The sequence below is a fragment of the Ascaphus truei genome, unplaced genomic scaffold (assembly GCF_040206685.1).
Source record: "Ascaphus truei isolate aAscTru1 unplaced genomic scaffold, aAscTru1.hap1 HAP1_SCAFFOLD_1641, whole genome shotgun sequence".
NCBI classification, from domain to species: domain Eukaryota; kingdom Metazoa; phylum Chordata; class Amphibia; order Anura; family Ascaphidae; genus Ascaphus; species Ascaphus truei.
The window spans coordinates 1-72,089 of NW_027454533.1; the positions used below are offsets into that span (position 1 = coordinate 1).

Below are 72,089 nucleotides of genomic sequence, written 5' to 3' on the forward strand. Positions count from 1 at the left end.
TAGAGGTGGAAGGTGGAGAGAGAGAGAAAGGTGGAAGGTGGAGAGAGAGGTGGAGAGAGGGAGAGAGAGGTGGAGAGAGGGAGGTGGAGAGAGGGAGGTGGAGAGAGGGAGAGAGGTGGAGAGAGGGAGGTGGAGAGAGGGAGAGAGAGGTGGAGAGAGAGAGACAGACAGAGAGAGGTGTGGAGAAAGAGAGGTGGGGAGGAAGATAGAGGGGGGAAAAGAGAGAGAGGGGGATAGAGAAAGAAGGGGGAGAGAGAGAGATGGGGAGAGAGAGAGAGAGAGAGAGATGGAGGGAAAGATATAGAGAGGGGGAGAAAGAGAGACGGGGGGGGGGAGGTTACAATTTTTTATCACTATCGCTCTGTAATACCCTCCCCCCCTCTCTCCCCCATCTCACCTTCCTTAACCTCCCCACCCTTCCCCCCCCCCACCCCTGCACACCTGATCCACGTCCATGCAGAACAGGTAATCCACTTGATCCCACGCGAGAGGGATCACCAGGTCCTGCAGATCCTTCATGCGCAGCATGGAGACGTCCTGCCAGCGCGGCGGGAGGGGACCCGCAGCGTGACCAGGGACAGGCCGGGGCGCAGGGGCGCGGCGGGGACAGAGGCCGGGCGGTCAGTGAGAACGTACAGGACCACGGGCAGGCCGGGCATGAAGTGACGGTCAGCGGAGAGCAGGAAGGGCAGGAGGTAACGGGGGAGGTAACTGCGGAGAGAGGGGGGGAGAGAGTGAGAGGGGGGGGAGAGGGGGAGCGGGAGAGGGGGGGAGAGAGGGCAGAGGGGGGAGAGTGACAGTGGGAGAGAGGGCGGAGGGGGGGAGGAAGAGAGAGAGAGGGGGAGAGAGGGGAGAGGGGGAGAGAGAGGGACAGGGGGGAGAGAGGGCGGAGGGGGGAGAGAGGGGGAGAGTGATGGGGAGGGAAAGGAGGTGTGGGAGGGAAAGTGAGGTGGGGGGAGGGAAGGAGGTGGGGGGAGGAAGAGAGAGAGGGGGAGAGAGGAGGGGGAGGAAGAGAGAGGAGGGGGAGGAAGAGAGAGGAGGGGGAGGAAGAGAGAGGAGGGGAGGAAGAGAGAGGAGGGGGAGGAAGAGAGAGGAGGGGGAGGAAGAGAGAGGAGGGGGAGGGAGAGAGGAGGGGGAGGGAGAGAAGAGGGGGAGGGAGGGAGGAGGGGGAGGAAGAGAGGAGAGGGAAGGGGGAGAGAGGAGAGGGAAGGGGGAGGAGAAGAGGGAAGGGGGAGGGAGAGAGAGGAGGGGGGAGAGAGAGGAGGGGGGAGGGGGATAGAGAGGAGGGGGGAGGGGGAGAGAGAGGAGGGGGGAGGGAGAGAGAGGAGGGGGGAGGGAGGGAGAGAGAGGAGGGGGAGGGAGAGAGAGGAGGGGGGAGGGAGAGAGAGGAGGGGGGAGGGAGAGAGAGGAGGGAGGAGGGAGAGAGAGGAGGAGGGAGGGAGAGAGAGGAGGGGGAGGGAGAGAGAGGAGGGGGAGGGAGAGAGAGGAGGGGGAGGGAGAGAGAGGAGGGAGGAGGGAGAGAGAGGAGGGGGAGAGAGGGGAGGGGGGGAGGGTGAAGGGAAGGGGGGAAGGAGGCGGGAGGGGGGAGGGAGAGAGGGGAGGGAGAGAGGGGAGGGAGAGAGGGGAGGGGGAGGGAGAGAGGGGAGGGATAGAGGGGAGGGGGAGGGAGAGAGGGGAGGGAGAGGGGGGGGAGGGAGGAGAAGGGAGAGAGGGGAGGGAGGGGAGAGATGGGAGGGAGGGGGGGAGAGAGGGGAGGGGGGAGGGAGAGAGGGGAGGGGGGAGGGAGAGAGGGGAGGGGGGGAGGGGGGAAGGGAGGGAGTGGGGAGGGAGGGGGAGAGGAGAGGGGGGAAGGAGAGAGGGGGGAGGGAAGGGGGAGGGAGGAGGGAAGGGGGAGGGAGGGGGGAAGGGGGAGGGAGGGGGGAGGGGAGGGGAGGGAGGGGGGAGGGGGGGGAGGGGAGGGGAGGAGGGAGAGGGGAGGGGGAGGGAGAGGGGAGGGGGAAGGGGAGGGGAGAGGGGGAGAGGAGAGGGGGAGAGGGGGAAGGGAGAGGGGGAGGGGGGGAGGGAGGTGGGAGAGGGGGAGGGGGGGGAGGGAGGTGGAGGGGGGAGGGAAGGGGAGGGGGAGGGGGGAGAGGGGAGGGGGGTTGGAGGGGGGAGAGAGGGGGAGGGGGGTGGGAGGGGGAGAGGGGAGGGGGGTTGGAGGGGGGGAGAAGGGGAGAGGGGAGAGGGGAGGGGGGTGGGAGGGGGGGAGAAGGGAGAGGGGGAGGGGGAGGGAGGGGGGAGAGTAAGGGAGAGGGTGAGAGCGTAAGGGGGGAGAGAGAGAGAGTAAGGGGGGAGGAAGAGAGTAAGGGGGGAGGAATCGAGTAAGGGGGGAGGGAGAGAGCGTAAGGGGGGAGGGAGAGAGAGAGGTGGGGAGGGAGAGAGGTGGGGAGGGAAAGGAGGGGGGATAGAAGGGGGTGAGAAAGGAGGGGGAGGAAGAGAGAGGATAAGGGCAGGGAGAAAAAGAAAAATGGGGGAGGGAGATTATGGAGAGAGGGGGGGGGAGGGGGAGACAGCGTAGAGGGCTAGTAAGAGAGAATGGGGAGAAAGACTCACTTTCCCACAGCAAACACAGACAGTCCGATCACCGTCCCTCTCTCGCGGTGCGTCCGATCATCCTCTTCAGGGTTAAACATCCCGGCCCACACGATGGGGGCCCCCCAAGACGTGACAGAGGGCTCCCCTGGGAAGCAGCTGGGGAGCAAAGGGTGTTAGAGGGAGCCTGGCACTGCCGCTGCCCGCGCTGTACCTGTGCTGTGTATACATGGTGTAGTAGTGTGTGTGAGGGGGAGGCTGCCGCTGCCCGCGCTGTACCTGTGCTGTGTATACATGGTGTAGTAGTGTGTGTGAGGGGGAGGCTGGCACTGCCCGCGCTGTACCTGTGCTGTGTATACATGGTGTAGTAGTGTGTGTGAGGGGGAGGCTGGCACTGTTGCTGCCCGCGCTGTACCTGTGCTGTGTATACATGGTGTAGTAGTGTGTGTGAGGGGGAGGCTGGCACTGCCCGCGCTGTACCTGTGCTGTGTATACATGGTGTAGTAGTGTGTGTGAGGGGGAGGCTGGCACTGCCGCTGCCCGCGCTGTACCTGTGCTGTGTATACATGGTGTAGTAGTGTGTGTGAGGGGGAGGCTGGCACTGCCCGCGCTGTACCTGTGCTGTGTATACATGGTGTAGTAGTGGTGTGTGAGGGGGAGGCTGGCACTGCCGCTGTCTGCGCTGTACCTGTGCTGTGTATACATGGTGTATCAGTGTGTGAGGGGGAGGCTGGCACTGCTCGCGCTGTACCTGTGCTGTGTATACATGGTGTAGTAGTGTGTGTGAGGGGGAGGCTGGCACTGCCGCTGCCCGCGCTGTACCTGTGCTGTGTATACATGGTGTAGTAGTGTGTGTGAGGGGGAGGCTGGCATTGCCGCTGCCCGCGCTGTACCTGTGCTGTGTATACATGGTGTAGTAGTGTGTGAGGGGGAGGCTGGCACTGCCCGCGCTGTACCTGTGCTGTGTATACATGGTGTAGTAGTGTGTGTGTGAGGGGAGACTGGCACTGCCCGCGCTGTACCTGTGCTGTGTATACATGGTGTAGTAGTGTGTGTGAGGGGGAGGCTGGCACTGCCGCTGCCCGCGCTGTACCTGTGCTGTGTATACATGGTGTAGTAGTGTGTGTGAGGGGAGGCTGGCACTGCCGCTGCCGCGCTGTACCTGTGCTGTGTATACATGGTGTAGTAGTGTGTGTGAGGGGGAGGCTGGCACTGCCGCTGTCTGCGCTGTACTTGTGCTGTGTATACATGGTGTATCAGTGTGTGAGGGAGAGGCTGGCACTGCCGCTGCCCGCGCTGTACCTGTGCTGTGTATACATGGTGTAGGAGTGTGTGTGTGAGGGGGAGGCTGGCACTGCCGCTGCCCGCGCTGTACCTGTGCTGTGTATACATGGTGTAGGAGTGTGTGTGTGAGGGGGAGGCTGGCACTGCCGCTGCCGCGCTGTACCTGTGCTGTGTATACATGGTGTAGTAGTGTGTGTGAGGGGGAGGCTGGCACTGCCGCTGCCCGTGCTGTACCTGTGCTGTGTATACATGGTGTAGTAGTGTGTGGGGGGGAGGCTGGCACTGCTGCTGCCCGCGCTGTACCTGTGCTGTGTATACATGGTGTAGTAGTGTGTGTGAGGGGGGAGGCTGGCACTGCCGCTGCCCGCGCTGTACCTGTGCTGTGTATACATGGTGTAGTAGTGTGTGTGAGGGGGGAGGCTGGCACTGCCGCTGCCCGCGCTGTACCTGTGCTGTGTATACATGGTGTAGGAGTGTGTGTGAGGGGGAGGCTGGCACTGCCCGCGCTGTACCTGTGCTGTGTATACATGGTGTAGCAGTGTGTGTGAGGGGGAGGCTGGCACTGCCGCGCTGTAGCTGTGTTGTGTATACATGGTGTAGTAGTGTGTGTGAGGGGGAGGCTGGCACTGCCGCTGCCTGCGCTGTACCTGTGCTGTGTATACATGGTGTAGTAGTGTGTGTGAGGGGAAGGCTGGCACTGCCGCTGCCTGCGCTGTACCTGTGCTGTGGTATACATGGTGTAGTAGTGTGTGTGAGGGGGAGGCTGGCACTGCCGCACTGTACCTGTGCTGTGTATACATGGTGTAGTAGTGTGTGTGAGGGGGAGGCTGGCACTGCCCGCGCTGTACCTGTGCTGTGTATACATGGTGTAGTAGTGTGTGAGGGAGGCTGGCACTGCCGCTGCCCGCGCTGTACCTGTGCTGTGTATACATGGTGTAGTAGTGTGTGTGAGGGGGAGGCTGGCACTGCCGCTGCCCGCGCTGTACCTGTGCTGTGTATACATGGTGTAGTAGTGTGTGTGAGGGGGAGACTGGCACTGCCGCTGCCCGCGCTGTACCTGTGCTGTGTATACATGGTGTAGTAGTGTGTGTGAGGGGGAGGCTGGCACTGCCCGCACTGTACCTGTGCTGTGTATACATGGTGTAGTAGTGTGTGTGAGGGGGAGGCTGGCACTGCCCGCACTGTACCTGTGCTGTGTATACATGGTGTAGTAGTGTGTGTGAGGGGGAGGCTGGCACTGCCCGCGCTGTACCTGTGCTGTGTATACATGGTGTAGTAGTGTGTGAGGGAGGCTGGCACTGCCGCTGCCCGCGCTGTACCTGTGCTGTGTATACATGGTGTAGAAGTGTGTGTGAGGGGGAGGCTGGCACTGCCGCTGCCCACGCTGTACCTGTGCTGTGTATACATGGTGTAGTAGTGTGTGTGAGGGGGAGACTGGCACTGCCGCTGCCCGCGCTGTACCTGTGCTGTGTATACATGGTGTAGTAGTGTGTGTGAGGGGGAGGCTGGCACTGCTGCTGCCCGCGCTGTACCTGTGCTGTGTATACATGGTGTTGTAGTGTGTGTGAGGGGGAGGCTGGCACTGCCCGCGCTGTACCTGTGCTGTGTATACATGGTGTAGTAGTGTGTGTCAGGGAGGCTGGCACTGCCGCTGCCCGCGCTGTACCTGTGCTGTGTATACATGGTGTTGTAGTGTGTGTGAGGGGGAGGCTGGCACTGCCCGCGCTGTACCTGTGCTGTGTATACATGGTGTAGTAGTGTGTGTGAGGGGAGCCTGGCACTGCCGCTGCCCGCGCTGTACCTGTGCTGTGTATACATGGTGTAGTAGTGTGTGTGAGGGGGAGGCTGGCACTGCTGCTGCCCGCGCTGTACCTGTGCTGTGTATACATGGTGTAGCAGTGTGTGTGAGGGGGAGGCTGGCACTGCCCGCGCTGTACCTGTGCTGTGTATACATGGTGTAGTAGTGTGTGTGAGGGGAGCCTGGCACTGCCGCTGCCCGCGCTGTACCTGTGCTGTGTATACATGGTGTAGTAGTGTGTGTGAGGGGGAGGCTGGCACTGCCGCTGCTCATGCTGTACCTGTGCTGTGTGTGAGGGGGAGGCCAGCACTGCCCACGCTGTAGCTGTGTTGTGTATACATGGTGTAGTAGTGTGTGTGAGGGGGAGGCTGGCACTGCCGCTGCCTGCGCTGTACCTGTGCTGTGTATACATGGTGTAGTAGTGTGTGTGAGGGGAAGGCTGGCACTGCCGCTGCCTGCGCTGTACCTGTGCTGTGTATACATGGTGTAGTAGTGTGTGTGAGGGGGAGGCTGGCACTGCCCGCACTGTACCTGTGCTGTGTATACATAGTGTAGTAGTGTGTGTGAGGGGGAGGCTGGCACTGCCCGCGCTGTACCTGTGCTGTGTATACATGGTGTAGTAGTGTGCGAGGGAGGCTGGCACTGCCGCTGCCCGCGCTGTACCTGTGCTGTGTATACATGGTGTAGTAGTGTGTGTGAGGGGGAGGCTGGCACTGCCGCTGCCCGCGCTGTACCTGTGCTGTGTATACATGGTGTAGTAGTGTGTGTGAGGGGGAGACTGGCACTGCCGCTGCCCGCGCTGTACCTGTGCTGTGTATACATGGTGTAGTAGTGTGTGTGAGGGGGAGGCTGGCACTGCTGCTGCCCGCGCTGTACCTGTGCTGTGTATACATGGTGTAGCAGTGTGTGAGAGGGGGAGGCTGGCACTGCCGCTGCCCGCGCTGTACCTGTGCTGTGTATACATGGTGTAGGAGTGTGTGTGTGAGGGGGAGGCTGGCACTGCCGCTGCCCGCGCTGTACCTGTGCTGTGTATACATGGTGTAGTAGTGTGAGGGGGAGGCTGGCACTGCCCGCGCTGTACCTGTGCTGTGCATACATGCTGTAGTAGTGTGTGTGAGGGGAAGGCTGGCACTGCCGCTGCCCGCGCTGTACCTGTGCTGTGTATACATGGTGTAGGAGTGTGTGTGAGGGGGAGGCTGGCACTGCCGCTGCCCGCGCTGTACCTGTGCTGTGTATACATGGTGTAGTAGTGTGTGTGAGGGGGAGGCTGGCACTGCCAGCGCTGTACCTGTGCTGTGTATACATGGTGTAGTAGTGTGTGTGAGGGGGAGGCTGGCACTGCCCGCGCTGTACCTGTGCTGTGTATACATGGTGTAGTAGTGTGTGTGAGGGGGAGGCTGGCACTGCCGCTGCCCGCGCTGTACCTGTGCTGTGTATACATGGTGTAGTAATGTGTGTGAGGGGGAGGCTGGCACTGCCGCTGCCCGCGCTGTACCTGTGCTGTGTATACATGGTGTAGTAGTGTGTGTGAGGGTGAGGCTGGCACTGCCGCTGCCCGCGCTGTACCTGTGCTGTGTATACATGGTGTAGTAGTGTGTGTGAGGGGGAGGCTGGCACTGCCCGCGCTGTACCTGTGCTGTGTATACATGGTATAGCAGTGTGTGTGAGGGGGAGGCTGGCACTGCCGCTGCCCGCGCTGTACCTGTGCTGTGTATACATGGTGTAGTAGTGTGTGTGAGGGGGAGGCTGGCACTGCCGCTGCCTGCGCTGTACCTGTGCTGTGTGTACATGGTGTAGTAGTGTGTGTGAGGGGGAGGCTGGCACTGCCGCTGCCCGCGCTGTACCTGTGCTGTGTATACATGGTGTAGCAGTGTGTGAGAGGGGGAGGCTGGCACTGCTGCTGCTCATGCTGTACCTGTGCTGTGTGTGAGGGGGAGGCCGGCACTGCCCACGCTGTAGCTGTGTTGTGTATACATGGCATGGTGTAGCAATTAGTGGGATACTCACATTAAACTCTTCCAGTAGATAAATCCACTGAGAAACACGAGGCAGAGAGCGGCGAAGAGACGCCGGCGAGGGAGCTGGAGAGAGGGGAGAGGAGCAAGACATACATTTAATATCTATATCTATCTACATATATATATATATATATATATATATATATATCTCACATGCGGAACAAGAGACAGTCCTGTCGGCGAACATTTCTCTGACTCTGGCCATAAGATGAACGATCTGAAGGTTGCCATACTCAAAGGTAATCTCAGAACACCGAAAGAGAGACGGTTGCATGAATACAAATGTATGGAACTGTTCGGGACACTAAGAAGTGGCCTAAACCGAGACCGAAGCTTCATGAGCCACTACTGACACGAGAGAACTCTCTCCCCATGAGTGCTAAAGGCCATGTCTATACATACTGCGCTATATGCATGCACACACAGCTGTCTCTTACACATACAAATACTCAATGTAATTCCATCCCTATATAACAATAGGGACCACATAGTATCTAGACACACTTATAGTAATGCAACACCCTCTTACATTTCCACACGTACCCACACCATTGGTATACACTCCCACACCATTGGTATACACTCCCACACACACCTTTTGTAAAGCGCTGTATACACTGTGGGTGCTTTATAAATTTATATTTACATACATACACACACACAGACACACACACGCTTACATCACTAACATACAGGGACCATTTAACACCTCAAGTCATTAATCGCACACTGCACAGGGGGGAGGGATAGGTTTCAGTCACAGATATATTCCCAGGCTAGGTCCCCGCTGCAGCCGGCGGCGTGCGCGGCGGCGTGCGCGCCTCTCACCAGCCCCTTTCCTCCTCCCTATCAGTCCCCAGGTGACTCCTCGCTTCCAGGCTCACTGCCGTGTCAGCCAGCAGGGGTACACAACAGGATGGCATTACCGTGTGCGGCGACGCGTCACATGGTGCGCCAGGGAGCCAATCAGAAAGACGGATGGGTGGAGCGACAGACACTGGGGGGGGGGAAGAGCGGCACAAGGGGTAGAGAGAGAGACTGACAGGAGGGAGAGAGGCACGGGGAGAGGGATGGTGGGGGGGGGAAGCAAAGTGGCACGGGGGGGAGATGTAGAGAGGGATACCACTTAAGTGGTTGATCATACATTTGGGGCCACAGCTAGTCCATAAGGCACCTTACAGCCACGGGGGAAAGGAGAGTGGAATGGGGGAGAGGAACGCCCCCCATCATGGCCGCACCCCCTCCTCGTCATGGCCACACCCCGACTCATTTTGCCCCCCCCCGCGCCTAAAACAATCTCCCTACAGACCGCCGATCGCGGTGAGCGCCGTGCACGCCCCGCCTGCGGGGCCGTAACCCAGGATGCACTGTTTTAAAGTAAAACCCTTTTCTGCTTCATTCAGTGTAACACCGCCGGAAGAAGAGATCAGTGTAACATCGCCGGAAGAAGAGATCAGTGTAACATCGCCGGAAGAAGAGATCAGTGTAACATCGCCGGAAGAAGAGATCAGTGTAACATCGCCGGAAGAAGAGATCAGTGTAACACCGCCGGAAGAAGAGATCAGTGTAACACCGCCGGAAGAAGAGATCAGTGTAACATCGCCGGAAGAAGAGATCAGTGTAACATCGCCGGAAGAAGAGATCAGCGTAACATCGCCGGAAGAAGAGATCAGCGTAACATCGCCGGAAGAAGAGATCAGTGTAACATCGCCGGAAGAAGAGATCAGTGTAACATCGCCGGAAGAAGAGATCAGCGTAACATCGCCGGAAGAAGAGATCAGTGTAACACTGCCGGAAGAAGAGATCAGTGTAACACCGCCGGAAGAAGAGATCAGTGTAACACCGCCGGAAGAAGAGATCAGTGTAACACCGCCGGAAGAAGAGATCAGTGTAACACCGCCGGAAGAAGAGATCAGTGTAACATCGCCGGAAGAAGAGATCAGTGTAACATCGCCGGAAGAAGAGATCAGTGTAACACCGCCGGAAGAAGAGATCAGTGTAACACCGCCGGAAGAAGAGATCAGTGTAACACCGCCGGAAGAAGAGATCAGCGTAACATCGCCGGAAGAAGAGATCAGTGTAACATCACCGGAAGAAGAGATCAGTGTAACATCGCCGGAAGAAGAGATCAGCGTAACACCGCCGGAAGAAGAGATCAGCGTAACACCGCCGGAAGAAGAGATCAGTGTAACATCGCCGGAAGAAGAGATCAGCGTAACATCGCCGGAAGAAGAGATCAGTGTAACATCGCCGGAAGAAGAGATCAGTGTAACATCGCGGGAAGAAGAGATCAGTGTAACACCGCGGGAAGAAGAGATCAGTGTAACATCGCCGGAAGAAGAGATCAGTGTAACACTGCCGGAAGAAGAGATCAGTGTAACACCGCCGGAAGAAGAGATCAGTGTAACACCGCCGGAAGAAGAGATCAGTGTAACACCGCCGGAAGAAGAGATCAGTGTAACACCGCCGGAAGAAGAGATCAGTGTAACATCGCCGGAAGAAGAGATCAGTGTAACATCGCCGGAAGAAGAGATCAGTGTAACATCGCCGGAAGAAGAGATCAGTGTAACATCGCCGGAAGAAGAGATCAGCGTAACATCGCCGGAAGAAGAGATCAGCGTAACATCGCTGGAAGAAGAGATCAGTGTAACATCGCCGGAAGAAGAGATCAGTGTAACACCGCCGGAAGAAGAGATCAGTGTAACACCGCCGGAAGAAGAGATCAGCGTAACATCGCCGGAAGAAGAGATCAGCGTAACATCGCCGGAAGAAGAGATCAGCGTAACATCGCTGGAAGAAGAGATCAGTGTAACATCGCCGGAAGAAGAGATCAGTGTAACACCGCCGGAAGAAGAGATCAGTGTAACACCGCCGGAAGAAGAGATCAGTGTAACACCGCCGGAAGAAGAGATCAGCGTAACATCGCCGGAAGAAGAGATCAGTGTAATACCGCCGGAAGAAGAGATCAGTGTAATACCGCCGGAAGAAGAGATCAGTGTAACATCGCCAGAAGAAGAGATCAGCGTAACACCGCGGGAAGAAGAGATCAGTGTAACATCGCCGGAAGAAGAGATCAGTGTAACATCGCCGGAAGAAGAGATCAGTGTAACACCGCCGGAAGAAGAGATCAGCGTAACATCGCCGGAAGAAGAGATCAGTGTAACGCCGCCGGAAGAAGAGATCAGTGTAACGCCGCCGGAAGAAGAGATCAGTGTAACGCCGCCGGAAGAAGAGATCAGTGTAACATCGCCGGAAGAAGAGATCAGCGTATCTCGAAAACTCGAACAAATAAAAGCATTTCGTTATCCACAGAACGGTATTGTCTATTCATTCTTGATTATTAAGCTCGGCTAACACGGTACTGATACATATACACATATATTTATATGACAGAGGACACAAAGTATACCGCATCAACACAATACGTAACTGTTGCACAAAAAAACTGTCCTAATACAGTATATGATAAAGTATCAATAGGCAGTGGTGCTGAAGGATAATAAATGTGTAACGCAACAAAAAAGTATCCTTATAGTGACGCACACGGGCATATCATGGATGTAATTATAAATGCAAAATGTATTAGTATAAAGATAAACACGCGGCTCGCCACATTCCCCTCGGGTACCCATGCGGGCGGGGAGACAGGACCGGGTGGGGGAGCGAGGAAGGGGTCCGGCGATTGGGGGGTGATTGGGGGGGCGGCCTGCGGACACCACTCATCCAAGCCCTGCAGGCCGGACACCCTGCTTCCTTGCGCATGCGCAAGGGGATCTCCGGCTGGAGTATTTTTTGCGCATACGCCGAGGACCCGATCGCGCCGGCGCCATACCTCGCCGCCGCACTTCGCCAGGTGTGTGTGTGTGTGTGTGTGTGTGTGTGTGTGTGTGTGTGTGTGTGTGTGTATGTATATATATATATATATATATATCATACACATTTTAAAGTTAAGGCGACAAGAAACACCCACCATAACTTAAAATGTAATGGTAAATCCTACAGCCTTGAAAATGGCAAAGCCGGCAGTACAACCAACCTCACACTGATGAGACCCATTAAGGTTGAAACATGTCTGTGAGTGGTTTGACTGGCTTTGCAGCTCATCCCAAGCTGAAGTGTGTCATTATATGCACTTGTTTATTGTAGTTTAAACAATCACCTCCGGGATTCTAATCTCATAATAATAATAATGTGCTGCAGCCTCTCCTCTTCCCCAGGGCTGTTCTGCGTTCTTACACATGCCGGTACCCGATTACAATAACTGCCTTCCATCCTGCTGGCAAAAGCCGTGCTCATGTGATTACTTGTGCAGGGCTAGTCAGCCGCCGGCTTTCCTCTCACCCAAAAGCAGCCCACGCTCCAGCAGTGGAGAAAGGGAGAGTGGAGAGGGGGGAGGGGAGGGCGGACGGAGACAGCAGATAAACCCAGTACCAGTTCTCACAGTGCCGGCAGTAACAATCTTGAGCAGAAGTTAAGGAGTCTTGAAGACCAAGCCCCACACCGAGATACGTAGCCCTGAAGACTCAGCCCCACACCGAGATATGTAGCCCTGAAGACCAAGCCCCACACCGAGATACGTAGCCCTGAAGACTCAGCCCCACACCGAGATATGTAGCCCTGAAGACTCAGCCCTGCACCAAGAGAGACGTAGCCCTGAAGACTCAGCCCTGCACCAAGAGAGACGTAGCCCTGAAGACCGAAGCCTTACCCCAAGAGAGACGTAGTCCTGAAGACCAAGCCCTACACCAAGAGAGACGTAGCCCTGAAGACCGAAGCCTACCCCAAGAGAGACGTATTCCTGAAGACCGAAGCCTACCCCAAGAGAGACGTAGCCCTGAAGACCAAGCCCTTGCAGTATACTGATCCAGAGGAAGGCAAACAAAAAACCCCAGATCATCCAATGATATCTCATAAGGGGAAAAATTAATTCCTTCCTGACTCCAAGAATTGGCAATCGGATTATTCCCTGGACCAACACCCTTCCCATGTATACTTATTTGGTATATCCCTGTATACCTTTCCTTTCTAAAAAGATGTCCAACCTTTTGTTGAACAAATCTATTGTATCTGCCATCACAGTCTCCATGCGTAATGAATCCCACACTGTAACTGCCCTTACTGTAAAGATCCCTTTCCTTTGTAGCTGGTGAAATCTCCTTTCCTCCAACCCTAAGGGATGGCCCAGAGTGTGAAACGAGGTCGACATTCAGGAGGAATCATAATATGGTACAAGGAGGAGCTTAAAAGCCCAATAAACACAATGAAGAGAGGAGATACCCACATGTGGCTACAAATAAAAGGCTCCATGTTCACCCATCTATATGACACATTCCTATGTGCAGCATACATCCCCCTCCTCCGACTCCCCATACCACAATCCAGACATCTTCCAGATCCTGCAGACAGAGGCAATCCACTTTCAGACCCTGGGTAAAGTGCTGATATGTGGAGACCTGAACGCCAGAACAGGCAGAGAACAGGACTACATATCTACAGACAGGGTCGCCAACAGGGGGAGTCTGCCGGGGTTGGCGTCCCGGCCGGGCCCGTTATATATAATAAAAATGGCGGCGGTTGCGAGGTCCCGGCACGCATGCGCAGGGCAAGCAGGGTGTCTGCTGCCTGTGGGCCCGCTACCCTCCCCCCCCCCTGCGCCCAACGTGGGACGGAGGTGGAAGTGCCATTGCAAGCCACGCGCGCCAATTGAGCTTCCCCCGCATGCGCCTCAGCCGCAGCAGCCGTGGAATTTGCTGCCAGTCTCGCACCCCCCACCCCCAGCCAAAACATTCAACCATATCGCAATTCCCACTGAATGACAAAGCACTGGAACAGACAACGAGCTACACATCGGTCTAACAATCAGCTCATCAGGGAAATTCAACCTGGCCATAAATACACTGAAGGAGAAGCCCGCAGAGCATTCTATGCAATAAGGAAACAGATGTACCACCTCAAACCACCAATAAGAATCTGGGAGAAAATATTCAACAGCATCATCACACCCATCCTTCTGTACGGCAGCGAGGTGTGGGGCCCTGTAACGTACCCAGACTCCACACACCCATCCTTCTGTATGGCAGCGAGGTGTGGGGCCCAGTAACGTACCCAGATACCACACACCCATCCTTCTGTATGGCAGCGAAGTGTGGGGCCCTGTAACATACCCAGACTCCACACACCCATCCTTCTGTATGGCAGCGAGGTGTGGGGCCCAGTAACGTACCCAGATACCACACACCCATCCTTCTGTATGGCAGTGAGGTGTGCGGCCCTGTGACATACCCAGACTCCACATACCCATCCTTCTGTATGGCAGCGAGGTGTGGGGCCCTGTAACATACCCAGACTCCACACACCCATCCTTCTGTATGGCAGCGAGGTGTGGGGCCCTGTAACATACCCAGACTCCACACACCCATCCTTCTGTATGGCAGCGAAGTGTGGGGCCCTGTGACATACCCAGACTCCACACACCCATCCTTCTGTATGGCAGCGAGGTGTGGGGCCCTGTAACATACCCAGACTCCACACACCCATCCTTCTGTATGGCAGTGAGGTGTGGGGCCCTGTAACATACCCAGACCCCACACACCCATCCTTCTCTATGGCAGCGAGATGTGGGGCCCTGTAACATACCCAGACTCCACACACCCATCCTTCTGTATGGCAGCGAGATGTGGGGCCCTGTAACGTACCCAGACCCCACACACCCATCCTTCTGTATGGCAGCGAGATGTGGGGCCCTGTAACATACCCAGACTCCACACACCCATCCTTCTGTATGGCAGCGAGGTGTGGGGTCCTGTAACATACCCAGACTCCACACACCCATCCTTCTGTATGGCAGAGAGGTGTGGGGCCCTGTAACATACCCAGACTCCACACATCCATCCTTCTGTATGGCAGCGAGGTGTGCGGCCCTGTAACGTACCCAGACTCCTCACACCCATCCTTCTGTATGGCAGCGAGATGTGGGGCCCTGTAACATACCCAGACTCCACACACCCATCCTTCTGTATGGCAGCGAGGTGTGGGGTCCTGTAACATACCCAGACTCCACACACCCATCCTTCTGTATGGCAGCGAGGTGTGGGGCCCTGTAACATACCCAGACTCCACACACCCATCCTTCTGTATGGCAGCGAGGTGTGGGGCCCTGTAACATACCCAGACCCAACACACACATCCTTCTGTATGGCAGCGAGGTGTGGGGCCCTGTAACATACCCAGACTCCACACACCCATCCTTCTGTATGGCAGCGAGGTGTGGGGCCCTGTAACATACCCAGACTCCACACACCCATCCTTCTGTATGGCAGCGAGGTGTGGGGCCCTGTAACATACCCAGACTCCACACACCCATCCTTCTCTATGGCAGCGAGATGTGGGGCCCTGTAACATACCCAGACTCCACACACCCATCCTTCTGTATGGCAGCGAGATGTGGGGCCCTGTAACGTACCCAGACCCCACACACCCATCCTTCTGTATGGCAGCGAGATGTGGGGCCCTGTAACATACCCAGACTCCACACACCCATCCTTCTGTATGGCAGCGAGGTGTGGGGTCCTGTAACATACCCAGACTCCACACACCCATCCTTCTGTATGGCAGAGAGGTGTGGGGCCCTGTAACATACCCAGACTCCACACATCCATCCTTCTGTATGGCAGCGAGGTGTGCGGCCCTGTAACGTACCCAGACTCCTCACACCCATCCTTCTGTATGGCAGCGAGATGTGGGGCCCTGTAACATACCCAGACTCCACACACCCATCCTTCTGTATGGCAGCGAGGTGTGGGGTCCTGTAACATACCCAGACTCCACACACCCATCCTTCTGTATGGCAGCGAGGTGTGGGGCCCTGTAACATACCCAGACTCCACACACCCATCCTTCTGTATGGCAGCGAGGTGTGGGGCCCTGTAACATACCCAGACCCAACACACACATCCTTCTGTATGGCAGCGAGGTGTGGGGCCCTGTAACATACCCAGACTCCACACACCCATCCTTCTGTATGGCAGCGAGGTGTGGGGCCCTGTAACATACCCAGACTCCACACACCCATCCTTCTGTATGGCAGCGAGGTGTGGGGCCCTGTAACATACCCAGACTCCACACACCCATCCTTCTGTATGGCAGCGAGGTGTGGGGCCCTGTAACATACCCAGACCCCACACACCCATCCTTCTGTATGGCAGCGAGGTGTGGGGCCCTGTAACATACCCAGACCCCACACACCCATCCTTCTGTATGGCAGCGAGATGTGGGGCCCTGTAACATACCCAGACCCCTCACACCCATCCTTCTGTATGGCAGCGAGGTGTGGGGCCCTGTAACATACCCAGACCCCACACACCCATCCTTCTGTATGGCAGCGCGGTGTGGGGCCCTGTAACATACCCAGACCCCACACACCCATCCTTCTGTATGGCAGCGAGGTGTGGGGCCCTGTAACATACCCAGACCCCACACACCCATCCTTCTGTACGGCAGCGAGGTGTGGGGCCCTGTAACATACCCAGACCCCACACACCCATCCTTCTGTACGGCAGCGAGGTGTGGGGCCCTGTAACATACCCAGACCCCACACACCCATCTTTCTGTATGGCAGCGAGGTGTGGGGCCCTGTAACATACCCAGACCCCACACACCCATCCTTCTGTATGGCAGCGAGGTGTGGGGCCCTGTAACATACCCAGACCCCACACACCCATCCTTCTGTATGGCAGCGAGGTGTGGGGCCCTGTAACATACCCAAACCCCACACACCCATCCTTCTGTATGGCAGCGAGGTGTGGGACCCTGTAACATACCCAGACTCCACACACCCATCCTTCTGTATGGCAACGCGGTGTGGGGCCCTGTAACGTACCCAGACTCCACACACCCATCCTTCTGTATGGCAGCGAGGTGTGGGGCCCTGTAACATACCCAGACTCCACACACCCATCCTTCTGTATGGCAGCGAGGTGTGGGGTCCTGTAACATACCCAGACTCCACACACCCATCCTTCTGTATGGCAGCGAGGTGTGGGGTCCTGTAACATACCCAGGCTCCACACACCCATCCTTCTGTATGGCAGCGAGGTGTGGGGCCCTGTAACATACCCAGACCCCACACACCCATCCTTCTGTATGGCAGCGAGGTGTGGGGCCCTGTAACATACCCAGACCCCACACACCCATCCTTCTGTATGGCAGCGAGGTGTGGGGCCCTGTAACATACCCAGACTCCACACACCCATCCTTCTGTATGGCAGCGAGGTGTGGGGTCCTGTAACATACCCAGGCTCCACACACCCATCCTTCTGTATGGCAGCGAGGTGTGGGGCCCTGTGACATACCCAGACCCCACACACCCATCCTTCTGTATGGCAGCGAGGTGTGGGGCCCTGTAACATACCCAGACCCCACACACCCATCCTTCTGTATGGCAGCGAGGTGTGGGGTCCTGTAACATACCCAGACTCCACACACCCATCCTTCTGTATGGCAGCGAGGTGTGGGGCCCTGTAACATACCCAGACCCCACACACCCATCCTTCTGTATGGCAGCGAGGTGTGGGGTCCTGTAACATACCCAGACTCCACACACCCATCCTTCTGTATGGCAGCGAGGTGTGGGGCCCTGTAACATACCCAGACCCCACACACCCATCCTTCTGTATGGCAGCGAGGTGTGGGGCCCTGTAACATACCCAGACTCCACACACCCATCCTTCTGTATGGCAGCGAGGTGTGGGGTCCTGTAACGTACCCAGACCCCACACACCCATCCTTCTGTATGGCAGCGAGGTGTGGGGCCCTGTAACGTACCCAGACCCCACACACCCATCCTTCTGTATGGCAGCGAGGTGTGGGGCCCTGTAACATACCCAGACCCCACACACCCATCCTTCTGTATGGCAGCGAGGTGTGGGGCCTGTAACATACCCAGGCTCCACACACCCATCCTTCTGTACGGCAGCGAGGTGTGGGGCCCTGTAACATACCCAGACCCCACACACCCATCCTTCTGTACGGCAGCGAGGTGTGGGGCCCTGTAACATACCCAGACTCCACACACCCATCCTTCTGTACGGCAGCGAGGTGTGGGGCCCTGTAACGTACCCAGACTCCACACACCCATCCTTCTGTACGGCAGCGAGGTGTGGGGCCCTGTAACGTACCCAGACTCCACACACCCATCCTTCTGTATGGCAGCGAGGTGTGGGGCCCTGTAACGTACCCAGACCCCACACACCCATCCTTCTGTATGGCAGCGAGGTGTGGGGCCCTGTAACATACCCAGACCCCACACACCCATCCTTCTGTATGGCAGCGAGGTGTGGGGCCCTGTAACATACCCAGACCCCACACACCCATCCTTCTGTATGGCAGCGAGGTGTGGGGCCCTGTAACGTACCCAGACTCCACACACCCATCCTTCTGTATGGCAGCGAGGTGTGGGGCCCTGTAACGTACCCAGACCCCACACACCCATCCTTCTGTATGGCAGCGAGGTGTGGGGCCCTGTAACGTACCCAGACCCCACACACCCATCCTTCTGTATGGCAGCGAGGTGTGGGGCCCTGTGACATACCCAGACCCCACACACCCATCCTTCTGTACGGCAGCGAGGTGTGGGGCCCTGTAACATACCCAGACCCCACACACCCATCCTTCTGTATGGCAGCGAGGTGTGGGGCCCTGTAACATACCCAGACTCCACACACCCATCCTTCTGTATGGCAGCGAGGTGTGGGGCCCTGTAACATACCCAGACTCCTCACACCCATCCTTCTGTATGGCAGCGAGGTGTGGGGCCCTGTAACATACCCAGACCCCACACACCCATCCTTCTGTATGGCAGCGAGGTGTGGGGCCCTGTAACATACCCAGACCCCACACACCCATCCTTCTGTATGGCAGCGAGGTGTGGGGCCCTGTAACATACCCAGACACCACACACCCATCCTTCTGTATGGCAGCGAGGTGTGGGGCCCTGTAACATACCCAGACACCACACACCCATCCTTCTGTATGGCAGCGAGGTGTGGGGCCCTGTAACATACCCAGACCCCACACACCCATCCTTCTGTATGGCAGCGAGGTGTGGGGTCCTGTAATATACCCAGATACCACACACCCATCCTTCTGTATGGCAGCGAGGTGTGGGGTCCTGTAACATACCCAGACTCCACACACCCATCCTTCTGTATGGCAGCGAGGTGTGGGGCCCTGTAACATACCCAGACCCCACACACCCATCCTTCTGTATGGCAGCGAGGTGTGGGGCCCTGTAACATACCCAGACCCCACACACCCATCCTTCTGTATGGCAGCGAGGTGTGGGGCCCTGTAACATACCCAGACTCCACACACCCATCCTTCTGTATGGCAGCGAGATGTGGGGCCCTGTAACATACCCAGACTCCACACACCCATCCTTCTGTATGGCAGCGAGGTGTGGGGTCCTGTAACATACCCAGACTCCACACACCCATCCTTCTGTATGGCAGCGAGGTGTGGGGCCCTGTAACATACCCAGACTCCACACACCCATCCTTCTGTATGGCAGCGAGGTGTGGGGCCCTGTAACATACCCAGACCCAACACACACATCCTTCTGTATGGCAGCGAGGTGTGGGGCCCTGTAACATACCCAGACCCCACACACCCATCCTTCTGTACGGCAGCGAGGTGTGGGGCCCTGTAACATACCCAGACCCCACACACCCATCCTTCTGTACGGCAGCGAGGTGTGGGGCCCTGTAACATACCCAGACACCACACCCATCCTTCTGTACGGCAGCGAGGTGTGTGGTCCTGTAACGTACCCAGACCCCACACACCCATCCTTCTGTACGGCAGCGAGGTGTGGGGCCCTGTAACGTACCCAGACCCCACACACCCATCCTTCTGTATGGCAGCGAGGTGTGGGGCCCTGTAACATACCCAGACACCACACACCCATCCTTCTGTATGGCAGCGAGGTGTGGGGCCCTGTAACGTACCCAGACCCCACACACCCATCCTTCTGTATGGCAGCGAGGTGTGGGGCCCTGTAACGTACCCAGACCCCACACACCCATCCTTCTGTATGGCAGCGAGGTGTGGGGCCCTGTAACATACCCAGACCCCACACACCCATCCTTCTGTATGGCAGCGAGGTGTGGGGCCCTGTAACATACCCAGACCCCACACACCCATCCTTCTGTATGGCAGCGAGGTGTGGGGTCCTGTAACGTACCCAGACCCCACACACCCATCCTTCTGTATGGCAGCGAGGTGTGGGGCGCTGTAACATACCCAGACTCCACACACCCATCCTTCTGTATGGCAACGCGGTGTGGGGTCCTGTAACATACCCAGACCCCACACACCCATCCTTCTGTGTGGCAGCGAGGTGTGGGGCCCTGTAACATACCCAGACCCCACACACCCATCCTTCTGTATGGCAGCGAGGTGTGGGGCCCTGTAACGTACCCAGACCCCACACACCCATCCTTCTGTACGGCAGCGAGGTGTGGGGCCCTGTAACATACCCAGACCCCACACACCCATCCTTCTGTATGGCAGCGAGGTGTGGGGCCCTGTAACATACCCAGACTCCACACACCCATCCTTCTGTATGGCAGCGAGGTGTGGGGCCCTGTAACATACCCAGACCCCACACACCCATCCTTCTGTCTGGCAGCGAGGTGTGGGGCCCTGTAACATACCCAGACACCACACACCCATCCTTCTGTATGGCAGCGAGATGTGGGGCCCTGTAACATACCCAGACTCCACACACCCATCCTTCTGTATGGCAGCGAGGTGTGGGGCCCTGTAACATACCCAGACCCCACACACCCATCCTTCTGTATGGCAGCGAGGTGTGGGGTCCTGTAACATACCCAGACCCCACACACCCATCCTTCTGTATGGCAGCGAGGTGTGGGGACCTGTAACATACCCAGACCCCACACACCCATCCTTCTGTATGGCAGCGAGGTGTGGGGCCCTGTAACATACCCAGACTCCACACACCCATCCTTCTGTATGGCAACGAGGTGTGGGGTCCTGTAACATACCCAGACTCCACACACCCATCCTTCTGTATGGCAGCGAGGTGTGGGGCCCTGTAACATACCCAGACCCCACACACCCATCCTTCTGTATGGCAGCGAGGTGTGGGGCCCTGTAACATACCCAGACTCCACACACCCATCCTTCTGTATGGCAGCGAGGTGTGGGGCCCTGTAACATACCCAGGCTCCACACACCCATCCTTCTGTATGGCAGCGAGGTGTGGGGTCCTGTAACGTACCCAGACCCCACACACCCATCCTTCTGTATGGCAGCGAGGTGTGGGGCCCTGTAACATACCCAGACTCCACACACCCATCCTTCTGTATGGCAACGAGGTGTGGGGTCCTGTAACATACCCAGACTCCACACACCCATCCTTCTGTATGGCAGCGAGGTGTGGGGCCCTGTAACATACCCAGACCCCACACACCCATCCTTCTGTATGGCAGCGAGGTGTGGGGCCCTGTAACATACCCAGACTCCAGACACCCATCCTTCTGTATGGCAGCGAGGTGTGGGGCCCTGTGACATACCCAGACCCCACACACCCATCCTTCTGTATGGCAGCGAGGTGTGGGGCCCTGTAACATACCCAGACCCCACACACCCATCCTTCTGTATGGCAGCGAGGTGTGGGGCCCTGTAACATACCCAGACCCCACACACCCATCCTTCTGTATGGCAGCGAGGTGTGGGGCCCTGTAACATACCCAGACCCCACACACCCATCCTTCTGTATGGCAGCGAGGTGTGGGGCCCTGTAACATACCCAGACCCCACACACCCATCCTTCTGTATGGCAGCGAGGTGTGGGGCCCTGTAACATACCCAGACCCCACACACCCATCCTTCTGTATGGCAGCGAGGTGTGGGGCCCTGTAACATACCCAGACCCCACACACCCATCCTTCTGTATGGCAGCGAGGTGTGGGGCCCTGTAACATACCCAGACTCCACACACCCATCCTTCTGTATGGCAGCGAGGTGTGGGGTCCTGTAACATACCCAGACTCCACACACCCATCCTTCTGTATGGCAGCGAGGTGTGGGGCCCTGTAACATACCCAGACCCCACACACCCATCCTTCTGTATGGCAGCGAGGTGTGGGGCCCTGTAACATACCCAGACTCCACACACCCATCCTTCTGTATGGCAGCAAGGTGTGGGGCCCTGTAACATACCCAGACTCCACACACCCATCCTTCTGTATGGCAGCGAGGTGTGGGGTCCTGTAACATACCCAGACTCCACACACCCATCCTTCTGTATGGCAGCGAGGTGTGGGGCCCTGTAACGTACCCAGACATCACACACCTATCCTTCTGTATGGCAGCGAGGTGTGGGGTCCTGTAACATACCCAGACCCCACACACCCATCCTTCTGTATGGCAGCGAGGTGTGGGGCCCTGTAACATACCCAGACCCCACACACCCATCCTTCTGTATGGCAGCGAGGTGTGGGGCCCTGTAACATACCCAGACCCCACACACCCATCCTTCTGTATGGCAGCGAGGTGTGGGGTCCTGTAACATACCCAGACTCCACACACCCATCCTTCTGTATGGCAGCGAGGTGTGGGGCCCTGTAACGTACCCAGACATCACACACCCATCCTTCTGTATGGCAGCGAGGTGTGGGGTCCTGTAACATACCCAGACCCCACACACCCATCCTTCTGTATGGCAGCGAGGTGTGGGGCCCTGTAACATACCCAGACCCCACACACCCATCCTTCTGTATGGCAGCGAGGTGTGGGGCCCTGTAACATACCCAGACTCCACACACCCATCCTTCTGTATGGCAGCGAGGTGTGGGGTCCTGTAACATACCCAGACTCCACACACCCATCCTTCTGTATGGCAGCGAGGTGTGGGGCCCTGTAACATACCCAGACCCCACACACCCATCCTTCTGTATGGCAGCGAGGTGTGGGGCCCTGTAACATACCCAGACTCCACACACCCATCCTTCTGTATGGCAGCAAGGTGTGGGGCCCTGTAACATACCCAGACTCCACACACCCATCCTTCTGTATGGCAGCGAGGTGTGGGGTCCTGTAACATACCCAGACTCCACACACCCATCCTTCTGTATGGCAGCGAGGTGTGGGGCCCTGTAACGTACCCAGACATCACACACCCATCCTTCTGTATGGCAGCGAGGTGTGGGGTCCTGTAACATACCCAGACCCCACACACCCATCCTTCTGTATGGCAGCGAGGTGTGGGGCCCTGTAACATACCCAGACCCCACACACCCATCCTTCTGTATGGCAGCGAGGTGTGGGGCCCTGTAACATACCCAGACCCCACACACCCATCCTTCTGTATGGCAGCGAGGTGTGGGGTCCTGTAACATACCCAGACTCCACACACCCATCCTTCTGTATGGCAGCGAGGTGTGGGGCCCTGTAACGTACCCAGACATCACACACCCATCCTTCTGTATGGCAGCGAGGTGTGGGGTCCTGTAACATACCCAGACCCCACACACCCATCCTTCTGTATGGCAGCGAGGTGTGGGGCCCTGTAACATACCCAGACCCCACACACCCATCCTTCTGTATGGCAGCGAGGTGTGGGGCCCTGTAACATACCCAGACCCCACACACCCATCCTTCTGTATGGCAGCGAGGTGTGGGGCCCTGTAACATACCCAGACCCCACACACCCATCCTTCTGTATGGCAGCGAGGTGTGGGGCCCTGTAACATACCCAGACTCCACACACCCATCCTTCTGTATGGCAGCGAGGTGTGGGGTCCTGTAACATACCCAGACTCCACACACCCATCCTTCTGTATGGCAGCGAGGTGTGGGGCCCTGTAACATACCCAGACCCCACACACCCATCCTTCTGTATGGCAGCGAGGTGTGGGGCCCTGTAACATACCCAGACTCCACACACCCATCCTTCTGTATGGCAGCAAGGTGTGGGGCCCTGTAACATACCCAGACTCCACACACCCATCCTTCTGTATGGCAGCGAGGTGTGGGGTCCTGTAACATACCCAGACTCCACACACCCATCCTTCTGTATGGCAGCGAGGTGTGGGGCCCTGTAACGTACCCAGACATCACACACCCATCCTTCTGTATGGCAGCGAGGTGTGGGGTCCTGTAACATACCCAGACCCCACACACCCATCCTTCTGTATGGCAGCGAGGTGTGGGGCCCTGTAACATACCCAGACCCCACACACCCATCCTTCTGTATGGCAGCGAGGTGTGGGGCCCTGTAACATACCCAGACCCCACACACCCATCCTTCTGTATGGCAGCGAGGTGTGGGGTCCTGTAACATACCCAGACTCCACACACCCATCCTTCTGTATGGCAGCGAGGTGTGGGGCCCTGTAACGTACCCAGACATCACACACCCATCCTTCTGTATGGCAGCGAGGTGTGGGGTCCTGTAACATACCCAGACTCCACACACCCATCCTTCTGTATGGCAGCGAGGTGTGGGGCCCTGTAACATACCCAGACCCCACACACCCATCCTTCTGTATGGCAGCGAGGTGTGGGGTCCTGTAACATACCCAGACCCCACACACCCATCCTTCTGTATGGCAGCGAGGTGTGGGGCCCTGTAACGTATCCAGACTCCACACACCCATCCTTCTGTATGGCAGCGAGGTGTGGGGTCCTGTAACATATCCAGACTCCACACACCCATCCTTCTGTATGGCAGCGAGGTGTGGGGCCCTGTAACATACCCAGACCCCACACACCCATCCTTCTGTATGGCAGCGAGGTGTGGGGCCCTGTAACATACCCAGACGCCACACACCCATCCTTCTGTATGGCAGCGAGGTGTGGGGCCCTGTAACATACCCAGACCCCACACACCCATCCTTCTGTATGGCAGCGAGGTGTGGGGCCCTGTAACATACCCAGACGCCACACACCCATCCTTCTGTATTGCAGCGAGGTGTGGGGCCCTGTAACATACCCAGATCCCACACACCCATCCTTCTGTATTGCAGCGAGGTGTGGGGCCCTGTAACATACCCAGATCCCACACACCCATCCTTCTGTATGGCAGCGAGGTGTGGGGCCCTGTAACATACCCAGACGCCACACACCCATCCTTCTGTATGGCAGCGAGGTGTGGGGTCCTGTAACATACCCAAACTCCTCACACCCATCCTTCTGTATGGCAGCGAGGTGTGGGGCCCTGTAACATACCCAGACTCCACACACCCATCCTTCTGTATGGCAGCGAGGTGTGGGGCCCTGTAACATACCCAGACCCCACACACCCATCCTTCTGTATGGCAGCGAGGTGTGGGGCCCTGTAACATACCCAGACTCCACACACCCATCCTTCTGTATGGCAGCGAGGTGTGGGGCCCTGTAACATACCCAGACTCCACACACCCATCCTTCTGTATGGCAGCGAGGTGTGGGGCCCTGTAACATACCCAGACTCCACACACCCATCCTTCTGTACGGCAGCGAGGTGTGGGGCCCTGTAACATACCCAGACCCCACACACCCATCCTTCTGTACGGCAGCGAGGTGTGGGGCGCTGTAACATACCCAGACACCACACACCCATCCTTCTGTACGGCAGCGAGGTGTGGGGCCCTGTAACATACCCAGACCCCACACACCCATCCTTCTGTATGGCAGCGAGGTGTGGGGTCCTGTAACATATCCAGACTCCACACACCCATCCTTCTGTATGGCAGCGAGGTGTGGGGCCCTGTAACATACCCAGACCCCACACACCCATCCTTCTGTATGGCAGCGAGGTGTGGGGCCGTGTAACATACCCAGACGCCACACACCCATCCTTCTGTATGGCAGCGAGGTGTGGGGCCCTGTAACATACCCAGACCCCACACACCCATCCTTCTGTATGGCAGCGAGGTGTGGGGCCCTGTAACATATCCAGACTCCACACACCCATCCTTCTGTATGGCAGCGAGGTGTGGGGCCCTGTAACATACCCAGACCCCACACACCCATCCTTCTGTATGGCAGCGAGGTGTGGGGCCCTGTAACATACCCAGACCCCACACACCCATCCTTCTGTATTGCAGCGAGGTGTGGGGCCCTGTAACATACCCAGACCCCACACACCCATCCTTCTGTATGGCAGCGAGGTGTGGGGCCCTGTAACATACCCAGACGCCACACACCCATCCTTCTGTATGGCAGCGAGGTGTGGGGCCCTGTAACATACCCAGACCCCACACACCCATCCTTCTGCATGGCAGCGAGGTGTGGGGCCCTGTAACATACCCAGACTCCACACACCCATCCTTCTGTATGGCAGCGAGGTGTGGGGCCCTGTAACATACCCAGGCTCCACACACCCATCCTTCTGTATGGCAGCGAGGTGTGGGGCCCTGTAACATACCCAGACTCCACACACCCATCCTTCTGTACGGCAGCGAGGTGTGGGGCCCTGTAACATACCCAGACCCCACACACCCATCCTTCTGTACGGCAGCGAGGTGTGGTGCGCTTTAACATACCCAGACACCACACACCCATCCTTCTGTACGGCAGCGAGGTGTGGGGCCCTGTAACATACCCAGACTCCACACACCCATCCTTCTGTATGGCAGCGAGGTTTGGGGCCCTGTGACATACCCAGACTCCACACACCCATCCTTCTGTATGGCAGCGAGGTGTGGGGCCCTGTAACATACCCAGACTCCACACACCCATCCTTCTGTATGGCAGCGAGGTTTGGGGCCCTGTAACATACCCAGATACCACACACCCATCCTTCTGTACGGCAGCGAGGTGTGGGGCCCTGTAACGTACCCAGACCCCACACACCCATCCTTCTGTACGGCAGCGAGGTGTGGGGCCCTGTAACGTACCCAGACCCCACACACCCATCCTTCTGTATGGCAGCGAGGTGTGGGGCCCTGTGACATACCCAGACCCCACACACCCATCCTTCTGTATGGCAGCGAGGTGTGGGGCGCTGTAACATACCCAGACACCACACCCATCCTTCTGTATGGCAGCGAGGTTTGGGGCCCTGTAACATACCCAGACTCCACACACCCATCCTTCTGTATGGCAGCGAGGTGTGGGGCCCTGTAACATACCCAGACTCCACACACCCATCCTTCTGTATGGCAGCGAGGTGTGGGGCCCTGTAACATACCCAGACCCCACACACCCATCCTTCTGTATGGCAGCGAGGTGTGGGGCGCTGTAACATACCCAGACACCACACCCATCCTTCTGTATGGCAGAGAGGTTTGGGGCCCTGTGACATACCCAGACTCCACACACCCATCGTTCTGTATGGCAGCGAGGTGTGGGGCCCTGTAACATACCCAGACTCCACACACCCATCCTTCTGTATGGCAGCGAGGTTTGGGGCCCTGTAACATACCCAGATACCACACACCCATCCTTCTGTACGGCAGCGAGATGTGGGGCCCTGTAACATACCCAGACCCCACACACCCATCCTTCTGTATGGCAGCGAGGTGTGGGGCCCTGTAACGTACCCAGACTCCACACACCCATCCTTCTGTATGGCAGCGAGGTGTGGGGCCTTGTAACATACCCAGACTCCACACATCCATCCTTCTGTATGGCAGCGAGGTTTGGGGCCCTGTAACATACCCAGACTCCACACACCCTTCCTTCTGTATGGCAGCGAGGTGTGGGGCCCTGTAACATACCCAGACCCCACACACCCATCCTTCTGTATGGCAGCGAGGTGTGGGGTCCTGTAACATACCCAGACTCCACACACCCATCCTTCTGTATGGCAGCGAGGTGTGGGGCCCTGTAACATACCCAGACTCCACACACCCTTCCTTCTGTATGGCAGCGAGGTGTGCGGCCCTGTAACATACCCAGACTCCACACACCCATCCTTCTGTATGGCAGCGAGGTGTGGGGCCCTGTAACATACCCAGACTCCACACACCCATCCTTCTGTACGGCAGCGAGGTGTGGGGCCCTGTAACGTACCCAGACCCCACACACCCATCCTTCTGTACGGCAGCGAGGTGTGGGGCCCTGTAACGTACCCAGACCCCACACACCCATCCTTCTGTATGGCAGCGAGGTGTGGGGCCCTGTGACATACCCAGACCCCACACACCCATCCTTCTGTATGGCAGCGAGGTGTGGGGCGCTGTAACATACCCAGACACCACACCCATCCTTCTGTATGGCAGCGAGGTTTGGGGCCCTGTAACATACCCAGACTCCACACACCCATCCTTCTGTATGGCAGCGAGGTGTGGGGCCCTGTAACATACCCAGACTCCACACACCCATCCTTCTGTATGGCAGCGAGGTGTGGGGCCCTGTAACATACCCAGACCCCACACACCCATCCTTCTGTATGGCAGCGAGGTGTGGGGCGCTGTAACATACCCAGACACCACACCCATCCTTCTGTATGGCAGAGAGGTTTGGGGCCCTGTGACATACCCAGACTCCACACACCCATCGTTCTGTATGGCAGCGAGGTGTGGGGCCCTGTAACATACCCAGACTCCACACACCCATCCTTCTGTATGGCAGCGAGGTTTGGGGCCCTGTAACATACCCAGATACCACACACCCATCCTTCTGTACGGCAGCGAGATGTGGGGCCCTGTAACATACCCAGACCCCACACACCCATCCTTCTGTATGGCAGCGAGGTGTGGGGCCCTGTAACGTACCCAGACTCCACACACCCATCCTTCTGTATGGCAGCGAGGTGTGGGGCCTTGTAACATACCCAGACTCCACACATCCATCCTTCTGTATGGCAGCGAGGTTTGGGGCCCTGTAACATACCCAGACTCCACACACCCTTCCTTCTGTATGGCAGCGAGGTGTGGGGCCCTGTAACATACCCAGACCCCACACACCCATCCTTCTGTATGGCAGCGAGGTGTGGGGTCCTGTAACATACCCAGACTCCACACACCCATCCTTCTGTATGGCAGCGAGGTGTGGGGCCCTGTAACATACCCAGACTCCACACACCCTTCCTTCTGTATGGCAGCGAGGTGTGCGGCCCTGTAACATACCCAGACTCCACACACCCATCCTTCTGTATGGCAGCGAGGTGTGGGGTCCTGTAACATACCCAGACTCCACACACCCATCCTTCTGTATGGCAGCGAGGTGTGGGGCCCTGTAACGTACCCAGACATCACACACCCATCCTTCTGTATGGCAGCGAGGTGTGGGGTCCTGTAACATACCCAGACCCCACACACCCATCCTTCTGTATGGCAGCGAGGTGTGGGGCCCTGTAACATACCCAGACCCCACACACCCATCCTTCTGTATGGCAGCGAGGTGTGGGGCCCTGTAACATACCCAGACCCCACACACCCATCCTTCTGTATGGCAGCGAGGTGTGGGGTCCTGTAACATACCCAGACTCCACACACCCATCCTTCTGTATGGCAGCGAGGTGTGGGGCCCTGTAACGTACCCAGACATCACACACCCATCCTTCTGTATGGCAGCGAGGTGTGGGGTCCTGTAACATACCCAGACTCCACACACCCATCCTTCTGTATGGCAGCGAGGTGTGGGGCCCTGTAACATACCCAGACCCCACACACCCATCCTTCTGTATGGCAGCGAGGTGTGGGGTCCTGTAACATACCCAGACCCCACACACCCATCCTTCTGTATGGCAGCGAGGTGTGGGGCCCTGTAATGTATCCAGACTCCACACACCCATCCTTCTGTATGGCAGCGAGGTGTGGGGTCCTGTAACATATCCAGACTCCACACACCCATCCTTCTGTATGGCAGCGAGGTGTGGGGCCCTGTAACATACCCAGACCCCACACACCCATCCTTCTGTATGGCAGCGAGGTGTGGGGCCCTGTAACATACCCAGACGCCACACACCCATCCTTCTGTATGGCAGCGAGGTGTGGGGCCCTGTAACATACCCAGACCCCACACACCCATCCTTCTGTATGGCAGCGAGGTGTGGGGCCCTGTAACATACCCAGACGCCACACACCCATCCTTCTGTATTGCAGCGAGGTGTGGGGCCCTGTAACATACCCAGATCCCACACACCCATCCTTCTGTATTGCAGCGAGGTGTGGGGCCCTGTAACATACCCAGATCCCACACACCCATCCTTCTGTATGGCAGCGAGGTGTGGGGCCCTGTAACATACCCAGACGCCACACACCCATCCTTCTGTATGGCAGCGAGGTGTGGGGTCCTGTAACATACCCAAACTCCTCACACCCATCCTTCTGTATGGCAGCGAGGTGTGGGGCCCTGTAACATACCCAGACTCCACACACCCATCCTTCTGTATGGCAGCGAGGTGTGGGGCCCTGTAACATACCCAGACCCCACACACCCATCCTTCTGTATGGCAGCGAGGTGTGGGGCCCTGTAACATACCCAGACTCCACACACCCATCCTTCTGTATGGCAGCGAGGTGTGGGGCCCTGTAACATACCCAGACTCCACACACCCATCCTTCTGTATGGCAGCGAGGTGTGGGGCCCTGTAACATACCCAGACTCCACACACCCATCCTTCTGTACGGCAGCGAGGTGTGGGGCCCTGTAACATACCCAGACCCCACACACCCATCCTTCTGTACGGCAGCGAGGTGTGGGGCGCTGTAACATACCCAGACACCACACACCCATCCTTCTGTACGGCAGCGAGGTGTGGGGCCCTGTAACATACCCAGACCCCACACACCCATCCTTCTGTATGGCAGCGAGGTGTGGGGCCCTGTAACATACCCAGACCCCACACACCCATCCTTCTGTATGGCAGCGAGGTGTGGGGTCCTGTAACATATCCAGACTCCACACACCCATCCTTCTGTATGGCAGCGAGGTGTGGGGCCCTGTAACATACCCAGACCCCACACACCCATCCTTCTGTATGGCAGCGAGGTGTGGGGCCGTGTAACATACCCAGACGCCACACACCCATCCTTCTGTATGGCAGCGAGGTGTGGGGCCCTGTAACATACCCAGACCCCACACACCCATCCTTCTGTATGGCAGCGAGGTGTGGGGCCCTGTAACATATCCAGACTCCACACACCCATCCTTCTGTATGGCAGCGAGGTGTGGGGCCCTGTAACATACCCAGACCCCACACACCCATCCTTCTGTATGGCAGCGAGGTGTGGGGCCCTGTAACATACCCAGACCCCACACACCCATCCTTCTGTATTGCAGCGAGGTGTGGGGCCCTGTAACATACCCAGACCCCACACACCCATCCTTCTGTATGGCAGCGAGGTGTGGGGCCCTGTAACATACCCAGACGCCACACACCCATCCTTCTGTATGGCAGCGAGGTGTGGGGCCCTGTAACATACCCAGACCCCACACACCCATCCTTCTGCATGGCAGCGAGGTGTGGGGCCCTGTAACATACCCAGACTCCACACACCCATCCTTCTGTATGGCAGCGAGGTGTGGGGCCCTGTAACATACCCAGGCTCCACACACCCATCCTTCTGTATGGCAGCGAGGTGTGGGGCCCTGTAACATACCCAGACTCCACACACCCATCCTTCTGTACGGCAGCGAGGTGTGGGGCCCTGTAACATACCCAGACCCCACACACCCATCCTTCTGTACGGCAGCGAGGTGTGGTGCGCTTTAACATACCCAGACACCACACACCCATCCTTCTGTACGGCAGCGAGGTGTGGGGCCCTGTAACATACCCAGACTCCACACACCCATCCTTCTGTATGGCAGCGAGGTTTGGGGCCCTGTGACATACCCAGACTCCACACACCCATCCTTCTGTATGGCAGCGAGGTGTGGGGCCCTGTAACATACCCAGACTCCACACACCCATCCTTCTGTATGGCAGCGAGGTTTGGGGCCCTGTAACATACCCAGATACCACACACCCATCCTTCTGTACGGCAGCGAGGTGTGGGGCCCTGTAACGTACCCAGACCCCACACACCCATCCTTCTGTACGGCAGCGAGGTGTGGGGCCCTGTAACGTACCCAGACCCCACACACCCATCCTTCTGTATGGCAGCGAGGTGTGGGGCCCTGTGACATACCCAGACCCCACACACCCATCCTTCTGTATGGCAGCGAGGTGTGGGGCGCTGTAACATACCCAGACACCACACCCATCCTTCTGTATGGCAGCGAGGTTTGGGGCCCTGTAACATACCCAGACTCCACACACCCATCCTTCTGTATGGCAGCGAGGTGTGGGGCCCTGTAACATACCCAGACTCCACACACCCATCCTTCTGTATGGCAGCGAGGTGTGGGGCCCTGTAACATACCCAGACCCCACACACCCATCCTTCTGTATGGCAGCGAGGTGTGGGGCGCTGTAACATACCCAGACACCACACCCATCCTTCTGTATGGCAGAGAGGTTTGGGGCCCTGTGACATACCCAGACTCCACACACCCATCGTTCTGTATGGCAGCGAGGTGTGGGGCCCTGTAACATACCCAGACTCCACACACCCATCCTTCTGTATGGCAGCGAGGTTTGGGGCCCTGTAACATACCCAGATACCACACACCCATCCTTCTGTACGGCAGCGAGATGTGGGGCCCTGTAACATACCCAGACCCCACACACCCATCCTTCTGTATGGCAGCGAGGTGTGGGGCCCTGTAACGTACCCAGACTCCACACACCCATCCTTCTGTATGGCAGCGAGGTGTGGGGCCTTGTAACATACCCAGACTCCACACATCCATCCTTCTGTATGGCAGCGAGGTTTGGGGCCCTGTAACATACCCAGACTCCACACACCCTTCCTTCTGTATGGCAGCGAGGTGTGGGGCCCTGTAACATACCCAGACCCCACACACCCATCCTTCTGTATGGCAGCGAGGTGTGGGGTCCTGTAACATACCCAGACTCCACACACCCATCCTTCTGTATGGCAGCGAGGTGTGGGGCCCTGTAACATACCCAGACTCCACACACCCTTCCTTCTGTATGGCAGCGAGGTGTGCGGCCCTGTAACATACCCAGACTCCACACACCCATCCTTCTGTATGGCAGCGAGGTGTGGGGCCCTGTAACATACCCAGACTCCACACACCCATCCTTCTGTACGGCAGCGAGGTGTGGGGCCCTGTAACGTACCCAGACCCCACACACCCATCCTTCTGTACGGCAGCGAGGTGTGGGGCCCTGTAACGTACCCAGACCCCACACACCCATCCTTCTGTATGGCAGCGAGGTGTGGGGCCCTGTGACATACCCAGACCCCACACACCCATCCTTCTGTATGGCAGCGAGGTGTGGGGCGCTGTAACATACCCAGACACCACACCCATCCTTCTGTATGGCAGCGAGGTTTGGGGCCCTGTAACATACCCAGACTCCACACACCCATCCTTCTGTATGGCAGCGAGGTGTGGGGCCCTGTAACATACCCAGACTCCACACACCCATCCTTCTGTATGGCAGCGAGGTGTGGGGCCCTGTAACATACCCAGACCCCACACACCCATCCTTCTGTATGGCAGCGAGGTGTGGGGCGCTGTAACATACCCAGACACCACACCCATCCTTCTGTATGGCAGAGAGGTTTGGGGCCCTGTGACATACCCAGACTCCACACACCCATCGTTCTGTATGGCAGCGAGGTGTGGGGCCCTGTAACATACCCAGACTCCACACACCCATCCTTCTGTATGGCAGCGAGGTTTGGGGCCCTGTAACATACCCAGATACCACACACCCATCCTTCTGTACGGCAGCGAGATGTGGGGCCCTGTAACATACCCAGACCCCACACACCCATCCTTCTGTATGGCAGCGAGGTGTGGGGCCCTGTAACGTACCCAGACTCCACACACCCATCCTTCTGTATGGCAGCGAGGTGTGGGGCCTTGTAACATACCCAGACTCCACACATCCATCCTTCTGTATGGCAGCGAGGTTTGGGGCCCTGTAACATACCCAGACTCCACACACCCTTCCTTCTGTATGGCAGCGAGGTGTGGGGCCCTGTAACATACCCAGACCCCACACACCCATCCTTCTGTATGGCAGCGAGGTGTGGGGTCCTGTAACATACCCAGACTCCACACACCCATCCTTCTGTATGGCAGCGAGGTGTGGGGCCCTGTAACATACCCAGACTCCACACACCCTTCCTTCTGTATGGCAGCGAGGTGTGCGGCCCTGTAACATACCCAGACTCCACACACCCATCCTTCTGTATGGCAGCGAGGTGTGGGGCCCTGTAACATACCCAGACTCCACACACCCATCCTTCTGTATGGTAGCGAGGTGTGGGGCCCTGTAACGTACCCAGACTCCACACACCCATCCTTCTGTATGGCAGCGAGGTGTGGGGCCCTGTAACATACCCAGACCCCACACACCCATCCTTCTGTACGGCAGCGAGGTGTGGGGCGCTGTAACATACCCAGACCCCACACACCCATCCTTCTGTATGGCAGCGAGGTGTGGGGCCCTGTAACATACCCAGACCCCACACACCCATCCTTCTGTATGGCAGCGAGGTTTGGGGCCCTGTAACATACCCAGACCCCACACACCCATCCTTCTGTATGGCAGCGAGTTGTGGGGCCCTGTAACATACCCAGACCCCACACACCCATCCTTCTGTGTGGCAGCGAGGTGTGGGGCCCTGTAACATACCCAGACTCCACACACCCATCCTTCTGTATGGCAGCGAGGTGTGGGGCCCTGTAACATACCCAGACCCCACACACCCATCCTTCTGTATGGCAGCGAGGTGTGGGGCCCTGTAACATACCCAGACCCCACACACCCATCCTTCTGTATGGCAGCGAGGTGTGGGGCCCTGTAACATACCCAGACCCCACACACCCATCCTTCTGTATGGCAGCGAGGTGTGGGGTCCTGTAACATACCCAGACTCCACAAAATGGGATACCAGCCCAACAGAAATACTGCATCTGGAATTCTGCAAACACCTTCTCCAAGTACACAGGAGTACTGTACATCAAACAATGCATGCCGGGCTGAGCTGGGCCGCTTTCCTCTACTGCTCACGGTACAGAAGAGAGCACTGACATTCTGGGCCCACCTAAACACCAGCCATCCACAGTCTTACTGCTACAGAGCAATGCAAAGTCAGGACCTCCCCACTAAACCCTGTGCCATCAAACAACTTGTCCTCTCACTCCAAGGACAAAACCCCACACAGATTAACAACCTGCCGAAAAAACAAGTCAACTCAATCGCCAACGAAATGAAGAAGCAGTATGTGACAAGATGGGAAAATGATATCCAGCGCTCAAAGAAGCTGGAGACCTACCACAGCCTACAGAGAGAATACACTCCCGCACCTACCTACTGAAGGGAAATACAGTAGGGCCCCGGGTATACGGCGGTTCCGTTCCAGGGGCCCGCCGTATAGTGAAAATCGCCGGAAAGCGGATCCGGCGATTTTCAGTTCTGTGCATGCACAGAACGGCGTTTTCGCCGTTCTGCGCATGCGCGGCCTATGGTCTGCGCGCGCAGACACCGGTCGCAACTGCCCTTTCTGCGCATGCGCGACGGAGAATCAAAGATGGCGGCCCCCTTCTTGGTGCCGCTGTATAGGAGATAGAGATTGGGGGGGAGAGATAGAGATTGGGGGGGAGAGAGAGAGATAGAGATTGGGGGGAGGAGAGATAGAGAGATAGAGATTGGGGGGAGAGAGAGATTGGGGGGAGAGATAGAGATTGGGGGAGGGAGAAATAGAGATTGGGGGGATAGATAGAGAGATAGAGATTGGGGGAGAGATAGAGAGATAGAGATGAGGGAGAGATAGAGAGGAGGGGGGAGGGAGAGATAGAGATTGGGGCGGGGAGAGATAGAGAGATAGAGATTGGGGGAGGAGAGATAGAGAGATAGAGATTGGGAGGGAGAGATAGAGATTGGGGGGAGAGATAGAGAGATAGAGATTGGGGGGAGGGAGAGAGATAGAGATTGGGGGAGGAGAGATAGAGAGATAGAGATTGGGGGGAGAGATAGAGATTGGGGGGAGAGATAGAGATTGGGGGAGGGAGAGATAGAGATTGGGGGGAGAGATAGAGAGATAGAGATTGGGGGGAGAGATAGAGAGATAGAGATTGGGAGGAGGGATAGAGAGATAGAGATTGGGGGGAGGGAGAGATAGAGATTGGGGAGAGAGATAGAGAGATAAAGATTGGGGGGAGGGAGAGATAGAGATTGGGGAGAGAGATAGAGAGATAAAGATTGGGGGAGAGATAGAGAGATAGAGATTGGGGGGAGGGAGAGAGATAGAGATTGGGGGAGGAGAGATAGAGAGATAGAGATTGGGAGGGAGAGATAGAGATTGGGGGGAGAGATAGAGATTGGGGGGAGGGAGAGATAGAGATTGGGGGGAGAGATAGAGAGATAGAGATTGGGGGGAGAGATAGAGAGATAGAGATTGGGGGAGGGAGAGATAGAGACTGTGGGGAGAGATAGAGAGATAGAGATTGGGGGGAGGGAGAGATAAAGATTGGGGGAGAGAGAGAGATAGAGATTGGGGGGAGGAGAGATAGAGATTGGGGGGGAGAGAGAGAGATAGAGATTGGGGGGGAGGAGAGATAAAGATTGGGGGGGAGAGAGACGGATAGAGACTGGGGGGAGAGATAGAGATTGGGGGGAGAGATAGAGAGATATAGAGACAGAGATTGGGGGGAGAGATAGAGAGATAGAGATTGGGGGGAGAGATAGATAGAGATTGGGGGGAGGGAGAGATAGAGATTGGGGGGGGAGAGATAGAGATTGGTGGGAGGAGAGATAGAGAGAGAGAGATTGGGGGGAGAGATAGAGAGATAGAGATTGGGGGGAGAGAGAGATAGAGATTGGGGGGAGAGAAAGAGATAGAGATTGGGGGGGGAGGAGAGATAGAGATTGGGGAGAGAGATAGAGATTGGGGGGAGGAGAGATAGAGATTGGGGGGGAGAGAGATAGAGATTGGGGGGGAGGAGAGAGAGAGAGATAGAGATTGGGGGGGAGAGATAGAGATAGAGATTGGGGGAGAGATAGAGAGATAGAGATTGGGAGAGGGGAGGAGAGATAAAGAGATAGAGATTAGGAGGGAGAGATAGAGATTGGGGGGAGAGATAGAGAGATAGAGATTGGGGGGAGGGAGAGATAGAGATTGGGGGGAGAGATAGAGAGATAGAGATTGGGGGGAGAGATAGAGATTGGGAGGAGGGAGAGATAGAGAGATAGAGATTGGGGGGAGAGATAGAGAGATAGAGATTGGGGGGAGGGAGAGATAGAGATTGGGGGTGGGAGAGATAGAGATTGGGGGAGGAGAGATAGAGATTGGGGGGGAAGAGATAGAGATTGGGGGGAGGGAGAGATAGAGATTGGGGGTGGGAGAGATAGAGATTGGGGGGAGGAGAGATAGAGAGATAGAGATTGGGGGGGAAGAGAGAGAGATAGAGATTGGGGGGAGGGAGAGATAGAGATTGGGGGTAGGAGAGATAGAGATTGGGGGGAGGGAGAGATAGAGATTGGGGGAGAGAGAGAGAGATTGGGGGGGAAGAGAGAGAGATAGAGATTGGGGAGAGAGATAGAGAGATAGAGATTGGGGGAGAGATAGAGAGATAGAGATTGGGGGAGAGATAGAGAGATAGAGATTGGGGGAGGGAGAGATAGAGATTGGGGGGAGGAGAGAGAGAGATAGAGATTAGGGGGGAGAGAGAGAGATAGAGATTGGGGGGAGAGATAGAGAGATAGAGATTGGGGGGAGGGAGAGATAGAGATTGGGGGGAGGGAGATAGAGATTGGGGGAGGGGAGATAGAGAGATAGAGATTGGGGGGAGAGAGAGAGAGAGATTGGGGGAGGAGAGATAGAGATTGGGGGGAGGAGAGATAGAGAGATAGAGATTGGGGGGAGAGAGAGAGAGAGATTGGGGGGAGGAGAGATAGAGATTGGGGGGGAAGAGAGAGAGATAGAGATTGGGGAGAGAGATAGAGATATAGAGATTGGGGGGGGGGAGAGAGAGATAGAGATTGGGGGAGAGATAGAGAGATAGAGATTGGGGGAGAGATAGAGAGATAGAGATTGGGGGGAGGAGAGAGAGAGATAGAGATTAGGGGGGAGAGAGAGAGATAGAGATTGGGGGGAGAGATAGAGAGATAGAGATTGGGGGGAGGGAGAGATAGAGATTGGGGGGAGAGATAGAGATTGGGGGGAGGAGAGATAGAGAGATAGAGATTGGGGGGAGGGAGAGATAGAGATTGGGGGGAGAGATAGAGATTGGGGGGAGGGAGAGATAGAGATTGGGGGGAGAGATAGAGATAGAGATTGGGGTGAGAGATAGAGATTGGGGGGAGGGGGGAGAAATAGAGATTGGAGGGGAGGGGGGGAGAGATAGAGATTGGGGGGAGAGATGGAGATTGGGGGGAGGGAGGGAGAGATAGAGATTGGGGGGAGGGAGAGATAGAGATTGGGGGGAGGGAGGGAGAGATAGAGATTGGAGGGAGAGATGGAGATTGGGGGGAGGGAGGGAGAGATAGAGATTGGGGGGAGGGAGAGATAGAGATTGGGGGGCGAGATAGAGATATAGATTGGGGGAGGGGGGGAGAGATAGAGATTGGGGGGAGAGATAGAGATTGGGGGAGGGGGGAGAGATAGAGAGATATAGATTGGGGGGAGAGATTTAGATTTGGAGGAGAGATAGAGAGATATAGATTGGGGGGATTGGGAAGAGATAGGGATTGGGGGGAGAGATAGAGATTGGGGGAGAGGGGGAAGAGATAGAGATTGGGGGGAGGGGGGCAGAGATAGAGATTGGGGGGAGAGATAGAGAGATATAGATTGGGGGGAGGGGGAAGAGATAGGGATTGGGGGGAGAGATAGAGATTGGGGGGAGGGGGGAGAGATAGAGATTGGGGGGAGGGGGGAGAGATAGAGATTGGTGGTTATTATTCATGAAACTGTGTCATAACTATCGCATGGAAACTCACATTGACTTTCATTTAGAGTTTACACACCAGAGTGTCCCGATCAGCACTATCATAGTTTACTGATTAAGAGAGCTGGAGACAGAGGAGAGTGGGTAAGAAAGAGAGGTCGAGGAGAGAGAGAGAGAGACGAGAGAGAGAGAGATAGAGAGAGGGAGTTAGAGAGAGATGGGAGGGGGAGAGAAAGAGCGAGAGACGGGAGAGAGAAAGAGACGGGAGGGAGGGAGATGGAAGAGAGAGAAAGAGAGAGAGAGACGGGAGGGAGGGAGAGAGATGGGAGGGAGGGAGAGAGATGGGAGGGAGGGAGAGAGACGTGAGGGAGGGAGGGAGAGAGATGGAAGAGAGAGAAAGAGAGAGAGACGGGAGGGAGAGATAGAGAGAGAGATGGGAGGAAGAGATGGGAGGGGGAGAGAAAGAGAGAAAGGGAGAGAGAGAAAGGGAGAGATAGAGAGAGAGATGGGAGGAAGAGACGGGAGGGAGAGAGAGAGAGAGATGTAGCGGATAGAGTGAGAGAGAAGAGAGAGAAAGAGGTAGAGGAGAGAGAGGGAGAGACGGGAGAGAGAGAAAGATTTAGAGGAGAGGGAGAGAGAGAAGGAGAGAAAGAGATGTAGAGGAGAGGGAGAGAGAGAGAGCACGTGTGTGTGTGTGTGTGGGGGGGGGAGTTGAGGAGAGAGGGTGACAATGGAGAGAGAGAGAGCACGTGTGTGGGGGGGGGGGGGGTTGAGGAGAGAGGGTGACAATGGAGAGGGAGAGAGATGTAGATTGTTACCAAATGTGTATATATACAGATAGAGAGATACAAGGAGCGGCTCAGTGAGTAAAGACACTGACTGGCACTGAGTGTGGAGCAGGGAACCTGGTTCAATTCCCGGTGTCAACTCCTTGGGCAAGTCACTTTATCTCCCTGTGCCTCAGGCACCAAAAACACAGATTGTAAGCTCCACGGGGCAGGGACCTGTGCCAGCAAAATGTCACACAGAGAGACAGACTGAGACACACACACAGAGAGAGACAGACAGAGACACACACACAGAGAGAGACAGACACACACACAGAGAGAGACAGACAGAGACACACAGAGAGAGAGACAGACAGAAACACACACAGAGAGACACACACACACACACACACACACACACACACACACACACACACAGAGAGAGAGACAGACAGACACACACAGAGAGACAGACAGATTCACTCACCATCTTACAAGTTCTGCCTCACTCCACCTCATACCTTTAACTTTTGGCACTCAGACGGATGTGCTCGCCACACCCCATTCCTGCTCCTCTGTCACACCCCATTCCTCCTCCTCTGTCACACCCCATTCCTGCTCCTCTGTCACACCCCATTCCTCCTCCTCTGTCACACCCCATTCCTCCTCCTCTGTCACACCCCATTCCTCCTCTGTCACAGCCCGTTCCTCCTCTGTCACAGCCCGTTCCTCCTCTGTGTCAGGCTGCGATGTGAATACCTCCAACCCCCGCCTCAGCACACATATTCCTCAGGAAGCGTGCGCTGTGCGTACAAGTACCGCCCCTCCATGGGGCTGGGCCCTGCACGCACCGTCGCGTGCATTTGGCAGCCGCGCCATACGACCATTTTAAAAAAAAAGACATGCAAATTGAGCTTACAACTTGTGATGGAGGCGCGCCCTCAGCCAATGAGGGCGAACTAGCCACATGAGGTCATGGCCACACCCCCGCAAACCCCCCCCCCCACGACACCCCTCCCCCCCCCACGACACCCCTCCCCCCGTCGCAAACTCTCCCTCTCTCCGCAGACCTCCAATCGCAGTGCATGTGCCGCCGCTGCCCAGCCGGGCGCGCGCGCGCGCTACAGTGCTGACTGGGAGCGCAGCCTGAAAGATGTGTGCAGAGCTACCTTTAATGGAAACCGATAAGGGTGAAATTAAATCCCGGCTTTATTGCGCCTGTTCCTTTAACAGTGAAAAACATACAAAAACAAACAAAATAAAGACCTACTCCACTCTGGAGGATAACTAAACCTTTACTCCAGCACTCTCTAAGTGGGTGGCTAGCAAAGCTGGTTACCACCCCAAACATACACACACATATATATATAGCGCAATATTAAATCTATTGGGGGAGGGAGGGGATAGACGAGGGGAGGGAGGGGATAGACGAGGGGAACCAGGCGCACTTACAAAGAATAAAGTTACAACGAGCGTTTGTGCATATAAATCGCAGCCAACGGAGACGAAGAAGCGTCCCAAGACTGCATGCACACCTCTCCGACTGCAGACCGCCCCGTCGCATACTTCTTCTGGTAAATACCCAGCATGCATCTCTCCATATTTCTTCGGTTATACCCAGCATGCATCTCTCTTTACTTCTCTGGTTAACACCCAGCATGCATCGCTCCATACTTGTTCGGGTAATCCCCAGCATGCATCTCTCCAAACTCCAATACTTTTTTCTGGTAATCCCCAGCATGCATCTCTCCAATCCTTTTTTTCCGGTAATCCCCAGCATGCATCTCTCCAATCCTTTTTTTCCGGTAATCCCCAGCATGCATCTCTCCAATCCTTTTTTTCCGGTAATCCCCAGCATGCATCTCTCCAATCCTTTTTTTCCGGTAATCCCCAGCATGCATCTCTCCAATCCTTTTTTTCCGGTAATCCCCAGCATGCATCTCTCCAATCCTTTTTTTCCGGTAATCCCCAGCATGCATCTCTCCAATACTTTTCCCCCCGGTAATCCCCAGCATGCATCTCTCCAATACTTTCCCCCCCGGTAATACCCAGCATGCATCTCTCCAATGTTTCTTCCTTTGTGGCAAATCCATCTTTCTCTTGGCAAAACACTTCTACCCTTTGTTTTAAGTGTAACTCCATTGCTAAATTAGACCCCTGTTCTGCATGTAAGCGATGGCAGCTGCTGGCAGTGCCAGGGTTAACCGCTCGCACCGGGCTGCACAGGTGAGAGTCGGTCTCTGTGAGAGTCGGTAGTCGGCCTCTGTGAGAGTCGGCCTCTGTGAGAGTCGGTAGTCGGTCTGTGTGAGAGTCGGTCGGTCTCTGTGAGAGTCGGTCGGTCTCTGTGAGAGTCGGTCGGTCTCTGTGAGAGTCGGTAGTCGGTTTCTGTGAGAGTCGGCCACTGTGAGAGTCGGCCTGTGTGAGAGTCGGCCTGTGTGAGAGTCGGTAGTCGGTCTCTGTGAGAGTCGGTCGGTCTCTGTGAGAGTCGGTCGGTGTGACGATGGAGAGGCTTTGGCCCGGGATTAAAGGGGTTACACCCCAATTGGCCACCCTCTACTCTCACCTGGGAAGCAAGGGGTTAACTGGACTGAGGTCCAGTAATGTGTTTTTACCTCGCTTCAATATCAAAATGCTTATTCCCCTGTGTAACTGTATTGTGTTATGCCAGTGTCTGCACCACACACACACTGGGGCTTAAGGGGTTAATAAGCTACAGTTTAAGAAAATACAACTGTGGTGTGTCTTTTCAGAAAATCTGGGCTTCAAAAGGCTTGATTGAAGTTGGGTGTGAAAAGCAGAAGGGGTTTTTAGTGTACAGTATGTTAATATCTAATTTGCAGGCCAAGGGAATATTGCTGGGAGACAGCTAGACCCAGGCTGGGGGCATTGGGTGTGACATTTAGCACCAGGTGACAAATGTCAACTACCCAGGGGTCCCTGCTTCAAAGGATTCATTGATGAGGGCCAGGGGTGCGGTTACCCAAGGAGAGATCAAAATGGGTGACCTTATTAAATATAAGAATATTATGAGATGTCCTCGGCTGAACATGCTAAAAATTACATATGTGTATTCGTGGGACCAAGCCACAAATAATGATTCTAAACACTTGATATCTAACAGATATTAAGAGCCAGATATTAATATCTCTCTTAATTTTAGTACTACATGGTAATATTTAGTCTCATTGGGAGCGTCACGCGGGCCGGAATGTATTAATATGTCTCGCGTGCCAGTAAGTATAACTGAACTGAAGTTATGAAGTTATTTAGATAGGAAAAGTAGTTTGTAAACGTCCTTGGGTGGGAGGAGTTTTACTCTGAGGAAAACTGTCAACTTCACTGCTGATTTATGAGAGGGGCTGGGTTTAGGTTGTGTTCAATGGGAAATAATTGTATATAAACCAGGCTCAGCCTATGGCTATTGTCTTCATGCAAAGTTCCTCATGTCTTCATGTATGGTCTTCATGCCAGAGTCTTTCATGTTTTTGGTGTCTTGATGATTATGAAGATTGCTGTATGAACTGCCAGTCCAGATGGGACTGTTTCATCATTTCCATCTTAAGTGACTGTCCATATTTTGCCTGTTATTTGTATATCTCGTGTGTTCACCTTTATCAAGGAATAATTATATTTTATAATATCTAAGTCTCGTCCCAGTTCAACCCAGTTATATATATATTTTGGTGTGTATTATTAATAGCTGTCACAAAGCTCCCGTCACAGTCGGTCTCTGTGAGAGTCGGTAGTCTGTTTCTGTGAGAGTCGGTAGTCGGTCTCTGTGATAGTCTGTAGTCGGTCTCTGTGATAGTCTGTAGTCGGTCTCTGTGAGAGTCGGTAGTCGGTCTCTGTGATAGTCTGTAGTCGGTCTCTGTGAGAGTCGGTCGGTCTCTGTGAGAGTCGGCCTCTGTGAGAGTCGGCCTCTGTGAGAGTCGGCCTCTGTGAGAGTCGGCCACTGTGAGAGTCGGTCGGTCTCTGTGAGAGTCGGTCTCTGTGAGAGTCGGTAGTTGGCCTCTGTGAGAGTCGGTCTCTGTGAGAGTCGGCCTCTGTGAGAGTCGGCCTCTGTGAGAGTCGGCCTCTGTGAGAGTCGGCCTCTGTGAGAGTCGGTAGTCGGTCTCTGTGAGTGTCGGCCTCTGTGAGAGTCGGTAGTCGGCCTCTGTGAGAGTCGGCCTCTGTGAGAGTCGGTAGTCGGCCTCTGTGAGAGTCGGCCTCTGTGAGAGTCAGTCTCCTCCTCATGTTACAAAGTTGCACTTTCAGGCACGCATGGGTCTGGTGGGGTGAAACACTTGATACAGCATGATCTGCCCAGATACTGGGGGGGGGGGGGTTGGGGGGGAAGAAGTAGTGCAACTCCCGTTATATACAAGGTGGGGGTCCGCCCTGTCATTCTTAGTTCAAATTCTTAGAGGTGGGGGAGAGAGAGGTGGGGCTGTGGGGGAGAGAGAGGTGGGGGTGTGGGAGAGAGAGAGAGGTGGGGGTGTGGGGAGAGAGAGGTGGGGGTGTGGGGGAGAGAGAGGTGGGGGTGTGGGAGAGAGAGGTGAGGGTGTGGGAGGGAGAGATGGGGGTGTGGGAGAGAGAGAGGTGGGGGTGTGGGAGGGAGAGAGAGGTGGGGGTGTGGGAGAGAGAGAGGTGGGGGTGTGGGAGAGAGAGAGGTGGGGCTGTGGGAGAGAGAGGTGGGGCTGTGGGAGAGAGAGGTGGGGCTGTGGGAGAGAGAGAGGTGGGGCTGTGGGAGAGAGAGAGGTGGGGCTGTGGGAGAGAGAGGTGGGGCTGTGGGAGAGAGAGAGGTGGGGGTGTGGGGAGAGAGAGAGAGAGAGGTGGGGGTGTGGGAGAGAAAGGTGAGGGTGTGGGAGGGAGAGATGTGGGTGTGGGAGAGAGAGAGGTGGGGGTGTGGGAGGGAGAGAGAGGTTGTGGTGTGGGAGAGAGGAGAGGTGGGGCTGTGGGAGAGAGAGGTGGGGCTGTGGGAGAGAGAGGTGGGGGGTGGGGGAGAGAGGTGGGGGTGTTGGAGAGAGGTGGGGGTGTGGGAGAGAGAGGTGGTGCTGTGGGAGAGAGAGAGGTGGGGCTGTGGGAGAGAGAGGTGGGGGTGTGGAGAGAGAGGTGGGGGTGTGGGGGAGAGAGAGAGGTGGGGGGTGTGGGGGAGAGAGAGAGGTGGGGGTGTGGGAGAGAGAGAGGTGGGGCTGTGGGAGAGAGAGGTGGGCTGTGGGAGAGAGAGGTGGGGGCGTGGGGGAGAGAGGTGGGGTGTGGAGAGGAGAGAGGTGGGGGTGTGGGGGAGAGAGAGAGGTGGGGGTGTGGGAGAGAGAGAGGTGGGGGTGTGGGGGAGAGAGAGAGGTGGGGGTGTGGGAGAGAGGAGAGGTGGGGCAGTGGAGAGAGGAGAGGTGGGGCTGTGGGAGAGAGAGGTGGGCTGTGGGAGAGAGAGGTGGGGGCGTGGGGGAGAGGTGGGGGTGTTGGAGAGAGAGGTGGGGGGTGTGGGAGGGAGAGAGAGGTGGGGGTGGGGGAGAGAGAGGTGGGGCTGTGGGAGAGAGAGGTGGGGTGTGGAGAGAGAGAGATGGGGGTGTGGGAGAGAGGTGGGGGTGTGGGAGGGAGAGAGAGGTGGGGGTGTGGGAGGGAGAGAGAGGTGGGGGGTGTGGGAGAGAGAGAGGTGGGGGTGTGGGAGAGAGAGAGGTGGGGGTGTGGAGAGAGAGAGGTGGGGGTGTGGGAGAGAGAGAGGTGGGGGTGTGGGAGAGATAGAGGTGGGGTGTGGGAGAGAGAGAGGTGGGGGTGTGGAGAGAGAGGTGGGGCTGTGGGGGAGAGAGAGGTGGGGGTGTGGGAGAGAGAGAGAGGTGAGGGTGTGGGAGGGAGAGATGGGGGTGTGGGAGAGAGAGAGAGGTGGGGGTGTGGGAGGGAGAGAGAGGTGGGGGTGTGGAGAGAGAGGTGGGGGCGTGGGAGAGAGAGAGGTGGGGGGCGTGGGAGAGAGAGAGGTGGGGGTGTGGGAGAGAGAGAGGTGGGGGTGTGGAAGAGAGAGAGGTGGGGGTGTGGGAGAGAGAGAGGTGGGGCTGTGGGAGAGAGAGAGGTGGGGCTGTGGGAGAGAGAGGTGGGGCTGTGGAGAGAGAGGTGGGGCTGTGGAGAGAGAGGTGGGAGTGTGGGAGGGAGAGAGAGGTGGGGGTGAGGGAGAGAGAGAGAGAGGTGGGGGTGAGGGAGAGAGAGAGGTGGGGGTGTGGGAGAGAGAGAGAGGTCTGGGTGTGGGAGAGAGAGAGGTGGGGGTGTGGGAGTGAGAAAGGTGGGCTGTGGGAGAGAGAGAGGTGGGGCTGTGGGAGAGAGAGGTGGGGGTGTGGGAGTGAGAGAGGTGGGGCTATGGGAGAGAGAGAGGTGGGGCTGTGGGAGAGAGAGGTGGGGGTGTGGGAGAGAGAGGTGGGGGTGGGGAGGGAGAGAGAGGTGGGGCTGTGGGAGAGAGAGGTGGGGGTGTGGGAGAGAGAGAGGTGGGGCTGTGGGAGAGAGAGAGGTGGGGGTGTGGGAGAGAGAGAGGTGGGGCTGTGGGAGAGAGGTGGGGCTGTGGGAGAGAGGTGGGGGTGTGGAGAGAGGGTAGGGATGTGGGAGAGAGAGAGGTGGGGTGTAGGGAGAGAGAGAGATGGGGGTGTGGGAGAGAGAGGTGGGGTGTGGGAGGGAGAGAGAGGTTGGGGTGTGGAAGAGAGAGAGAGGTGGGGGTGTGGGAGAGAGAGGTGGGGGTGTGGGAGAGAGAGGTGGGGTGTGGGAGAGAGAGAGAGAGAGAGAGGTGGGGCTGTTGGGGAGAGGTGGGGGTGTGGGAGAGAGAGGTGGGGGGTGTGTGAGAGAGAGGGTGAGGGTGTGGGAGGGAGAGATGGGGGTGTGGGAGGGAGAGAGAGGTGGGGGTGTGGGAGAGAGAGAGGTGGGGGTGTGGGAGAGAGAGAGAGGTGGGGGGTGTGGGAGAGAGAGAGGTGGGGGTGTGGGAGAGAGAAGTGGGGGTGTGGGAGAGAGAGAGGTGGGGGTGTGGGAGAGAGAGAGGTGGGGGTGTGGGAGAGAGAGGTGGGGGTGTGGGAGAGAGAGGTGGGGTGGTGGGGGGAGAGAGAGAGATGGGGGTGTGGAGAGAGGAGAGGTGGGGGTGTGGGAGGGAGAGAGAGGTGGGGGTGTGGGTGGGAGAGAGAGGTTGAGGGAAGTGGGTGGGGGAGAGAGAGGTGGGGGTGTGGGAGAGAGAGAGAGGTGGGGCTGTGGGAGAGAGAGGTGGGGTGTGGAGAGAGAGATGGGGGTGTGGGAGAGAGAGAGGTGGGGTTGTGGGAGGGAGAGAGAGGTGGGGGTGTGGGAGGGAGAGAGAAGTGGGGGTGTGGGAGAGAGAGAGACGGTGGGGGGGTGGGAGAGAGAGGTTGGGGGTGAGAGCGGTGGTGGGGTGGACGAGAGAGGTGGGGGTAAGAGAGAGAGAGGTGAGGGTGTGAGAGAGGTTGGGTGTGAGAGAGGTTGGGGTGTGAGAGAGGTGGGGGTGTGAGAGAGAAGGGGGTGTGAGAGAGGTGGGGGTGTGAGAGAGGCAGAGGGTGAGAGAGAGGTGGGGGTGTGAGAGAGGTGGGGTGAGAGAGGTGGAGGTGGGTGAGAGAGAGGTAGAGGTGTGAGGGAGGCGGAGGGGTGAGAGAGAGGTGTGGGATAGAGAAGGTGAAGCGTTGACATTAGGGGTGAAGGTACAGGTGTTGGTGTAAGGACGTAACGCTCGGCGTGTTACAGTAACGGGTAACGTTCGGGGGTTACAGTAAGGGGTAACGTTCGGGGGTTACAGTAACGGGTAACGTTCGGGGGTTACAGTATCGGGTACCATTCGGGGGTTACAGTAAGGGGTAACGTTCGGGGGTTACAGTAAGGGGTAACGTTCGGGGGTTACAGTAACGGGTAACGCTCGGCGTGTTACAGTAACGGGTAACGTTCGGGGGTTACAGTAAGGGGTAACGTTCGGGGGTTACAGTAAGGGGTAACGTTCGGGGGTTACAGTAACGGGTAACGCTCGGCGTGTTACAGTAACGGGTAACGTTCGGGGGTTACAGTAAGGGGTAACGTTCGGGGGTTACAGTAACGGGTAACGTTCGGGGGTTACAGTAACGGGTAACATTCGGGGGTTACAGTAAGGGGTAACGTTCGGGGGTTACAGTAAGGGGTAACGTTCGGGGGTTACAGTAACGGGTAACGCTCGGCGTGTTACAGTAACGGGTAACGTTCGGGGGTTACAGTAAGGGGTAACGTTCGGGGGTTACAGTAACGGGTAACGTTCGGGGGTTACAGTAACGGGTAACATTCGGGGGTTACAGTAAGGGGTAACGTTCGGGGGTTACAGTAAGGGGTAACGTTCGGGGGTTACAGTAACGGGTAACGCTCGGCGTGTTACAGTAACGGGTAACGTTCGGGGGTTACAGTAAGGGGTAACGTTCGGGGGTTACAGTAAGGGGTAACGTTCGGGGGTTACAGTAAGGGGTAACGTTCGGGGGTTACAGTAACGGGTAACGCTCGGCGTGTTACAGTAACGGGTAACGTTCGGGGGTTACAGTAAGGGGTAACGTTCGGGGGTTACAGTAACGGGTAACGTTCGGGGGTTACAGTAACGGGTAACATTCGGGGGTTACAGTAAGGGGTAACGTTCGGGGGTTACAGTAAGGGGTAACGTTCGGGGGTTACAGTAACGGGTAACGCTCGGCGTGTTACAGTAACGGGTAACGTTCGGGGGTTACAGTAAGGGGTAACGTTCGGGGGTTACAGTAACGGGTAACGTTCGGGGGTTACAGTAACGGGTAACATTCGGGGGTTACAGTAAGGGGTAACGTTCGGGGGTTACAGTAAGGGGTAACGTTCGGGGGTTACAGTAACGGGTAACGCTCGGCGTGTTACAGTAACGGGTAACGTTCGGGGGTTACAGTAAGGGGTAACGTTCGGGGGTTACAGTAAGGGGTAACGTTCGGGGGTTACAGTAACGGGTAACGTTCGGGGGTTACAGTAACGGGTAACGTTCGGGGGTTACAGTAAGGGGTAACGTTCGGGGGTTACAGTAAGGGGTAACGTTCGGGGGTTACAGTAACGGGTAACGCTCGGCGTGTTACAGTAACGGGTAACGTTCGGGGGTTACAGTAAGGGGTAACGTTCGGGGGTTACAGTAAGGGGTAACGTTCGGGGGTTACAGTAACGGGTAACGCTCGGGGGTTACAGTAACGGGAAACGTTCGGGGGTTACAGTAAGGGGTAACGTTCGGGGGTTACAGTAAGGGGTAACGTTCGGGGGATACAGTAACGGGTAACGTTCGGGGGTTACAGTAAGGGGTAACGTTCGGGGGTTACAGTAACGGGTAACGCTCGGGGGATACAGTAAGGGGTAACGCTCGGGGGATACAGTAAGGGGTAACGTTCGGCGTGTTACAGTAACGGGTAACGTTCGGGGGATACAGTAAGGGGTAACGTTCGGGGGTTACAGTAAGGGGTAACGTTCGGGGGTTACAGTAAGGGGTAACGTTCGGGGGTTACAGTAAGGGGTAACGTTCGGGGGTTACAGTAAGGGGTAACGTTCGGGGGTTACAGTAAGGGGTAACGTTCGGGGGTTACAGTAACGGGTAACGTTCGGGGGTTACAGTAAGGGGTAACGCTCGGGGGTTACAGTAACGGGTAACGTTCGGGGGTTACAGTAAGGGGTAACGTTCGGGGGTTACAGTAAGGGGTAATGTTCGGGGGTTACAGTAACGGGTAACGTTCGGGGGTTACAGTAACGGGTAACGTTCGGGGGTTACAGTAAGGGGTAACGTTCGGGGGTTACAGTAACGGGTAATGTTCGGGGGTTACAGTAACGGGTAACGTTCGGGGGTTACAGTAAGGGGTAACGTTCGGGGGTTACAGTAACGGGTAACGTTCGGGGGTTACAGTAAGGGGTAACGTTCGGGGGTTACAGTAAGGGGTAACGTTCGGGGGTTACAGTAAGGGGTAACGTTCGGGGGTTACAGTAACGGGTAACGCTCGGCGTGTTACAGTAACGGGTAACGTTCGGGGGTTACAGTAAGGGGTAACGTTCGGGGGTTACAGTAACGGGTAACGTTCGGGGGTTACAGTAACGGGTAACGCTCGGGGGTTACAGTAACGGGTAACGTTCGGGGGTTACAGTAAGGGGTAACGTTCGGGGGTTACAGTAAGGGGTAACGTTCGGGGGATACAGTAACGGGTAACGTTCGGGGGATACAGTAAGGGGTAACGTTCGGGGGTTACAGTAACGGGTAACGCTCGGGGGATACAGTAAGGGGTAACGTTCGGCGTGTTACAGTAACGGGTAACGTTCGGGGGATACAGTAAGGGGTAACGTTCGGGGGTTACAGTAAGGGGTAACGTTCGGGGGTTACAGTAACGGGTAACGTTCGGGGGTTACAGTAAGGGGTAACGTTCGGGGGTTACAGTAACGGGTAACGTTCGGGGGTTACAGTAAGGGGTAACGCTCGGGGGTTACAGTAACGGGTAACGTTCGGGGGTTACAGTAAGGGGTAACGTTCGGGGGTTACAGTAAGGGGTAACGTTCGGGGGTTACAGTAAGGGGTAACGTTCGGGGGTTACAGTAACGGGTAACGTTCGGGGGTTACAGTAAGGGGTAACGTTCGGGGGTTACAGTAACGGGTAACGTTCGGGGGTTACAGTAAGGGGTAACGTTCGGGGGTTACAGTAACGGGTAATGTTCGGGGGTTACAGTAACGGGTAACGTTCGGGGGTTACAGTAAGGGGTAACGTTCGGGGGTTACAGTAAGGGGTAACGTTCGGGGGTTACAGTAACGGGTAACGTTCGGGGGTTACAGTAAGGGGTAACGTTCGGGGGTTACAGTAAGGGGTAACATTCGGGGGTTACAGTAACGGGTAACGCTCGGCGTGTTACAGTAACGGGTAATGTTCGGGGGTTACAGTAACGGGTAACGCTCGGCGTGTTACAGTAACGGGTAACGTTCGGGGGTTACAGTAACGGGTAACGTTCGGGGGTTACAGTAAGGGGTAACGCTCGGGGGTTACAGTAACGGGTAACGTTCGGGGGTTACAGTAACGGGTAACGTTCGGGGGTTACAGTAACGGGTAACGTTCGGGGGTTACAGTAACGGGTAACGTTCGGGGGTTACAGTAAGGGGTAACGTTCGGGGGTTACAGTAAGGGGTAACGTTCGGGGGTTACAGTAACGGGTAACGCTCGGCGTGTTACAGTAACGGGTAACGTTCGGGGGTTACAGTAAGGGGTAACGTTCGGGGGTTACAGTAAGGGGTAACGTTCGGGGGTTACAGTAACGGGTAACGCTCGGGGGTTACAGTAATGGGAAACGTTCGGGGGTTACAGTAAGGGGTAACGTTCGGGGGTTACAGTAACGGGTAACGTTCGGGGGTTACAGTAAGGGGTAACGCTCGGGGGTTACAGTAACGGGTAACGTTCGGGGGTTACAGTAAGGGGTAACGTTCGGGGGTTACAGTAAGGGGTAACGTTCGGGGGTTACAGTAACGGGTAACGTTCGGGGGTTACAGTAAGGGGTAACGTTCGGGGGTTACAGTAACGGGTAACGTTCGGGGGTTACAGTAAGGGGTAACGTTCGGGGGATACAGTAAGGGGTAACGTTCGGGGGTTACAGTAAGGGGTAACGTTCGGGGGTTACAGTAAGGGGTAACGTTCGGGGGTTACAGTAAGGGGTAACGTTCGGGGGATACAGTAACGGGTAACGTTCGGGGGTTACAGTAAGGGGTAACGTTCGGGGGTTACAGTAACGGGTAACGCTCGGGGGATACAGTAAGGGGTAACGCTCGGGGGATACAGTAAGGGGTAACGTTCGGCGTGTTACAGTAACGGGTAACGTTCGGGGGATACAGTAAGGGGTAACGTTCGGGGGTTACAGTAAGGGGTAACGTTCGGGGGTTACAGTAAGGGGTAACGTTCGCGGGTTACAGTAAGGGGTAACGTTCGGGGGTTACAGTAAGGGGTAACGTTCGGGGGTTACAGTAACGGGTAACGTTCGGGGGTTACAGTAAGGGGTAACGTTCGGGGGTTACAGTAACGGGTAACGTTCGGGGGTTACAGTAAGGGGTAACGCTCGGGGGTTACAGTAACGGGTAACGTTCGGGGGTTACAGTAAGGGGTAACGTTCGGGGGTTACAGTAAGGGGTAACGTTCGGGGGTTACAGTAACGGGTAACGTTCGGGGGTTACAGTAACGGGTAACGTTCGGGGGTTACAGTAAGGGGTAACGTTCGGGGGTTACAGTAACGGGTAATGTTCGGGGGTTACAGTAACGGGTAACGTTCGGGGGTTACAGTAAGGGGTAACGTTCGGGGGTTACAGTAACGGGTAACGTTCGGGGGTTACAGTAAGGGGTAACGTTCGGGGGTTACAGTAAGGGGTAACGTTCGGGGGTTACAGTAAGGGGTAACGTTCGGGGGTTACAGTAACGGGTAACGCTCGGCGTGTTACAGTAACGGGTAACGTTCGGGGGTTACAGTAAGGGGTAACGTTCGGGGGTTACAGTAACGGGTAACGTTCGGGGGTTACAGTAACGGGTAACGCTCGGGGGTTACAGTAACGGGTAACGTTCGGGGGTTACAGTAAGGGGTAACGTTCGGGGGTTACAGTAAGGGGTAACGTTCGGGGGATACAGTAACGGGTAACGTTCGGGGGATACAGTAAGGGGTAACGTTCGGGGGTTACAGTAACGGGTAACGCTCGGGGGATACAGTAAGGGGTAACGTTCGGCGTGTTACAGTAACGGGTAACGTTCGGGGGATACAGTAAGGGGTAACGTTCGGGGGTTACAGTAAGGGGTAACGTTCGGGGGTTACAGTAACGGGTAACGTTCGGGGGTTACAGTAAGGGGTAACGTTCGGGGGTTACAGTAACGGGTAACGTTCGGGGGTTACAGTAAGGGGTAACGCTCGGGGGTTACAGTAACGGGTAACGTTCGGGGGTTACAGTAAGGGGTAACGTTCGGGGGTTACAGTAAGGGGTAACGTTCGGGGGTTACAGTAAGGGGTAACGTTCGGGGGTTACAGTAACGGGTAACGTTCGGGGGTTACAGTAAGGGGTAACGTTCGGGGGTTACAGTAACGGGTAACGTTCGGGGGTTACAGTAAGGGGTAACGTTCGGGGGTTACAGTAACGGGTAACGTTCGGGGGTTACAGTAACGGGTAACGTTCGGGGGTTACAGTAAGGGGTAACGTTCGGGGGTTACAGTAAGGGGTAACGTTCGGGGGTTACAGTAACGGGTAACGTTCGGGGGTTACAGTAAGGGGTAACGTTCGGGGATAACAGTAACGGGTAACGCTCGGCGTGTTACAGTAACGGGTAATGTTCGGGGGTTACAGTAACGGGTAACGCTCGGCGTGTTACAGTAACGGGTAAAGTTCGGGGGTTACAGTAACGGGTAACGTTCGGGGGTTACAGTAAGGGGTAACGCTCGGGGGTTACAGTAACGGGTAACGTTCGGGGGTTACAGTAACGGGTAACGTTCGGGGGTTACAGTAAGGGGTAACGTTCGGGGGTTACAGTAACGGGTAACGTTCGGGGGTTACAGTAAGGGGTAACGTTCGGGGGATACAGTAAGGGGTAACGTTCGGGGGTTACAGTAAGGGGTAACGTTCGGGGGTTACAGTAACGGGTAACGTTCGGGGGTTACAGTAAGGGGTAACGTTCGGGGGTTACAGTAACGGGTAACGTTCGGGGGTTACAGTAAGGGGTAACGCTCGGGGGTTACAGTAACGGGTAACGTTCGGGGGTTACAGTAAGGGGTAACGTTCGGGGGTTACAGTAAGGGGTAACGTTCGGGGGTTACAGTAAGGGGTAACGTTCGGGGGTTACAGTAACGGGTAACGTTCGGGGGTTACAGTAAGGGGTAACGTTCGGGGGTTACAGTAACGGGTAACGTTCGGGGGTTACAGTAAGGGGTAACGTTCGGGGGTTACAGTAACGGGTAACGTTCGGGGGTTACAGTAACGGGTAACGTTCGGGGGTTACAGTAAGGGGTAACGTTCGGGGGTTACAGTAAGGGGTAACGTTCGGGGGTTACAGTAACGGGTAACGTTCGGGGGTTACAGTAAGGGGTAACGTTCGGGGATAACAGTAACGGGTAACGCTCGGCGTGTTACAGTAACGGGTAATGTTCGGGGGTTACAGTAACGGGTAACGCTCGGCGTGTTACAGTAACGGGTAACGTTCGGGGGTTACAGTAACGGGTAACGTTCGGGGGTTACAGTAAGGGGTAACGCTCGGGGGTTACAGTAACGGGTAACGTTCGGGGGTTACAGTAACGGGTAACGTTCGGGGGTTACAGTAAGGGGTAACGTTCGGGGGTTACAGTAACGGGTAACGTTCGGGGGTTACAGTAAGGGGTAACGCTCGGGGGTTACAGTAACGGGTAACGTTCGGGGGTTACAGTAAGGGGTAACGTTCGGGGGTTACAGTAAGGGGTAACGCTCGGGGGTTACCTACACGGCGAGACAGCCAGTGGCCCGACCTCACAAGCCCCGGGGTTAGCCCAACGGCACCAGAACCCACCTCCCTCGGCTACCCAAGTTCCGTCAGGTTCCCTACACCCCGACCCGGCCGCGTCAGATCCATCGCGGCTTCATTCTGCGCCAGCGCCGTTAACAGACTCTGTTGGGGTTACGCCAAGTTGAACCTGGAGCACAATTTGGACGCGCGCCCTCCCTCCCACGACGCGCAGAAACATTACAATAACGTCTGTCCGGCGCTGGAGCCCAAGTATTTCACTGAAAGCCATTGTTGACGTTTCAGGCGCCCAGTGAGAAAAATGGCGGTTAGGCAACAGGCGCGCTCACAAGCGCAAATAAACGTGAGATTTCCACCAAAAAGACCATACATACATAAATACTGTATATACATACATACATACATATATACTTTGATACCTACATATACACATACATACATACACATATACACATACATACATACATACACATATACACATACATACATACATACACATATACACATACATACATACACATATACACATACATACATACATACACATACATACATACATACATATATACACATACATACATACATATATACTTTGATACCTACATATACACATACATACATACATATATACACATACATACATACATACTGTATACACATACATAGTCCCAGGATAGTGGGCAGCTATCTGTCTGATTCATAGCAGAAAGTGCAGACTCAGTGTGGTGTAGTCAGTAATCCGCCCCACAGATTCACATCCACTAAGGCTCGTGGGTAGGAAATCCATACCAGACTTTACAGTGACTGACTTTACCAGACAGTGGTTCTGTTTTCCCTCACCTGCTCTCCTTACCACTAGAACCGGTATTTAGAGCAAGGGGGGGGGGGGGGGGGGTTGCTTTTTCACTCTGTCTCCTAGAGCCTGGAGGCTGGGAGGACGCTGCTCCCCAGGTTACAGTTCGGGGTCACGTGCTGCAGCATCTGAGAATCTATTGTCCCCATCTGACATTAAAGAATTCAATGTTGTCTGTGTGTGTTTATTTAAAGTTGGTAACTGGCGTACCCAGCCAACATTGCAAATAGGGACATGCATGTGAGTTAGACTCCTGACAGGAGTAGGTGTTATGTTTATGATTTCTTTTGTTTCTTAAAGTGACGGTGTTCGAAATGTTTAGTGTCACTAATGGAGAAATAAACCGCTGATGTTTGAGGGCTGACTTCCCCTTGTGTGTATACACACGTTTGTCCACCTTTTCTACTAATTAAACCCTAGAAGACTGTGTCGCGAAGAGCCTGGCAAGCGGCAGCATTACACAAAGGGAGCCGTGTGCCACATATGGTGGAGAGTGTGGGCAGACACTGAAAAGTCTGTGGGTTTGAGGAAAAAAAAGTGGGGATTTAAAATGGCTGCCCGGCCGCAGTAAAGTGCAGACTCTGCGAGTGAAGTCTGTCCCACTGTGTATGACCAGTTGTGCTTACAGCATACACAGCGAATGTGTGAAGTGTGGATGCAATAGCGCCCAGAGGTCAGTAGATGAAGATATATTAAGGCCCTGAACCCAAGCAGAAAACCAACATTTTTGCTGAAGAAAGTGAAAATGTCATCTAGCAAGTGCCGAGTGTCAAGTTTGCCCTGCCGGGTTTTTAAAATGGCCGACAGGAAATGTTTGTTTTGTAATGTACATAACCATGCAAAACCGTGTCCCTTCAGGCCATACGATGGTGGTGATGATGATGACGACGAAGACCCGTATGTGGCCACAGGAAGAGAGCTGTACCCACAGATGAATTTAGTATGCTGGGCCTGTCGTGAAGTAGGTCACATGGAAGATGTGTGCCCCCAAATTGTCAAAGACAAACAGCTGCAAAAGCAAACAACGCCCTGTGAGCGCAAAACAAGATGTGGAAGCTGGTACCAGTGAGTGTGTGCCCAGTACCAGTGAGTGTGTGTCCAGTACCAGTGAGTGTGTGTCCAGTACCACTGATCTCTCTGGGGCTACTAAAGCAAAGAGAAAGAAAAATATTTCTCAACCCAAAGCGGAAGTGACAGAACCACTTGGGGAGCCTGCGGACAGACGCCATTTTGTATGTGATAGTTAGGCTATTTTGTAGCAGACGGCTGGACGGATGTCATTTTGTTTGTTGTCTGTCACATGAACACAACCCAAAAAGGAAGTGACAGAACCACTTGGTGAGCCTGCGGACGGACGCCATTTTGTATGTGATAGCTAGGCCATTTTGTAGCAGACGGCTGGACGGAAGCCATTTTGTTTGTTGTCTGTCACGTGAACACAACCCAAAAAGAAAAAGTGACAGAACCACTTGGTGAGCCTGCGATGTCAGGACAACGTGCGAAAGAAAGGCGCCGAGACGCGCTGCCGGCCGGCGTGATGGGCGGAGTCAACATAGAAACGGCCGGAAAAAGGAGGCGCGAAGGGAAGCTGAATCCTTGATTAAGGAGCGAGAAGCGAACGCTGAGTATACAGAGGTGTATACTCCCGGCTATACGCGAGTACGAGGCTTGGAAGAAAACAGAGCGTCTCTTACGGAGTGAGTGGGAGGAGGTTTTTTCTATTTGCTAACCTGAAGCAGAAATATGGGGAGGCCCGGCGAGAGATTCGGAATGGCCGCAGAGAGGTGGAAGTCTCTCGGAGAGAGAGGTTCACGCTCACCGCGCAGAGCTGGGCCGGGGTCTAAGCACAGAGCTGGGTACAGTGAAGGAAGCCTGCGAGAACGGTAACAAACAAAAGTGATCTTCTCCAGAATCGGATGAATTGTGCACTCACAGATTTCCCACTCATACAGTGGGTGTAAAGGGATCTTCATGGCGCCGTGCCGGAAGCTTCCACAGGTGCGGTCACCTTAATGCAAGAATGGCACAAGAGAACCGACCATCGTGCGATCAAGATATAAAAAAATTATATAATAAAAATATGGTAAAACGCGCTCACGTGGTGTCTGTTGATTAAAGAGCAATTTGATCCACGCCAACAGAGCGGAGCCCGGTGCTGTGAGCGCTATGCTGCGCCTGCTCTCCGGGCTGGTCTCACGCCCCGTCTGCGTCTGTTCCCGGCGGGATCCCCCCCGGATGACGTGCAGAGACGGGTGCAGCGGATGGACAAAAAAAAAAACAGGTCGCGCTGGAATCGGCCTCCCTCTCGGTACTTCAGATACGCCCAACGTGTTTCTCCTCTGCCGAGGCTTCATCAGGAGTCTAAACTCGCTCAAAGCTGACAGGGTGCTACCCAGGGATTAACACTGCCGGGGAAGGGGCACAAAGGCAATCAGGAGAGGGCGAGGGGAGAGATCCATTACTGTGGGCGCACTCCTATGAGGCCCGCTACTAACTGAGGATGCCAGGAAGAGGTTAATACAAGGCCTCTTAGTCCCGAAGAACCAGCCTGGATGGGATGGGGAGGAATGCTATATGAAACACTAGCGAGAGGTGTGGCCGGCAGCCAACCAATCAGAAAACGCACAAACCCACAGACAAACATCGTTTGAGTTTTATATATATAGATGTGACATTGCTATATCCTGGATGATCTAATATACAGTGTGGAGCACTGAGTATACAACGTGGCCCAAAGGACACATGTTACATACGAAGTATCAATGTGGATACAGATAAAGGAGGGGGAGGGGGGGGTTGTTTAATACCTCCGTATAACAAAGTAACACTAATAATAATAAAGGCGGGTCAGATCTGCGACGTGCGGCGAACACCGGGGGATCCTTTGCCTGGGATAATCCCGCTGGGAACGCGGCGCAGGAGGTGGGGTCACCCTGTGCCGGTGGGGGGGGGGGGGGGGGTCACTGTGACGATAGCCTACACAGGTCTATTAATATTACACAAGAATAACTGGGTTTGAACTGAACGAGGCTTAAGATATAATAAAGTGATTTTATTCCTTAGGATAGGTGAACACACGAGATAATACAGTAACAGACAAGAAGTACACTTACTTAGGGGTTGGGGAATGAGAAGTTTGATGTAGCATTTCTCTTCAGCAATCAGGTAATCATTCAGGTGATATCAGGTAACCATATCAGCAAACGAAGAACGAAGACCCCATCGAACGAAGACAAAGGATAGATGGGGAACAGCAGTTTATAAACCTTTTGTCCCTCTATCCTTAACCTTAAGTACCTGTGATTGGTTTTCAATTACCTCCAGCCAATCTTTGATGGGGGAACACATTTTAGTACATACCCCCGTTAGCTGGCAAATGCGTAGTAGAACTCTGGGGTCTCATTTCTGTAGCCCCCCATATACAAATGGAATGCCAGCCAGTCTACCCATCTGGATCTCTAGCAAGATAACCTTTGTTGGAAGGTGATAAATGGGACACTTAGAGACTGCTCTGGTTTGAGCCTCCTCCGCCCGTAAATCAACAGGGAGGGTGATAAGACCCGTTGAACAATACTTAAGTCCTAGACATTGGGGCGCCTCTAGGGCCATCTGCTATCCTGGTATGCAAAGTAATTTCCTCTGAGTCTTTGTCCATACCTTGGGACACAGTATTAAACATAAAACATAAACGTATTAAAATATCCGGTTCCGTTGGGTCTAGCAGGTCCAAACTTCCCAGTTCTCATTGCAAGAACTGGGACACCATATGGTCCAAAAGAAGACTTGCTATGTCCTTCGGAACCGGAGATACACAAATGCACATTAAATCATTTTTCATTTTAATACAAAAATCTCCGCTAAAAAAGAAATCTCAGCTTTTCACTAAATCCCCATTGAAAACGGGCTTCTCCGCCATAGACTTTCAATGGTAAATTGCCGCCATTGAGGTCAATGGGGTTTCTCCGCCATTGAAGTCTATGGGAAAAGTCCCGAACCTTCAAGGGGGTCCACACTCCGTCGGGTTGGTCCTGGAGGGTCAAGGATGGTTCTGCAGTGATGCCGGAGCAGTGACTGCAGATACCCCAAACCTTGATCCGCTGGGCCCTCCGGAACCGGAGATATGGAGTACCAAAATACAGCATTTCACACTTAGTCATTTTTCTGAGCCGTTTCTGCCGCCGCCGGCAAAGCCTATGGCGCGACCCGTTCTTCTTGGTTCGACCCTTATCGGGGGTCCAGGATCTGGGGACCCGGTTGTGGTCGAGTGGGGGGACGCCTAGGAACTAGGGACAAAAATAATTTTATTCCTAGGGGCCCTAGAACTGTTTATTCCCACACCACTTGACGTTGACCTTGACTTGTAAGTGATCAAAGCTCTCCTATTGAAAATGTATCCGCTTTGCGGTTTGCGGTCTGGACGGCAGCCAACTTGTTCTTCGAAAGTTACCTCGAGGAACCTCCATTGAAGTCAATGAGCCCATTGACTTTCAATGGGAAACCGCCGCTCTCCCTCTCGGACGCCACCTGCTGGTCTTTACAGGAAACAGGACTAAAACAACAAGATTCTCCATTAGAATGCATGGAGCCCTATGGGGACCTGCAAAATGGTGCCCGAAAAGGCGGGAAAACTTCACAAAGAGCTATAATCATTAAAGGACTATTAACCCTTGTGCTCCCGGATGGATTCTAGTGTGTGTGTGATGCAGACACTGATTAAACCAGACATTACAATGGAAAAGGGGAACAGGGAAATACACATGTACATGTCATTACAGGGGTTAAATCACTGTTCTGGGTCTTTGCCCAGTTAACCCTTTGACTCCCGGGTGAGGTCAGGGGATGGCCAAATGGGGTGTAACCCCTTTAATCCCGGGCCACCCCCTTTCTCCCTCTACAGTCACCGTTTAGCGATAGCAGAGTGTCTGTGTGCCGGGGGTCGCTCAGGTGTTCAACGCCGGCTGCCTACGGCAAGTCGAATGTGCACACCGGCACCGCCTAGCAAAAGTACTTCAGAACCGGGGCATCCACGGAACGTGGCACAGTTCAGCGCCCAAGGACCCCCCAAGTTTCAATCCTTTGAAAGTCCCCCCCCCCCCCCAAAACAAGGAGCTGGGGGAGGGGGGGGAAGGGCTTCTTCAATGAAACTCCGGTTTTGTTGGGTAAATGAAGTTGAAAGAAATAGGTCCGTCTTCTTCGTGACGATTGGCCCAAGTTGCCAACGTTTCGGTCCCAGCACCACAGGGAGACCTTCCTCCGAGCCCTGAGGCAGACCACCATCCTGTGTGGGTCGAACGTTGGCAATGATGTCATTTATAGAAGTGATACATTGCCATGGATTTATTTTAGACAATTGGGGGAGACCAGGCGCTTACCTTTAGTATCAGATAGTGATGACACCAATAAATGTGGTTTCTCTCTTTTATTGCAGAGATATTCTTGTGGTCCCTTCTGCTTCAACCCCTAAAAGGGATAATCCGAAGCCCTTGTGGAAACGTAGAAATAAACAGAGTAGGGGGAGCGAGGGATCAGTTGATACACACTTATACAATATACGACGATACGACATGCATACAGTAAACCCAGTGCAGTGGGGTTGGGACAGGAACTATTAGATTATAATATACAGCAAAATATTATAAATACTTACACGGCCGTGTGTAAGTACAATCCAAAGAAGGTATCTTTGTGATAAATACTGACCCCTCCACAGGTGAGTGCAGGGGATCACAGTGAGTGTCTATATACTAATATAAATACTCACACGGCCCAGTGTGAGTAAAGGTGCAGGGCAGATGTCTTTAAGATCGAGTCAGGCTGTCCAGGGTGGTTGCGGATCAATCACATCAGGTTTTGCCCATGCAGGGCTATGGCTGATCTGCCCTCCTCTCTTGCTTATACTCCAGCAGGGTGACTCTCCGATTCAGCGGTGTAGGGATAAGTGAGGCACAGTCTTAGTGATATGTATTAAAAGGTGTTTATTGGGTATAAAAACAATGCTATCACACTCACATCAATAAAATAATATCCCCTGGCTCCTCCGTGCGGTCCAATCTGGCAGTAAACCGCTCCGGCCCCGCGTCCGGGGTGCAGAAAGCTGGAACTGATCCGCCCGGCTGCAGATGCTGCTGAAAGGACTTTCTACGGAAGCCTCCGTAGGACAAAACAGGAACAGGTTTCGAGCAACGCGTTTCGCCGATTGGACGGCTTCCTCAGGCTCATACAAGGATGAGCAGATCAGCCATAGCCCTGCATGGGCAAAACCTGATGTGATTGATCCGCAACCACCCTGGACAGCCTGACTCGATCTTAAAGACATCTGCCCTGCACCTTTACTCACACTGGGCCGTGTGAGTATTTATATTAGTATATAGACACTCACTGTGATCCCCTGCACTCACCTGTGGAGGGGTCAGTATTTATCACAAAGATACCTTCTTTGGATTGTACTTACACACGGCCGTGTAAGTATTTATAATATTTTGCTGTATATTATAATCTAATAGTTCCTGTCCCAACCCCACTGCACTGGGTTTACTGTATGCATGTCGTATCGTCGTATATTGTATAAGTGTGTATCAACTGATCCCTCGCTCCCCCTACTCTGTTTATTTCCATGGATTTATTTTAACCTTTTGGGTACAGAAGGTGAAAGTGGAGCAGAGTGGCTGTAACCCCCCAACCCGCCATATTCCCCCCAAAACCTCCATATTCCCCCCAAACCTCCATATAATCCCCCCTCCACATTATCCCCCCAACCCTCCATATTCCCCCCAAAACCTCCATATTTCCCCCAAAACCTCCATATTTCCCCCAAAACCTCCATATCCCCCCAAAACCTCCATATTCCCCCCCAACACCTCCATGTTTCCCCCCAACACCTCCATGTTTCCCCCCAACCCTCCATATTATCCCCCCAACCCTCCATATTATCCCCCCAACCCTCTATATTCCCCCCAAAACCTCCATATTCCCCCCCAACACCTCCATATTTCCCCCAACCCTCCATATTATCCCCCCAACCCTCCATATTCCCCCCAAAACCTCCATATCCCCCCAAAACCTCCATATCCCCTCAAAACCTCCATATAATCCCCCCTCCACATTATCCCCCCAACCCTCCATATTCCCCCCAAAACCTCCATATTATCCCCCCAACCCTCTATATTCCCCCCAAAACCTCCATATTCCCCCCCAACACCTCCATATTTCCCCCCAACCCTCCATATTATCCCCCCAACCCTCCATATTATCCCCCCAACCCTCTATATTCCCCCCAAAACCTCCATATTCCCCCCCAACACCTCCATATTTCCCCCCAACCCTCCATATTATCCCCCCAACCCTCCATATTCCCCCCAAAACCTCCATATCCCCCCAAAACCTCCATATCCCCTCAAAACCTCCATATAATCCCCCCTCCACATTATCCCCCCAACCCTCCATATTCCCCCCAAAACCTCCATATCCCCCCCAAAACCTCCATATTCCCCCCAACCCTCCATATTCCCCCCCCAAACCTCCATATAATCCCCCTCCACATTATCCCCCCCAACCCTCCATATTACCCCCCCCAAATCTCCATTTCCCCCCCCCCCCTACTACAGTCGGGAGCCGGACAACAAGTACTTAAATCCCACAAACACTCCCAAGATCTTATTTATTTAAACTCTGGTCATTTGCAGCAAAGGAGCCAAAATTCTCAACACCCGCGTCGGAGCCCGACGCATTTCAGAGGAGCCCGCTGAGGAGTGGTTGGCGGGCCCGTGTCAGGCGGAAGGAAGCCATTTGGCATGAGTTAGCCAGACATGAGCCATTTTGTATGTGTCAGCCGGGGAGACAAGGCACCATTTTGTGATCAGACGGACGCCATTTTGAATGCGATAGCTAGGCCATTTTGTAGCAGACGGCTGGGACGGAAGCCATTTTGTTTGCTGTCCGTCACGTGAACACTTGGTTTCCTACCGGACGTGAGCCGACTGGAACAATTCGGGAAGCCATTTTCTTCTCCCTCCGCCATTGTCGGGAGTCCACTTTGTACCTAGACAAGGGTCAAAAAGCAAAGGGGAGTACTGATTGGGGCAAGTAATGTATTACCAAGGGGACAAGGGGTAGGGTATTAATCAGGTAGGAAGAAGAGGGTGGTGAAAATGAGGGACAGCAGGTAGAGGGGTTATAGATAAAATGGTTAGAGGTATTAAGAGAAAAGGAATCAATAATGAGGGGCAGTAAATACAAGGGGGTATTACTTCTGGACAGTGAGTAGAGGGGGAAATAAACACAAGTTGGTATTTCTCGGGGGGAAGAAACACGTGTGTGGGGGCAGGGGGAGTGGGGGAGGGGAAGGAAGTTCTCAAGGGCAACAAGCAGAGGGGGCAATAAACAGGAGAGGGGTATTACTCTGGGGCAAGACGTAGAGGGGGCATTAAAGCCATGGGGGGGCTATTTTTCTATGGCAACATAGGGTCCATAAACGCACAGCGGGGTATTTTTCTGGGGCAGTTACTGGTGCGGGGCAATAAAACATCAGGGGGGTATTTCTCCAAGGGTAGAGGGGTTGGGAGAGAATATACAAAGGTGGGGGGTGTGTTACCCTCTGCTGCTCCGCCAGGGGGGTCACTGGGTGTACAGGCTGGCAGCGAAGACGATGTCTCTCTTGATGAGTTGCGACGCGGCGTCCATCTTGGCGCAGAGCGTGGCGTCCCCCACCAGCCGCGCGGCGGAGCGCACGTCCCGGCAGGTCTCGTCCAGCCTCTGCACGCAGCGCACGATCAGACCCTCTTGCACGTCCGTCAGCGCCATGATCTCGGCAAAGGGCTGCGCGGCAGGGGGGGGGGAGGGGGGAGGGGCGTAGTGTGAGACAGCCCACTCTGCTATTCCTGCCGCCGACCGTCTACACGCCGCTCTGCCGTCTCCCACCGCCGCCTCCCCCTCCGCACCGCGCGGCTGTTCCTGCACTCATTCTGCTATCCCGTCGCTCATTACAAACACCGCTCGCCTCTGCTATTCCAGCGCCAATGCCGCGATCTCCCAATAACGCCTCAGTCTCTGCTATTCCTGCGCTCTTTATATGCACCGATCTTCCCCTCCTATTTCTGCACTCATTAAATACACGCAAAGCTCTGCTATTCCTGCACAGCACCCTGGGCTGCCTCTCTCCCTGCTATTCCTGCACAGCACCCTGGGCTGCCTCTCTCCCTGCTATTCCCGCACAGCACCCTGGGCTGCCTCTCTCCCTGCTATTCCTGCACAGCACCCTGGGCTGCCTCTCTCCCTGCTATTCCCGCACAGCACCCTGGGCTGCCTCTCTCCCTGCTACTCCCGCACAGCACCCTGGGCTGCCTCTCTCCCTGCTATTCCCGCACAGCACCCTGGGCTGCCTCTCTCCCTGCTATTCCTGCACAGCACCCTGGGCTGCCTCTCTCCCTGCTATTCCCGCACAGCACCCTGGGCTGCCTCTCTCCCTGCTATTCCCGCACAGCACCCTGGGCTGCCTCTCTCCCTGCTATTCCTGCACAGCACCCTGGGCTGCCTCTCTCCCTGCTACTCCCGCACAGCACCCTGGGCTGCCTCTCTCCCTGCTACTCCCGCACAGCACCCTGGGCTGCCTCTCTCCCTGCTATTCCCGCACAGCACCCTGGGCTGCCTCTCTCCCTGCTACTCCCGCACAGCACCCTGGGCTGCCTCTCTCCCTGCTATTCCCGCACAGCACCCTGGGCTGCCTCTCTCCCTGCTATTCCCGCACAGCACCCTGGGCTGCCTCTCTCCCTGCTATTCCTGCACAGCACCCTGGGCTGCCTCTCTCCCTGCTATTCCCGCACAGCACCCTGGGCTGCCTCTCTCCCTGCTACTCCCGCACAGCACCCTGGGCTGCCTCTCTCCCTGCTACTCCCGCACAGCACCCTGGGCTGCCTCTCTCCCTGCTACTCCCGCACAGCACCCTGGGCTGCCTCTCTCCCTGCTACTCCCGCACAGCACCCTGGGCTGCCTCTCTCCCTGCGATTCCCGCACAGCACCCTGGGCTGCCTCTCTCCCTGCTATTCCCACACAGCACCCTGGGCTGCCTCTCTCTCTGCTACTCCCGCACAGCACCCTGGGCTGCCTCTCTCTCTGCTATTCCCGCACAGCACCCTGGGCTGCCTCTCTCCCTGCTATTCCCACACAGCACCCTGGGCTGCCTCTCTCTCTGCTATTCCCGCACAGCACCCTGGGCTGCCTCTCTCCCTGCTACTCCCGCACAGCACCCTGGGCTGCCTCTCTCCCTGCTACTCCCGCACAGCACCCTGGGCTGCCTCTCTCCCTGCTACTCCCACACAGCACCCTGGGCTGCCTCTCTCTCTGCTATTCCCGCACAGCACCCTGGGCTGCCTCTCTCCCTGCTATTCCCACACAGCACCCTGGGCTGCCTCTCTCCCTGCTACTCCTGCACAGCACCCTGGGCTGCCTCTCTCCCTGCTACTCCCGCACAGCACCCTGGGCTGCCTCTCTCCCTGCTACTCCTGCACAGCACCCTGGGCTGCCTCTCTCCCTGCTACTCCCGCACAGCACCCTGGGCTGCCTCTCTCCCTCTACTCCCGCACAGCACCCTGGGCTGCCTCTCTCCCTGCTACTCCTGCACAGCACCCTGGGCTGCCTCTCTCCCTGCTACTCCCGCACAGCACCCTGGGCTGCCTCTCTCCCTGCTACTCCCGCACAGCACCCTGGGCTGCCTCTCTCCCTGCTATTCCCACACAGCACCCTGGGCTGCCTCTCTCTCTGCTATTCCCGCACAGCACCCTGGGCTGCCTCTCTCCCTGCTACTCCCGCACAGCACCCTGGGCTGCCTCTCTCCCTGCTATTCCCACACAGCACCCTGGGCTGCCTCTCTCCCTGCTACTCCCGCACAGCACCCTGGGCTGCCTCTCTCCCTGCTATTCCCGCACAGCACCCTGGGCTGCCTCTCTCCCTGCTACTCCCGCACAGCACCCTGGGCTGCCTCTCTCCCTGCTATTCCCGCACAGCACCCTGGGCTGCCTCTCTCTCTGCGATTCCTGCACAGCACCCTGGGCTGCCTCTCTCCCTGCTATTCCCGCACAGCACCCTGGGCTGCCTCTCTCCCTGCTATTCCCGCACAGCACCCTGGGCTGCCTCTCTCCCTGCTACTCCCGCACAGCACCCTGGGCTGCCTCTCTCCCTGCTATTCCCGCACAGCACCCTGGGCTGCCTCTCTCCCTGCTATTCCTGCACAGCACCCTGGGCTGCCTCTCTCCCTACTACTCCCGCACAGCACCCTGGGCTGCCTCTCTCCCTACTATTCCCGCACAGCACCCTGGGCTGCCTCTCTCCCTGCTATTCCCGCACAGCACCCTGGGCTGCCTCTCTCCCTGCTACTCCCGCACAGCACCCTGGGCTGCCTCTCTCCCTGCTACTCCCGCACAGCACCCTGGGCTGCCTCTCTCCCTGCTATTCCCGCACAGCACCCTGGGCTGCCTCTCTCCCTGCTACTCCTGCACAGCACCCTGGGCTGCCTCTCTCCCTGCTATTCCCGCACAGCACCCTGGGCTGCCTCTCTCCCTGCTATTCCCGCACAGCACCCTGGGCTGCCTCTCTCCCTGCTATTCCCGCACAGCACCCTGGGCTGCCTCTCTCCCTGCTACTCCCGCACAGCACCCTGGGCTGCCTCTCTCCCTGCTATTCCCGCACAGCACCCTGGGCTGCCTCTCTCCCTGCTATTCCCGCACAGCACCCTGGGCTGCCTCTCTCCCTGCTACTCCCGCACAGCACCCTGGGCTGCCTCTCTCCCTGCTATTCCCGCACAGCACCCTGGGCTGCCTCTCTCCCTGCTATTCCTGCACAGCACCCTGGGCTGCCTCTCTCCCTACTATTCCCGCACAGCACCCTGGGCTGCCTCTCTCCCTGCTACTCCCGCACAGCACCCTGGGCTGCCTCTCTCCCTGCTACTCCCGCACAGCACCCTGGGCTGCCTCTCTCCCTGCTATTCCCGCACAGCACCCTGGGCTGCCTCTCTCCCTACTACTCCCGCACAGCACCCTGGGCTGCCTCTCTCCCTGCTATTCCCGCACAGCACCCTGGGCTGCCTCTCTCCCTGCTATTCCCGCACAGCACCCTGGGCTGCCTCTCTCCCTGCTATTCCCGCACAGCACCCTGGGCTGCCTCTCTCCCTGCTACTCCTGCACAGCACCCTGGGCTGCCTCTCTCCCTGCTATTCCCACACAGCACCCTGGGCTGCCTCTCTCTCTGCTATTCCCGCACAGCACCCTGGGCTGCCTCTCTCCCTCGCTCTGCTATTCCCGCACAGCACCCTGGGCTGCCTCTCTCCCTGCTATTCCCGCACAGCACCCTGGGCTGCCTCTCTCCCTGCTATTCCTGCACAGCACCCTGGGCTGCCTCTCTCCCTGCTATTCCCGCACAGCACCCTGGGCTGCCTCTCTCCCTGCTATTCCCGCACAGCACCCTGGGCTGCCTCTCTCCCTGCTACTCCCGCACAGCACCCTGGGCTGCCTCTCTCCCTGCTATTCCTGCACAGCACCCTGGGCTGCCTCTCTCCCTGCTATTCCCGCACAGCACCCTGGGCTGCCTCTCTCCCTGCTATTCCCGCACAGCACCCTGGGCTGCCTCTCTCCCTGCTATTCCCGCACAGCACCCTGGGCTGCCTCTCTCCCTGCTACTCCCGCACAGCACCCTGGGCTGCCTCTCTCCCTGCTATTCCCGCACAGCACCCTGGGCTGCCTCTCTCCCTGCTATTCCTGCACAGCACCCTGGGCTGCCTCTCTCCCTGCTACTCCCGCACAGCACCCTGGGCTGCCTCTCTCCCTGCTACTCCCGCACAGCACCCTGGGCTGCCTCTCTCCCTGCTATTCCTGCACAGCACCCTGGGCTGCCTCTCTCCCTCTATTCCCGCACAGCACCCTGGGCTGCCTCTCTCCCTGCTACTCCCGCACAGCACCCTGGGCTGCCTCTCTCCCTGCTATTCCCGCACAGCACCCTGGGCTGCCTCTCTCCCTGCTATTCCCGCACAGCACCCTGGGCTGCCTCTCTCCCTGCTATTCCCGCACAGCACCCTGGGCTGCCTCTCTCCCTGCTATTCCCGCACAGCACCCTGGGCTGCCTCTCTCCCTGCTATTCCCGCACAGCACCCTGGGCTGCCTCTCTCCCTGCTATTCCCGCACAGCACCCTGGGCTGCCTCTCTCCCTGCTATTCCCGCACAGCACCCTGGGCTGCCTCTCTCCCTGCTATTCCCGCACAGCACCCTGGGCTGCCTCTCTCCCTGCTACTCCCGCACAGCACCCTGGGCTGCCTCTCTCCCTGCTATTCCCGCACAGCACCCTGGGCTGCCTCTCTCCCTGCTATTCCCGCACAGCACCCTGGGCTGCCTCTCTCCCTGCTATTCCCGCACAGCACCCTGGGCTGCCTCTCTCCCTGCTATTCCTGCACAGCACCCTGGGCTGCCTCTCTCCCTGCTACTCCCGCACAGCACCCTGGGCTGCCTCTCTCCCTGCTATTCCTGCACAGCACCCTGGGCTGCCTCTCTCCCTGCTACTCCCGCACAGCACCCTGGGCTGCCTCTCTCCCTGCTATTCCCGCACAGCACCCTGGGCTGCCTCTCTCCCTGCTATTCCCGCACAGCACCCTGGGCTGCCTCTCTCCCTGCTATTCCCGCACAGCACCCTGGGCTGCCTCTCTCCCTGCTACTCCCGCACAGCACCCTGGGCTGCCTCTCTCCCTGCTATTCCCGCACAGCACCCTGGGCTGCCTCTCCCTGCTATTCCCGCACAGCACCCTGGGCTGCCTCTCTCCCTGCTATTCCCGCACAGCACCCTGGGCTGCCTCTCTCCCTGCTATTCCCGCACAGCACCCTGGGCTGCCTCTCTCCCTGCTATTCCTGCACAGCACCCTGGGCTGCCTCTCTCCCTGCTATTCCCGCACAGCACCCTGGGCTGCCTCTCTCCCTGCTACTCCCGCACAGCACCCTGGGCTGCCTCTCTCCCTGCTATTCCCGCACAGCACCCTGGGCTGCCTCTCTCCCTGCTACTCCCGCACAGCACCCTGGGCTGCCTCTCTCCCTGCTATTCCCGCACAGCACCCTGGGCTGCCTCTCTCCCTGCTATTCCCGCACAGCACCCTGGGCTGCCTCTCTCCCTGCTATTCCCGCACAGCACCCTGGGCTGCCTCTCTCCCTGCTATTCCCGCACAGCACCCTGGGCTGCCTCTCTCCCTGCTATTCCCGCACAGCAACCTGGGCTGCCCTCTCTCCCTGCTATTCCCGCACAGCACCCTGGGCTGCCTCTCTCCCTGCTATTCCCGCACAGCACCCTGGGCTGCCTCTCTCCCTGCTACTCCCGCACAGCACCCTGGGCTGCCTCTCTCCCTGCTATTCCCGCACAGCACCCTGGGCTGCCTCTCTCCCTGCTACTCCCGCACAGCACCCTGGGCTGCCTCTCTCCCTGCTATTCCCGCACAGCACCCTGGGCTGCCTCTCTCCCTGCTATTCCCGCACAGCACCCTGGGCTGCCTCTCTCCCTGCTATTCCCGCACAGCACCCTGGGCTGCCTCTCTCCCTGCTATTCCTGCACAGCACCCTGGGCTGCCTCTCTCCCTGCTACTCCCGCACAGCACCCTGGGCTGCCTCTCTCCCTGCTACTCCCGCACAGCACCCTGGGCTGCCTCTCTCCCTGCGATTCCTGCACAGCACCCTGGGCTGCCTCTCTCCCTGCTATTCCCGCACAGCACCCTGGGCTGCCTCTCTCCCTGCTACTCCCGCACAGCACCCTGGGCTGCCTCTCTCCCTGCTATTCCCGCACAGCACCCTGGGCTGCCTCTCTCCCTGCTATTCCCGCACAGCACCCTGGGCTGCCTCTCTCCCTGCTATTCCCGCACAGCACCCTGGGCTGCCTCTCTCCCTGCTATTCCCGCACAGCACCCTGGGCTGCCTCTCTCCCTGCTACTCCCGCACAGCACCCTGGGCTGCCTCTCTCCCTGCTACTCCCGCACAGCACCCTGGGCTGCCTCTCTCCCTGCTACTCCCGCACAGCACCCTGGATAGAGAATTATCTACCTTAATATTCATCGAAGTGTGAAGGAAATGGCGGTGCAGTGTGAAGGAAATGGCGGTGCAGGGGGAAGGAAATGGCGGTGCAGTGTGAAGGAAATGGCGGTGCAGGGGGAAGGAAATGGCGGTGCAGGGGGAAGGAAATGGCGGTGCAGTGGGAAGGAAATGGCGGTGCAGGGGGAAGGAAATGGCGGTGCAGGGGGAAGGAAATGGCGGTGCAGGGGGAAGGAAATGGCGGTGCAGGGGGAAGGAAATGGCGGTGCAGGGGGAAGGAAATGGCGGTGCAGTGTGAAGGAAATGGCGGTGCAGGGGGAAGGAAATGGCGGTGCAGTGGGAAGGAAATGGCGGTGCAGGGGGAAGGAAATGGCGGTGCAGGGGGAAGGAAATGGCGGTGCAGGGGGAAGGAAATGGCGGTGCAGGGGGAAGGAAATGGCGGTGCAGTGTGAAGGAAATGGCGGTGCAGGGGAAGGAAATGGCGGTGCAGGGGGAAGGAAATGGCGGTGCAGTGGGAAGGAAATGGCGGTGCAGGGGGAAGGAAATGGCGGTGCAGTGTGAAGGAAATGGCGGTGCAGTGTGAAGGAAATGGCGGTGCAGTGTGAAGGAAATGGCGGTGCAGTGTGAAGGAAATGGCGGTGCAGTGTGAAGGAAATGGCGGTGCAGTGTGAAGGAAATGGCGGTGCAGTGTGAAGGAAATGGCGGTGCAGTGTGAAGGAAATGGCGGTGCAGTGTGAAGGAAATGGCGGTGCAGTGTGAAGGAAATGGCGGTGCAGTGTGAAGGAAATGGCGGTGCAGGGGGAAGGAAATGGCGGTGCAGGGGGAAGGAAATGGCGGTGCAGGGGGAAGGAAATGGCGGTGCAGTGTGAAGGAAATGGCGGTGCAGGGGGAAGGAAATGGCGGTGCAGTGTGAAGGAAATGGCGGTGCAGTGTGAAGGAAATGGCGGTGCAGGGGGAAGGAAATGGCGGTGCAGTGTGAAGGAAATGGCGGTGCAGTGTGAAGGAAATGGCGGTGCAGGGGGAAGGAAATGGCGGTGCAGGGGGAAGGAAATGGCGGTGCAGTGTGAAGGAAATGGCGGTGCAGTGTGAAGGAAATGGCGGTGCAGGGGGAAGGAAATGGCGGTGCAGGGGGAAGGAAATGGCGGTGCAGGGGGAAGGAAATGGCGGTGCAGTGGGAAGGAAATGGCGGTGCAGGGGGAAGGAAATGGCGGTGCAGGGGGAAGGAAATGGCGGTGCAGGGGGAAGGAAATGGCGGTGCAGGGGGAAGGAAATGGCGGTGCAGGGGGAAGGAAATGGCGGTGCAGTGTGAAGGAAATGGCGGTGCAGGGGGAAGGAAATGGCGGTGCAGGGGGAAGGAAATGGCGGTGCAGGGGGAAGGAAATGGCGGTGCAGGGGGAAGGAAATGGCGGTGCAGGGGGAAGGAAATGGCGGTGCAGTGGGAAGGAAATGGCGGTGCAGTGGGAAGGAAATGGCGGTGCAGTGGGAAGGAAATGGCGGTGCATGGGGAAGGAAATGGCGGTGCAGTGTGAAGGAAATGGCGGTGCAGGGGGAAGGAAATGGCGGTGCAGTGTGAAGGAAATGGCGGTGCAGGGGGAAGGAAATGGCGGTGCAGTGGGAAGGAAATGGCGGTGCAGTGGGAAGGAAATGGCGGTGCAGGGGGAAGGAAATGGCGGTGCAGTGTGAAGGAAATGGCGGTGCAGTGTGAAGGAAATGGCGGTGCAGTGGGAAGGAAATGGCGGTGCAGGGGGAAGGAAATGGCGGTGCAGGGGGAAGGAAATGGCGGTGCAGGGGGAAGGAAATGGCGGTGCAGGGGGAAGGAAATGGCGGTGCAGTGTGAAGGAAATGGCGGTGCAGTGTGAAGGAAATGGCGGTGCAGTGTGAAGGAAATGGCGGTGCAGTGTGAAGGAAATGGCGGTGCAGTGTGAAGGAAATGGCGGTGCAGTGTGAAGGAAATGGCGGTGCAGTGTGAAGGAAATGGCGGTGCAGGGGGAAGGAAATGGCGGTGCAGGGGGAAGGAAATGGCGGTGCAGGGGGAAGGAAATGGCGGTGCAGGGGGAAGGAAATGGCGGTGCAGTGCAGTGGTGAAGGAAATGGCGATGCAGTGTGAAGGAAATGGCGGTGCAGTGTGAAGGAAATGGCGGTGCAGTGGGAAGGAAATGGCGGTGCAGTGTGAAGGAAATGGCGGTGCAGTGTGAAGGAAATGGCGGTGCAGTGTGAAGGAAATGGCGGTGCAGTGTGAAGGAAATGGCGGTGCAGTGGGAAGGAAATGGCGGTGCAGGGGGAAGGAAATGGCGGTGCAGTGTGAAGGAAATGGCGGTGCAGGGGGAAGGAAATGGCGGTGCAGTGTGAAGGAAATGGCGGTGCAGTGTGAAGGAAATGG

General features: G+C 56.4%; 1 long non-coding RNA gene and 1 pseudogene across 1 annotated transcript; both read right to left on the reverse strand.

The window, feature by feature from the left end:
• Positions 1-431: 431 nt before the first annotated feature.
• LOC142476651 (alpha-1,3-galactosyltransferase 2-like) lies at positions 432-38,883 on the reverse strand (annotated as a pseudogene).
• Positions 38,884-62,306: 23,423 nt separating this feature from the next.
• Positions 62,307-64,548, reverse strand: LOC142476652 (uncharacterized). Its single transcript, XR_012791859.1, has 2 exons — positions 63,259-64,548; positions 62,307-62,706 (listed from the first exon to the last, which is right to left on the reverse strand). It is a non-coding gene; the product is annotated as an uncharacterized LOC142476652 (long non-coding RNA).
• Between the last annotated feature and the right edge of the window lie 7,541 nt (positions 64,549-72,089).